Here is a 51,380-nt window from a genome sequence, read left to right as displayed (position 1 = left end):
AACTTGCAGAGCTCAGCTTTTTATATTCATGTCAAGCGTAATCATGAGCAACTTGGTTGGGTCAAGTGCAAAACCCTAGCTAGCGAATCTTCATCCACAGAGAAAGCTGAAGTACTGATGCCTCTGGAATCCCATTTTTGGCTTTGAGATGGAGAGACCAAGCCATTCTCTTCTCTTGGTCTGATGACATGTTCCATGATGCTGCAAACAAATGTTAACTAATGGATGGTCCCTTCCAGTAGCCCACTCGATGATTCCAAACTGATGGTATTATTGTTTGTTCTTGAGTCTTGGACCTAATCTATGGTCACATGAGTTAAAGGCTACCCAGCAAAAGTTTACAGCATCGATGGCAGGCTCTTCTCTTTTCCTGCATGACCCATAAAAATAAACTTTCAGTGCTTATAGAAAGAATCCCATGAGTGTGTCCAATGTAATCCATTTACTAGCTCCATCAAAGCAAGAACTTTGGGTGGCTACTTTTTCTTTGGCTTCAGGCTTAAGCCGTGGATATCTCTAGATCAAAGTACAGGGGACCAATGCATGCTGCTATATTCTTTTCTCAGATGCCTACTGAAAGATTGGGACGAATTCGGTATAGCAAAGAGGTTGGAATGGTGGAGGCATGTTCAGATAGTGCTACTATTCAGTTGGTTGTCTCTTGCCATGCTCTGTAGGAAGAAGAAGTAGTACCCTCCACTAAAGAAGCAAAACCCTAGATCCGGTGTCCTCGTTTCGGAGTTGGCCAGTAACCCTGAACCATCATAGCCTCTAGAACAGTTGAATATAGGTCTAATATGTCCAACAAAAGGCAGGATTCATGGAGAAATAAAAAAAAGTTGAAAAAGTGAAAATTTGACATTATATTCTTGAAAATAGCTTAGTTTTCTAAGCTCAGAGCACACTCCACCAGATATTATAAGTGCAGTATAATATTTAGTCAAAAATTTCTAAGCTTAGATTCCATACTATATATGCCGTTCTATATGATGGGGATTAGGTAGTTCAAACAAGTCTTTTTATTTTGACCAAGCAGTAGCTTAAGAGTTCCATTAGCATAAGGTTTCATTTCTCAACCGTAAAACGGAGAACTGTTGTGGTATAAGATGGATATAAACTTGGCTCAAATATCACACCAATCACAGTGCAGAAAAGAAAAGAAGAACATGGCCTTTTAGGTCAGATTCAGGTTTAAAAGTACACTGCACTACTGGAAGAAAATTCAAAGAATGTGTTCAATTACTAGTGTTAACATGATTGACTTGCAATAATGAATACAAAGCATTCTTCAACTTCTATTATAACCTTTAACTCAAAATATTCAAGATATTAAAGTTATAATTCTTGAGTTGATTGTCTCATGACTGGTAAATCAAGATTGTCTGATCATAAGCTGAAATGAGTAAGATCAAAGCTGAAAAAGATGTAGATGCATATCATCACAAAATGCAAAAGAACAGATTGGTGTTCACTTGTATGAATAACTTAAAAGGGTATCCAAGTAATGGATTTTGGTTTCCAAAGAACAAGCATTATTTTTTTTCTCTCTTTTAACTAAAGTCATAACATTTAGAATATCCTGTTTATCCACTGTAGATAAATTGACTTGTTATATCTAAAATACTTATCGAAAGAGGCAATAGATCAATGTCAAATAAATGCTTTGAGAGCTCCAATAAAAGTAGATGCTTCAACAGACTACTATTTTAACGTGTAATGTGGTTCCCATTTCGGTGTCTTTTAAACATATGAAAGATTAGACTCTTATTTTAGATAAGTCTCATAAACAATTTCATTATCATTTTATTTTTGGAGTTGGTCATGAAGCTTCAACAAAATTCAAACATTAGTAAATAAATAAATAAATAAATAAATAGTAGAGTAATTTGAATATGATCTTTTTTAACAGCCAACATAGCTATTTGCAATTGATATGTCAGTACAGTGAACACAAGAAATTCATTTATTCTTCTTCATGGTTACACTTGTTTCCTCGTTTAGCGTTGCCCATGAAATCTTGCTACACTTAATTAGAAAATAAACCTTTAAATATATATTGAACTGCATGTTCGCGATGATTATCACTCGCTTTTTAACCATTATATCTGTTAAGAATTAAACGAAGAAGATAGAAAAATAAAAATTATAGAAGAAACTATGAAATGTATAAGATGTAATAGCCTAGTTCATTTTGATAGTGAGCTCTTGATAGCTATTTATACACACTCAGCAGAGAGGTGTCAAAAGAAGGAATTGAGACAGGGCCCCACACGTCGGTATAAATTATTTCAAATAGTTTAGAGCAAGAAATGGAGGTTGTCCCAAAAGACAGTTTATGACTTTTATTGCAAAGACAAGCATCGCAATGATTAACAGTAACAGTGCTGTTGATTTTTAAGGTAGGAAGAGAATAATAAGAAAGTAATTTTTGCTGGATAAAATGGGAGGGATGACCAAGATGACGATGTCATACATCAACCGGAGCTACGATTGAAAAGTGAGCAGTAGGAAGGATAATTTGCAAAGCGGATGACTACTCATAAATGTTGTCTTTATTCTGGAGTTGGACCAAGGATGCCCCCGTGCTCAAATCCTTGACAAGAAAAAAGTTAGGAAAGAATTCAATTGAGGTATTATTTTGTTTACAGAATTGAAAAACAGAAATGAGGTTTCTTTTAATATTAAATGCATACAGAACATCATCGAGTGTAAAAGTTATGATAAATGAACTAAGCGTTAAGGAACCAGAATGAGTAATAGAAATTCTTTTACCGTCACCGATGATGATATCTTCATTTCCGTCATAGTTGTTGTAGATGGACAAGTTTTGAAGATCAGAGGTGATGTGATGAAAGGCACCCAAGTCCACAATCCAATTAGGTTGGGTAAGAGTTGGAGTAGCCATGAAATTCGCCTGAGGCCACTGTGATGGAGCAGGGAATCTGGGGTGAGACCGATTGACTTTCGCGGAGTGTCCGACTTTATCATATTATTGACAAACGACTCGTTGGTGGCTTGTGAAGTCAGGACACGACGGTTGAGGATCATGAAAGTTACCACCTTGATATGGATAAGGGGGGTTTGGTCTATACCCCATAGGGCTAGGAGACAGCTTAACTAAATCGTTGTTGACGTGCTTATTATACTGGTTGCTCTTCCTCTTGGATTTTTGATTGACTTGAGCTGTAATAGGTGATTCGGGCAACCTATTATCACGTTTCAAGTACGTCTCATAATCGATCAACTTATCATAAAGTTCTTCGAATGGTATTGGTGAGTCATGTGCCCGAAGTGCTGCTGTCAGTTCTTTGTACTCGCCTCCTAGGCCATTGAGGATATGGATTAAGACTATTTCTTCATCATTGAGAGAATGACCTATCAAAGCTAAATCATTGATGATAACTTTTATATTTTGTAGATAATCAACAATAGTACTTTCCTCTTGTTTCATTTTCATCATATTGGAGAGACGTACGAGTATACAAGTAAGCGAGCGATTTGCCAAAGTTATTTGCAACTTGCACCATGCTTCTGCAGCAGTCATACATGAGAATATCAACGGGGCAATGGATTTAGCAATGGAAGCTTAAATAGCTTGGAGGATGAGGCGATCTTGACATAACCATAATTTGTGGGCTGGATTTGGCACTGGACTGGGTTCACCTGGGATGTTGATCATTTCAGGCTGACATTGGAGAGAGCCATCAACGTAACCTAGGAAATCATAGCCAAATAGAAGATTAAAAAGTTATGCCCGCCAAGATACGTAGTTGCCGCCTTTGGATAATTTGAAGGGAATGAGTGCTGCAGCATTGATGGTGATAAGACTTTAAGAAGTGCTCAGAGTCCTTGTAGAAACAGGGACAGGAATATCGGAAGAGGAAAATGAAGACATCCCAGATATTTTGTGACGGTTTAAGTGATCTTTACAAAAGATGTAAAGATATAGGAGGGAGGGAGGAGGAGAAAAGCATATCGATGTGCTACAGAGAAGGCTGCAACGATGAACTACAGAGGAGGCTACAGCGATACTGCATAGGAATGCACTGCAAAGGAGGCTACAACGATACAGCGATGCACTGCAGAGGAGGCTACAGTGATAGGCGAGGAAGCTGCAGCGATGAGCAAGAAATCTGCAGCGATTAGGTGAAAAGAAAAAAAAATCTGCAGTAGTTATAGTTGCAGAGAAATTGCTGCAGTAGAGGTAAGCGGCTGCAGATGGAAGTTGTAAAAACTGCAATCGTTCCTATTGCCGCAGGAAGGCAGTGATGGCTACGACGGTAAGGATGGCGTCAACAACACTTCTCGCTCAAGTGAGATGTAGGAACAAGGAGAAGAGGTCGGCCGGGGAGCAGTTGCGAGGACGACGACCACCACGGTAGTGTAGGCGAGGTCCTTGTGAGGGTGGGAGGTGGCCGAGCAGTCTCCGACTCCGGAACAGGAAGTAGCGACACCAGAGGAGAGGTAAGCAGCAGCACTACCCTTTCCAAGGGAACAAAAAAGAGGAGCAGTAGAAGGCTTTGGCAGAGCTGCCTACATCCGTAAGGAAGAAGGCTCTGATACCATGTTAAGAATTAAACGAAAAATGTAAAAAGATAGAAATTATAAAAGAAACTATAAAATGTATAAGATGTAATAGATTGGTTCAATTTTGATAGTGAGCTCTTGATAGCTATTTATATACACTCGGCAAGAAGGTTATACATATTTAGCATGGAGAATTTTTCTCTACTGCTTAGAGATTTCTCAACTGAGGAAATCTTATCTACTTATCAATATCATGATCATAATATAAACTCATTTATCTTCTGGTTTTATGATAATTTTGGTGCTTGTTTCAACTGCATCATGGAAACTGTCCTTTGGGAGAAATTGACCGAGCTTCTCAATTGTTTTGAAATTTTTGTATCCTCTTATTGTGAATCTAAATGTGCTTATGAGATACACTTGATAATTCTGTGAATCTGTTCATTGACCATGTCGATACCAATAATTGATGTGATTAAATAAGCCAAACAATTATTTCAACATGAGTATTTTGTTTTTGGTTTTTTTGACTTGACAACTGTTTTGGATAAAATAATATACAGTATATCTCTTCCGATGCTGCTCACGCATACCAAATCGAGCTCGATTATATCTACTTATATGATCCCTCATTAATGCTTATGTAAAAACCATGAAATCATGATCAACAAGAAACCTTCTGCAAGTTTTTCTTTTCCTCTAAACCCAAGAAAAGCTGCTTCATCCTCCGCATGGCCGTGTTCTAATCACAATTCCACTTATCATCAAAGTTTTGATGAACCATGATTGCATGTACGTGGGTGTGTGCGTGTGATATACATATATATATGTATATATATGTATATATATGTATATATATGTATATATATGTATATATATGTATATATATGTATATATATGTATATATATATATATATACATATATACATATATATATACATATATACATACATATATACATATATACATATATATATACATATATACATATATACATATATATATATATACATATATACATATATATATATACATATATACATATATATATACATATATACATATATATATATATATATAGAGAGAGAGAGAGAGAGAGCTTTTGGATAAGATTGTAGAAAAAGTCATAATCCAATTAAAAACCAAGAAAAAGAAAACATAGAGGAAACGGATGAAAGATCAGTGAAATTATTGTTTCACAGGGAGGCATATATACAAGAAACTTGGAAATTTCTTTTCAAGGAATAAATCTGAAGCTTCTAATATTTGTAAGAAAATGAAGGAGAATTTATAAAATAATTAAAACAAAATCTCCTATAGTTTTGCAACAACTACAATCATAGATGTCAATGATTTTATTCTTTTTTCTTTGTGTTATGTTGTGGTTGAATGTTGAAACCACTACATCTTTATCAATCTTTTTCCAATTATTTGGGAGGCATTACCAACAATGTAGTCAAATCTCTATGTCTAGCATCACAAACAATATTGTTTTTATCTTAATTTTGGCCAAAATAATATCAATTATATCGCCATCATTGTGGAAGCATCCTCTTCTTTCTAATGGTTCAGAAGGTGTTGCATTGACTTCAGCTCTATAATGCCTTGAATGGCGATGGCTGGGGATGTCAAAAGAACATATTGTGTTTTGGTGAAAGAATCACATGAACTCGATAGTAGTTTGGATTCCATTCACGACGTGTATCTTTGCTGTATATATATGATTTGCTTTTCACGAGACTTGGACAGCAAGAACATGGAATAGGTTGACCCCAGAAAAAGCAACTCGCGCTGGGACAGCACAAGTGACAAAGCATACCACTCATCAACAAAAGAGATGACGACGCAGGGAATGGTATCCAACAAAAACATGTTTATCCTCTTGTGGAGAACACATTAATTGTGGTACTAAATTTGCAAGTGTGTATATATGTATATGTATATATATATATGTATATGTATATATATATATATGTATATGTATATATATGTATATGTATATATATATATATATATGTATATGTATATATATATGTATATATATATATATGTATATATATATATATGTATATACATATATATGTATATATATATATATATATATATATATATATATATGTACATACATATACATGTATACACATACATATACATGTATGTATATACATATATATACATGTATATATATATGTAGATATATACATATATATGTATATATATTATATATATCGCAGGTAAAAGATGCCAATGAATAGACTCAGCCTCAACAAAGAACTCTCTCTCTCTCTCTCTCTCTCTCTCTCTCTGTCTCTCTCGCTCGCTCGCTCTCTCTCTTTTCCTACAGGAGATGGTAGGGTACAGTGTCCATACATATATTATAATGCCAAGTTGGTAACATTTACCCACCATTCTTTAAGCTAAAGAAACAAAGAAAGACGAAAGACGGAACACAAAACAAGTATGACAGCAAAATGTACAAGGGCAGGAGCTGGATCTGACAGTATTTGCTTAAAGGTGAGTGGTGTTGGGTCCTGCGTACTGGTTGTAGGAAAGCAAAGGTAGTATTCATTGTCCACAACTGGGATTCAGAAAAGAGCTTCTTTTCCTTTTGTGACGAGGTCCCTATATCGCCAGAATCCTCTCATACACATCCTGATGGCTTAAATTTGCTGCAGCAATTATAATTAACTGAGTTTGATCTCTAGATCTATCTTCCTGTTAAAATCGAGTAATACTTTTGGACTTCTAAAAAGAAAACCAAGTATAGGATAGCTTGAAATGATTTGGAGTACAGAGAAATTAAATAGGGACATTGAATTATAAAAGAAATAAAGACTATAGTGGTATCTAATTTGATGATCAACGAAAGCATAGAATTTAGAGATAATAAAGATATCTTTCTCCAGACACATCTGAGCTCAACATTCACATTAAAAGCCAATTTACCTCGATGAAATATACATACAAGAATTTGGAGAATATGTTTAAAAGATTTAAGAGATTTTCTTTTTTTTGCCACTAGTTTGGTTTTCACTGAGGTAGGTAAAGAGATTTTGAGATGTCTTCTTCCATCTACCATCTGACCCACTCATATCATAATTGCTATCACTCTCGCGGATGCAATCCGTGTCAATCTTTTTTTAGCCAAAGAAATAAGAAGATTTCGAGTGGCTGAGAAGATTTTCTAAATCAGAAGCATGTTAAATAGTAAGACTTTGATGAAACTTCTGCTGTCAATTGGTCATATGATGAACTAACCTACCTTATCAATGGGCATTTATTGATTTAGAGAATGTAAAAAGCCACTCGAAAAATGATTACTTGGTACTTTATGTTTGAGTTCTCAGAGAATACATCGGCTATCTTATTAATAAGATCTTTGCAATCCTTGACATGTAAAATGGATCACAATTACATTCCTTTCATGGGATCTATGTCTGTATATACACCTATCTTTTTTTATTATTTTTTTTATGTATTTTATATTATTTGCTATTTATTATTTATATTCATGTGCACTTTTCTCGAAAAGACTACCAATTTTTATTTTTCTACTTAGGACCTCCTCACATACTTGTTGATTACATTGTGTTACACAATTAACATTTTGTTTTTGCGATTGCGACTGTGGCTTTAAATGAAAATGAATAAATTGTAGAGATGTCCTCAAGTGGGATTATATCAATGTATGAAACTTAATTTTTATTATTTTGTTACTATTTCTATTTTGTATATTGTACATCACATAAAGTTTCCAGCTAGTGAGGCATATGATTGTTAGTAACACAATCTATTGGCAGATTGATTATATTGACTACCCTTATCCATATGTTTAAGGTGTCGTCGACTGGGTAGCAGAAATTGAATCTCTTCTTCGCTACTTATCTTTACTCATATGTTGTGCCGTCTTAACTATGTTAAATTTATCACTTGTTAATTTCAATAAGAAATCATCATGTTATTGGGTTAGTAATTCCAGAAATTTATATATAAGAGAGTGGCTTCGACATCAAGCTATCGAAAGAATTGACTACTGCCTGAAAAAGAAAAAAACAAAAAAACTACTTTCTTCGTGGGAAAAATGGATGTAGAAAATGAAAAGCTTAAAAGTAGGAGCATATGGAGTGCCAGCCACAATTTGGACTGGGGAAGGGAGAGCATTGTTCTTCTTGATGATATCTTTCTACCAAGGGAAAGTAGCACATCATGAATTCTAACATAAGTTCTGCTACTAATGACCTTATTACTAATGAAGATGTTACCACTTGCTGTAATCACTCTGTAAATGGACCAATTTGGCAGGAGAAAAGGCAGCAAAAATTATCTTGAGGAGAGGACAAGATTGCATGGAAGCCTAGTAAGATCAACAAGAACAACAACAAAAACAAAGTTCCCTATTGAGGTCTATAAACAATCATATCTTTAATCTTATTAAAGATATTTAAATCTTTATTTATAATTTCTAGTGAAACCTTTTCCCTCGACCTAGTAGGAGCATGAAGTTTGCATGGAAGTATAAGATAATGAAGAATGATATCATCAAATGTTCGAATTGTGTGTTTTTGGATGTCGAACACTTGTTCTTCTGTTGTGAAGTCAAGGGAAGAGGTTGAGAGTATCTTCCCTCAGAGAATATCCATGAGTACTTCGCATGTGAAAATGCAGTGGTTTTCGTAGTGTCAGATCCCTGTCAAAATTTGGGTAATCAGCATGCTTACCATTATTCAGTGGGAGTAATATTCTTGTCTGCTGAAGCTATAATTTTATCTAGCAATTTTCATTAAATCAGTACATTACATAATCATATATGACATATCTTTCCTCCACCTAAAACATAGAGTCTGCAGCTGTGCTCTCCTCTTTAGATACATACAGGCCTACTATGAGCAAACCCCATGGATGCAAGATTCGGAGTGAAGATACATATTGAGAAATAGGTCTTGTCATAGCACAACAAGAGGTCGATTGCTTTTCAATCTTTTTCAAATGAATTTTTCATTTTGCAATGGGTAAGTGACAAAGGTGGGATTCGAGCCCAGCACTTATATCTCCTTCAAGTCCTCCCTTCTTTTTCTAATAGTTATATATATATTTCTACACAGTTCTCCTGATAAATTTCCTGTCCATCGATCGATGACAGACCCCCCAAAATCCAAGATCAAGTGAATCCAAGAAGAAGCATTCCAATTGCGTTACAGTACTTGCTAAATTAATGCCCCAAATGGGCATTAAAAAATGGATTTATGTTTTCCTTTTGATTGACCACTAGCTTGGCTCGAGCCTGAAATGCGTGGCGTCTCAATAAGTTTAGATTGCCTGTCGAGTGACATTTCCTTAAATCTCATATCTCACACCTTCCAAGCATTCGTTGTACGGTGGAGATAACACCACGACCTGTGCCTCTACGTGGTCCAATCATGAACAGGAGATAACCCCGGTTGAATCCGACGGCTATGATTGAGATACGTCTCTTTTCCAACGAGTCCAGCTTCACGTACCGGCTCAGCCACCCAACCGTCTCTCATCCTACATGGCTGTTATGTGGCTGACGATGGGGCCCGGGAGGAAGATTTTGGGGCGGAGCCATTTTGGAGCGAAGACATTTATTGTCTTTTGGCCGAGGAGTCGAACGAAACGGACAGCAAGTGCGACAGGAGACCAATCAGCGGGCGACAGAGAGTGTCGGTAGAATCTTATTTATGTCTCCTTTTCCCTCTTCTTTATATCGTTATATATTATCGGAGTTACGTAGTAAGATTAATTAGCCATTAATAAATTAGGCTTCTCTTTCTGCCGCTCATCTTTAGATTTCTCACCTCATGATGCGGCTTGCGAGGTGACACGTGCACCCCTGTGGAGTGGGGTTCGGTGGGGCGTAGCGTAGGCACTGGAAACCCTAGACGGATGCTGATGATCTATATAAGGAGGGGAAGGGATGGGCGTAGCAGAGAGAGACACAGAAGAAATCAGATCTGAACGCTTTCCTCTCCTTTCACTTCCTCTCATTTCGTCTCAGAAATCGTCAGATTCGCTGAAGTTTTGGCCTTAACTATCTCTCTCTCTCTCTCTTTCTCTCTCTCTCTCTCTCTATATATATATATCTATATATATTGGTATGTGGGCTGACAGAAGAGAGTGAGCACACAGCGGCGATTGCATCGATCTGATGCCTTATCTGTTGCGTGCTCACGTCTCTCTCTGTCAGCTCTCTCTATCCCTGAAAGCATGTAGCGCTGAAGGCTGATAATATCTTTGATGGACTGGAAAGCTGGGTGTGCAGGTGAACATCGTGTCTCTCTGGAGAGATGACCACGAGGGTGTAGAGTTCATGTCTGTCTTTTCCCTGTGGATTCTCACTGTTATTTTATCTCGTCTGCTGGATTTTCTGCATATATACGACTCTTTTTCTTGCTCTCTCTGGACGTCTCTGCATTTGTACTCTGTGAGACGTCTCGTCTGGCGCGGACACCCACGGAGAGGGGTGGATTTCCGAGGCAAAGAGATAGTACTGGTCGCATGGACTATTATGGTATGTTTATGGTACTTTGCTTCGCCTCTTAAAACTACGTTTCTGGTCATGCTTTGAGATGCGGTTTGCTTCTAATTTCGGCATGCTTTGTCTCTGGGATTCCAGTCCACTGAATCGAGATGGAAAATCCAAGAGGAGAAGGAACACATAAGAATGATTAAGGCGTGGTGGTGCAGAGAGGAAGCGTGACTTTTGAGGATGGATCTGTTAACGGGTATCACTGTTTGACTGGTCCCATCTCTTTCTGTTCCTTCTTTCTCCACCTCATCTTCTTCTATCTTCCCCACTTGCCGAACAACAAGTTCTTATACAGATCTATCCTTGTCGAAACCATGGAGAAAAATCATCATCGTATGAGATCTCCAGACTCAGTAGTACCGAAGTTTATGTCTTTCTTCATGGCTGAAGATGGATCTTGAACTCTTTAAGTTTCAGAAGGCACAGAAAGAAGTAGAGCCTAGCAGATCTGCGTTGCACCTGAGGGTAGTTTTCTTTCCCTTCTCTTACCGTAGCGTTTACGCTAAGTTTATTGTCGCAGTAGTTTCCTATTTCATGGATTGTTTCTCGCTCTACACTAGGCATGGCTGCTGTTCCTTCTGGTCCATACGTATCATAGACGGGTAGATCTGTGTCTAGTGCTTTTACTCATCTTTGGATCTATGTTGTTTCTCATCTTATCTTTTATCTACAACTGCAGCTAAATGTTTTGCCTTTCATATTCCGTGAATCTGCCTATTTCATTCACCAGAGTATTGTTTTGTGATTTCTCATCTTTTCTTTTACCTACAACTGCAGCTAAATGTTTTGCCTTACATATTCCATGAATCTGCCTATTTCATTCACCAGAGTATTGTTTTGTGATTTCTCATCTTATATTTTATCTACAACTGCAGTTAAATGTTTTGCCTTACATATTCCATGAATCTGCCTATTTCATTCACCAGAGTATTGTTTTGTGATTTCTCATCTTATATTTTATCTACAACTGCAGTTAAATGTTTTGCCTTACATATTCCATGAATCTGCCTATTTCTTTCACCAAAGTATTGTTTTGTGATTTCTCATCTTTTCTTTTACCTACAACTGCAGCTAAATGTTTTGCCTTACATATTCCATGAATCTGCCTATTTCTTTCACCAAAGTATTGTTTTGTGATTTCTCATCTTATCTTTTATCTACAACTGCAGCTAAATGTTTTGCCTTACGTATTCCATGAATCTGCCTATTTCATTCACCAGAGTATTGTTTTGTGATTTCTCATCTTATCTTTTATCTACAACTGCAGCTAAATGTTTTGCCTCACATATTCCATGAATCGGCCTATTTCTCTCACCAGAGTATTGTTTTGTGATTTCTCATCTTGTCTTTTATCTACAACTGCAGTTAAATGTTTTGCCTTACATATTCCATGAATCTGCCTATTTCTTTCACCAGAGTATTGTTTTGTGATTTCTCATCTTATCTTTTATCTACAACTGCAGCTAAATGTTTTGCCTTACATATTCCATGTATCTGCCTATTTCTTTCACCAGAGAATTATTGTTTTGTGATTTCTCATCTTGTCTTTTTTTTTTCTACAACTGCAGTTAAATGTTTTGCCTCACATATTCCATGAATCTGCCCATTTCTTTCACCAGATTATTGTTCATCCTGGCTGTTGCTTTACGACTCCATATAAGACGTTTCAAGATGAAAGATATTATTCCATCAACTCACTACCCGATGATATGTTTCTTTAACAGCTGTTTGCAGCCCAATTTTTACCATATTCCGTTCATGTTATGGAATTTTCGATTCCTTATCATCGACAATGTTTGGTTTATATTGCCATTACCAGATATAACTTCTGTTCTTGTGTTCTTTTGAATACCTTTTGTTTTAAGTAGGCCCGATGTTGCAGAAAGACTGCAATCTCACAAGGATATGGTTTCCTAAGGATAAGACACAGGTTAGTCACTTTGTTTGACATAGAAAAATGTTACAGTGGCAATAGTAGCAATCATAATATTCAATTTACTGTGAATTGTCAATTTGGAAACATGGAATAATAAATTGCCTCAACTTTGGTCGCTAAACTTTTGTCCTTAGGCATTGGACTTCGAGTTTGCAGCCATGAATAAGGGCTTATCAGAGCACAAAATTACTTGAGAGAAATCTTAGTGCAAATATTATCTTTTTGAAGATAATTTTTGGATAATAATTTTTTTTCTTGATAAATGATGATCGATGGGAATATGATTTAATATGATAAGAACTTGTTGTTGGTTGTGAAGAACATGATTTCTCGATTATAGGGTTGGTTTGAAGAATTGATTTCTCAGTTATAGGATTGTTCATACTCATGCTGTTACTATGACATGCAAACTTTGGATTCTATAAAACGATTGCATAAAAAGACACTGAGGGTTTGAAGTAATTGAAGATTCATATTGCTAGTATTTGTATCTTGGCTATGGAACGAGTGATCTTTATGCGAGTCGATTTGTGATCTTTTGATTAATCCATACAAGTAGATAAGCATCATCGTTCGACATTTATTGGTCTCTTTGCCATTACAAAAGTATTGAGGATGATTGGTTTTGACAAGTTTGCACTAGCTTTGAAGTTTATAATACAAGGCATTAATGATTTATTATACTTGACTTTTATTCTTCGAATTGAGGTGGAAGCTCTTGGTCAGTCATTTTGGTTGTATGATTTCAATTTTTATTTGTTGAGTCGTGAAACTTTTTTTTATTTTCTTATGATTTAGAAATTGCTAGTATTTGTATAAAAAAGATTTTTGAAATTTTGTTTGAAGTAATTGAAGATTCATATTGCTCCGCTAACATTGATGTTTTTTTTATCTTCTTATCTTGCATGACATCAGAATTGTAATAATAAAATGACTATTATAAAAATGAGAAAAATAGGTGATCTTTGGAATAATATTAATCTTGTTCTAAGGGTACCCATATTTTGACTATCTTGGGGTAGAACATGCTTATTCTTAACTTTGATGGTATGTTCAATCTAAAATGGTATGTTGTTGAGGATAGCCTCATAATTCAGTACACCTAAGCTACTATAGGAGATATGATTCTTTTTTCTCTTTTGTATTCTTTTACATGATAGAACAATGTATTGTAATATCATAATCATGATGGAATTTAATTTTATGTTCTCAGTTTTGTGCTTAATGGATCATCATATGGTACTCTGAGTGAGTTTTTCAGTAAATTGGTTTCGTATTCATTTAGCTCTCCTTATTAGAATGTAACTCTTTATGTCAATTCCACAATACAAGGAAATATTAGGGGAAAAAGTAGTAACTATGACCATTGAGGGCAAACAAGATTGAAGGTCTGATACTTGCTACAACTAGCTTTCTTATGCTATGTTGTCTGGCACATCTTGCTACGTATCGAACCCTACACAAGATTGAAGGTATGATGTTGGCAGCTACTAGGTTTTGAATGTTATATTCTTTGGCACCTTTTGCTGTATACTATCATAAGCATTATCTATGAACATGCAAAAGAGAATTTTTATGTTTCCTTGTTTTGCCATCTTCCTCTGCCTTTTGTATTATCTTTTCCCCCTTTTCCCATTTACAGATTTATAGTTTTAAGACTTTGTTGTTTTCATGCTTTAGGATGTCTAAGTTTCTAATTACTTCAATTATTTTTTCATGTTCTTTCTCATTTTATTGCTTATTTGTGCATAGTAGTTGATGCTATATCGTATCATAAAATGCATGTCGCATTAACTTTCTTATACACATTCATTAGGGAAACATTTTTTTCCCTTAATTTTCAATCTGTAAACTCTTTCCGCTCATCCAAAAGTTCCTATGTACACTTCTAAGATCCATGGTCCTATAATGTTCTTTTCTTTTCAACTACCAAAACTTGAACTCATATGCAAGAGGTTTTAGAGGACAATTTAACAGTAATCACAGTATGCTCATGTGCATCCCTCTTACATTAACAATCATGCTTGAAATTTATCGGCTTTGACGTTACAGTCTTTCTTTCATGTTGAATGAAGACCTCAGATATCTAAAACTTCTATTCTTTTAAAATTTCTTGTCAACTTGTTTTACATGTTTGTCGTTCTTTAATTGATGAAAGTGAGTTAACTTGATGTATGAGACCTATATCTACTAATTATCTATCAATTAGTTTCTCAGGTTTTGTATTTATGGTTCATGTCCAGAATTAATCCCAATAAGGTTCTGATCAACTAGAAAATTATTGTAAATAAACAACATACACAAGGGAAAATGTCCTTGGTTAGTTCATACAGTATTGAAATAAAAAATTAAAGGACTTCAAATTATTCGTTTGACCTAACCCTATACTGGTAGCTAATGCTATGCCCTTGTGTTATTCTTCTGATGCCGGTAACTTTAGTTAGATATCTTCATCTTATTTTTGTATTTATAAGAATCTGGTTTTTGTGCGAAACCGAGTTATGAAAGATTTAATTGGGTGATTGCATTGGTTAGTTTGCGGATTGAAGATATTCAAAAGTTCCATTAATTGTGAAGCCGAAGTCCTTCAACTTCATGAATTCGCTTCTCTTTTACTACATCCAAAACCATATGGGGTGATTACTACTTGAAAACTTATATTCCATTTGTTTTTATTATCGGTTCGGTTGTCTTGTTTTAGTAATCATACAGTGTAGCTCCTTCCATCCTAAACAAATTTATGTTAAGCCGATGGCGTTAACTTTCAGCTGTGAAATAACCTGTAATGTATGTGGCAAGTCATCCGACTTGATCTTCGTTTTGCAGTTGCTACAGAAGCAATGAACCAGTACTAGTCCATTCAAATACGTTTTACGGTCGTCGGTTTATGAGATGCCCTTATCAAGTTATATTATCTAAGATGCTGTTGAATCAAGCTGACTTCATCTGTTGAGATATCAGCTCAGTATTACTTATTAGTATATTTAACCAGGATCCATCACAACTGGACACTTGTTAACTCAACCAAGGTTTACCAATAGAGTTAGGGCACAGATCAGTCATTTCAACCTAAGAAACAGCTTATGATGAAGTTGTTTGACTTTGAATTGAATCTGAATCCTTTTGAGCTGAATTAGGTTACAATTAGAAAGCTAAGCCCAGTATTGGGTACAAGTAATGGTAATGGTGGTTTACCCATTACCATTAGTCTTGGTATTGACCTGTGGTAATGAAATTACCAAGGAACAAGTAATGTCAATTCCAAAGTCATGCATGCAAGATGGAAATTGATGTTGTCAATTGATGACCGGTTGAAGATTGTGGGGGGGGAGTCTCTTTCAACAACTGGTGCAAAACGAGCAACAACAATCACAAAGAAAATACTGATGGTCGGGCTATTTTGATCAGAAATAGTGAGGAAATACTTGAGGGATATAATAATCAGAATCTTGAGATAAAAGTCCAACAGCAGTCATATTATCAAGTGTAATTTGTTTCGCTGATGAGAAATCACATGTTGCTTCAGATTGTTTTCATAGATCAATTAGAACACTCTGCAACACATAAAAGAAGATATTTAGGTGTCTCAATCTTTTGCTGTATGGATCTGCCCTCACGTAGTCCCTTGTTTTATAAGAGTTTGGGGTCCTCCGGCACTATGCTAGAGTAGTGCAAAACCTTCTCAGATCGGTATGGAGAGAAATCCTGTGTTGAATCTCGACTTACAAGGGAACAAAACAATGTCGAAACTCTTCTTGAAACTCCTCCCAAGTTAGTATGAAATAAATCAGACTGATCCAAAGTCCAAACCATTTTTAATAGACTTAATGATGTTGTTGATCTCATCTTAGCCAAAAACTTGACCACCAAGTCTTTGTCTCACGGTATGCTTGCTTTACTAGGAAAGGAAGTCAAGGAATCGGCAGAGATGTCCTATCAGTACAGAAATTCTCGTACAAGAATTTGGTGAATGGAGTAAGAATATGCAAGTGAAAATGAAAAATACTCATACAAGAATTTAAAGAAAGTTATAATTGTTTTTCCTGGTGAAATTGATGTTGAAGAAACAAAGGCAAGACCAGGGTTGAGGTATGTATGGAGGCTTCTTCTTTGTTGATTTTTAGCTGCTATATTCTTCACATGATGATTTGTAATGTATCTCGAAACCAAAATAAAATGCTGAAAACTAATCTCAAAATCTTGAATGAATAAAAATGGCAAGACAGTTTCATCATATTCTCTCCAAAAAGTTGAGAGTAATTATTGTGGTATAATTAATTCACTACTGAATCATTTTGCATATTTTGTTAGTTATAATGTTGCAGATTGTTAGATGGACTTGGTGAAAAAAATAAAATAAAATTAGAGTTGTCTTTCTTTTTAATATGCTTGCTATCTGGTGGAGTCATAATTAAAAAAAATGCAGTGTGTTATGCCTTTATTCTAATGGTGTGTGTTCAATTTGCAGAAATATCTGTTTTATTTTGATGAAAGAACATCACTTGTTTTATTGATGTCATTATTATGTCTTCCTATTCCTTTTCCATTTCATCTCTTTTTGGCTTGCTTGTACAATGATGTTGCGTTTTGCTGAGAGAAACTATAGCTAACTATTATTGCCATCTATGGTTGTCTCTGTCATGTTAGAGGTTTGAAGCCAATTTGGGTATAATTTTATGAGAGAGAATGAGATGGTTTGATAAATGCCTAAGTAGGTTGGAAAGCCTTGTGGTTTTCGACGGTCATCAATTATATATATAGAATCGTCTGGTATTATGCTTATGATGAGACATTATGGTTAATGCTCATATGACTTGTATAATTGAGATAAGAAGTCCGATCGAGATGGTATTAAAGTCGAAATGATATTAAGTTCAAATTTTAGGAAGATCCATGTAATCAATTCTAAATAGTTGAGACTTAAGACGTTATTGTATGAGACACCCGATCGAGTTATCAGATTGATGGGACATCTAATGTGATATCAAACTCCGTCATCAATAATCAGGTAACTAAAGATAAATCCATTCATTAGATTTGTTATATATTCTTGAATTTGGTTGGAGTACTTTTCAGTATTTCCGGAACAACATGACCTCTTGAAACCACATATATTTTACCTGAGACAGTTTGGATACGATATCTCAATCCTCATATCAAGAAAAATTGTGGTTCACGATGTAATCAATGTGTCAGTCAATATCCAGTTGTATTAGACTGTTATTCTCAGCGAGTTCTGTGCTCTCCATGTATCCATCTTACCTGAACACCTGGAATCCTTTTCATATATATAGCGGCAGATTTTATTGCCTTTAGCTTGTGGGAATCAGACAAATCCAAAAGACATTTGATGAATATGTCATGATCAGTCCAGCATATATTCTACACATTTTACCTGCTCAATGTAGCAGAAGGATTCTATCGACACAGAGACCCAATGATGTTATTTTTCCTAGCAAGTGGAGTAACAGAGAGCCATGGGATTGATCGTAAGAGAAGCAGGAGTCCATGTGGAAACTTTACTTGTTCCTTTCACTGGATAGCCTTTCTTCGACAGGGGCGTGGAAGATATCATCGACTGTCATGTTGACGGCGCTAAGAGGAATCGGAGAGGAAGATTTCAGATTGAAGTTTGTGATTTATAGAGGAGAAGAGAATGTGTTCATAGTTTTAAGGGAAGATGCAGCAGATTCTGTGCAGGGTTCTGAGCATAGCAATTTATGGTTCTGCCAACAACGTTGTCCATCCCACTCACTGTTTACTTCAACCTCTCGTTCGTCTTTCTCTCTCTCTCTAACATTCATAGCACACAATGTAACCCGCAGGAGGTATGCTTCCAAACGAAGCATTCTATTTGCCTTTTAGTAGCCATCTTACTCTTGCTACTTTATGCCACCGTAGCTTGTACACAAATAGATGTATTCCCAAGAGGCAAAGTGGAAATAAGGTGACTGCCATCCGAACAACAAAGAAAATTATCTCAAACTTCATTCAAAAAGAAAAAATGTGTACTGAATTCAATAAAATTTACTTTTGTAGCTCAATATCTGTAACAAAATTATCCAAAGTCACATTTTACAGAAATGTGAGGATTGCCAACACTGTTGCAGCTGTATGTTTACAGAAACTTAAAACAAGAAAAAAAAAAAAAATCCCATCCGATGAAGCAAGTGAGTCGCAAAACTGTCTGTGTTGAAAAGGTTTGTTAAACAATGATTGCATGAACAAAATTACTGGGTGCAAATTAGAAGTCATCCAGAATCATGGCCTACGTCTTCCATGCTTTCACTTGAGTCAATATCTTCAACTATCACCACATTTTCATCATCTATAGTCTTTTCTGGGCCTGGTCCTGCGGACACCTTCACCATTGATGGGCGCAAGAGTCTTTCCCCAAGTTTGAAACCTTTACGGAATTCTTGAATTATGATGCCCTCTTCAAACTCCGTTGACTCCTCGTGCATTATGGCCTCATGAAACTTCAACAACAAATCACAAGTAAGCAATGACAAAAAAAGAAAAGAGAAAGAGGAGCAGAGACAAATCTGGTCAAGCAAATAAACAATCAAGAAAAAGATAAATCTATATACATAGGTTCAGATATCTGCTGCTTTCGGACTAGTGCTATTAGGACTGGGTTAACGTAAATCAAATCTGACTTCTTGGATATGTATGATGCTTTAAACTAGTCTATGTAAAACTTGACCCAGGGAGTAAGTTGTTGGAAGATATCCACACTGTGCAGCTGCAGGGGATACAATTATAGATAGCACCAAAGATGTTCCATATATTAGCAGGGAAACAAAGTCTGTGAAGAACTGAAAAGCAGGCTGCAAGTATGACATGAGTGATATATCTATACAAGAGAAAGCGAAAGATAACTTACCAAGGGATCAAATGAACTCCCAACGGTTTCCACTGCTTCCACACCTAGGGAGGTTAGGATCTCTAGAAACTGCTTATAAATGCTCTGGTAGCTGCTATTAATTTTCTCTTCTACCTGTGTCTCCACCTTTATTTGGGATTTAGCTCTTTCGAAGTTGTCTAAAACAGGCAATAAGCTCTCTATGACTTCACCTTGCACGTTTGTCATCAAAGAAAGCCTTTCTCTCTCGGTCCTCTTCCTAAAATTGTCGAAGTCGGCACTGATCCTAAGGACACGGACCCGTTCTGCAGATGATTCTTCGGCCAAAGCAGCAATTTTAGTCGAAAGAGAGTTCTTCTCATCTTCAATTGACTGAAGAAAAGCTTCTATTTCAGAAACCTTTGACCGAACATTATTTGCCAAGGCTTCTTTGTATAACTGTAGGGACAGCATTACAGTTGAAGCAACTGTTTCTTCTGTGTCAATACCATCACCATCGGTTGCTTCATCCTCTACAGAAATTTCTTCATCAGAATCCTCCTGCAATATAGATATGTTAACATGATCACATCAGGCATCACTCACAAAATAGAACTCAATAAACTGTGGTTTTAAGTAAAAATGAATAGAGATCGATGTAACAATGATCATAAAACTACTCTTCTCACTTCTGCCTAAATCACCAAGAACCATCATGTCCTAAGCATTTTGGGAAAGATTATTGATATGACATGAAGATCTGACAAAGAAGCAATGCATGGCAAGAAAACATGGATGTTTTTATAAGATCTAGTTAATGAAGCTACAATGTGGGATATTCTACAACAAGAAGGTTCGAGCAGTATCTTTGCACAAACTACAGAACAGATTCTTTTGAAAGATTCATCTACCATGACCCTGCCCACAAATTCAAGCTCCTACAAACTCCAAATTGCATGATACAGCAACAATAATAAGCAATGATGTCACGAATATTTGGGACCAACTACATGAATCCTTATAATATTCAATCAAGTGGGCATCACAGACAAATGTATTACAAAACGAAACAAGCAACTTCCTAAACAGGTAGTATTTACCAACCAATTTCCGGGGAATCGATTAAACCGGCAACCACCAACACAATTTCATATGCAATAACTACAAGTACGCATCAAGAAAACCAAATTCTAGAACGAATCAATCAACCATGCTCATAAACATGTCCCAACCCCCACCCCATAAAGAAAAATCTCTGAGTTCATCAGCAAACTCGTGCCTTTGGACCTAAAATAAGCACAGCGGAAACCAAAAAAAGACAAAACCTTTTCCACAGTTTTCGCAGTCTCTCCGGCCTCGGTCGTGTCCCCATAGGCAGCGAAGCCTCCTAGGTTTGGGAAGCGGAGCGGCTTGTAGGCAAGAGGGGACAGCTTTAGCCTTAAAGGCCACGAGATCCTCCGCCTCGCAGAGAAAAATGGAAGACTCCTCGCCGCCTCCAAAGAAGCCCCTCGGGCCGCCCCCGCTGCCACCTCCGGCGGAGCGATGAGGAGCGCCGGCGCTCTCAGGATTGAGGCCATGGGCGAGAGAGCGCGAGGCGGAAGAGGATGAGAGAGTGAGACAGAGAGGGGTTGGTCTAAAAGACTCCTGACTTATCCGGAGGAATCGGCCCATTGTCGTCATCCAAAATAACCGGTTCGAACCGCCAGCCGGTTCGGTCTAATGAATAGGCCTCCTCTTGCTGCCTCACCAAAGCATCCAGCGGCAATAAGCCATCCACCGAGCTACACGAGTCTCCAACGTTCTTAAACTCTGTGATCCCAATCCATTTCTTACTGAAACAAACACTGCAAGAACTCATCGATATCATAAGATTCATAACCACAAAATAAACAATACAATGCCAAATTCATTCCTTTTGTATCCTCCTTAATCAGCAAGAAAAGGAATTCCTTTCACCTTCAGAGATGAAGTTGCCGGCAATACAACCTTTTAGCAGTTGCAGGCATTACTCTTCCCCACATGAGGATGTGATTACCTAAACACACGCAACCAAATGAGTTCAAACCCGCATTTAATCTCCAAGAAGTCTGCAATGATCAACCTCGATGTACCATCTACCTGCAACTCACTTGTTTGAAGCATACAGATGTAAGCATATTACAGAAACTAGATTTGTTGCACTCTGTTTATAGATATACCAATAGATTCACCGGACGAGATACTGAGCATCTGCTGGTGGAGATCTGGAACTAGCCTGGGTTTGCATGTGTTGATGGATTGGTAGATCTACCAACAAACAACTCCCTGAACACAGAACTAGCAATCCATACCTGAGTTCATTAGGATCATCATAAAACAGTCAAAACCATAAGGTTTCTCCTCGAATAAAATCTCCAATGCAGATAGCAACAATGTCCTAGAGACCCAAATTGGTCCTGGATTAGCTCAAAAAATCAAATAAAATTTGTAAATTTATGCAATGTTAACTGCCTAATATTAAAACAGTCATTTTCATACATAAGGAAGAAAATGTAGGTGCTTTTGTGTTGATAATTATACTAGTTATAGAACAAGCAAAAGCAATCTTGAGTAGAAGGATACATGAAATAAGGAATTTTACATGACAGAGAAATCATTCGGTAGAGGAAAAGGCCTTGAAAATCATATGCTTTAATGCAAAGGCATTTTCTCCTTTTAAGGAGATTCAAATTAAATAAGATGCTTGCATTGCATGTTCACAATACAAATGAACTATCAAGTCCTATCTATTGGCTTAAGCTTTTACATGGGCTGACAAGGGTTTAGAATTTAACATGGTAACAGAGCTCGAGTCATTTTACTAGGCCATATGTGAGGGGAAGAGTTAAGAACGTGATGATTTTTTCTGGAAGAATTACCAGATTTTCAAAATAAAAGCTGATGGGAAAAAGCTCAACTTATATCCAACTTTAGCATCTCCCCTCAAGCAAGCTGGATGAAGAATGAATATGCTTGGCATGCGGACTCATGTGCAGCATAATGGTGAAAACCAAAAACGAAGGGTTTAATATAAAGATTCACATGTGGGTGAATTACACACTCGATGAAACATTAAAGGAGGCAGAATTCAGATATGAACTGATGATCTGCTCTGATACTAAAATTAATGAAAGCATAGGACAATAGTTGATGAGTTTGCAGGGATTTAAAATTTAACATTCATGTTTCATTTTCTGTAAGTTTTCAAGTAAAACAGCAGGTGGAAGCTGATATATTCACAATTAAGGTAGCTAATTGTGAAACAATATCAGGCTCCACTATAATTTAGGACTGCAAGACACCCATGCTCTTTCCCAAAAGTATGCAATTTCAATACCACAAATGGTAATTAAGAACAGAAAAGGCAAGAATATTTGGAAGTCTACTGCTGCTGATTAATTTTCTCTAACAAATTTAGGAAAAATTAGCATCATTTTGGTATGTCATATTTTGTTTCCTTTAAAGAAAATATCACAATAATAGCATGAAGCATGCAAACGAAAGATAGAATAGCCAAATTCAGTATTCCATAAGAATCTCATGCAGCTTATATCAAGGATATTAAGTAATATCAATTTGTATCTTAGACCCAAATTCCCCAAGGCTACGTTCATCATTTGTACTGATGTTTTCTTTGGTAGCTCATATAAACAGTTTATATAAGAAAAATATAAGCAAGATTAAATGTTCAAATAAAGCATATACTGTCAGAGCTAGAGTGCTAATGGAAGTCCATGATCTATCAGAATGTTACCAGGCATTTATGCCTCATGATACTCCATCTGCTCAATTGGCTCTACAATATGCAACGATCTGCAATTTAACAACTGTCTAAAAAGTCACTGATGATGAAGCAAAATTTCAGCAGAAAGTTAAAGTTGACCTTTTTAAACATAAATGAGGACAAGAAACAGATAACCTCAGCTTGAAAAGAATCTGAACGATGCATGCTTGGAATTTTGTTGTACAAAATTTTATAAACAACTAGAATAAGCTCTTTTTTACTGTAAGACTCATCTTTGTATGGTTATATCATTTTTCTTGTTCATAACATGACATAAGTATACACATTAAGTGGTTGTAACACAATACCAAAATGTTAGACATAATAACATAGAGTTCCAATAGAGAATGACCATCAGGAGTACTTTACTAAACCACTAAGAATTCTGTTTAGCGATGAGGAGTAGATGGTCCTTTCCCCTGTGTATTTCTTGGTAAAAGACAAATACTTGACAAGTACGGTGGAAGTGGATATGGTTACACAAACATATGTCCATCACAAATCCATATTGGTATCCTGAGCTATTGAAAATTTCCACAATATGGATATGGATTTGCTTTGAGTTCTATCTCAGTTTGAATAAAAACACAAGGAAAGATGTAATTTGATTAGTCTTGACGAGTATAGTGTATTGTTACTTCACATTCTCTTTCTATCAAACTTGCTTTTAAATTTTATTATTCAAGAAAATAAATTTATTTTTTGGAGTTTGATCTTGATTATTTATTGGTGACAAACATTTATACTCATATCCGTTTTAATTTTATTTAAATCTTTTTCAATCACACACTAGATGCATATTGCATTCACTAAAACAAATATGGTTCCAAAATTTAATATGCATATGGTGTTCATATATATATATATATATATGTATATTAGCTAATTAGAAATGGATAACAAATGATTTTGCTGCAATTGAACCATTTTTACTCACACTGATAGGCCACCTACTGGAGGTTCTTGTTAAGTAAAATATTGTATTACTATTTCATAAGGGAAAATTTCCCAGAAGAGATTTGTTTTCTTTTGATTTATGAGCAAAAATTAAATTTGCTCGAGATCTTCTATCAGATTTCTACTAACTTAACATAAGGGGAAAAAAGTCCTCAAAGATTCACTTCCTTTTACTTCATTAACAGTAGCAAAAGCTAATTGAGATATTATAAGAGTGTGGTACTTGTTTACTACTAACTACTAACAAAATGCTTCATTTCTTTAAGTTACAACTTAAATCACATTGTTAAATTAAATTAGATATTACAAATACATGTTTTTCTTGTAGCATTAAATTGTGGTTTCAAAGGTTTGAATAATACAATCTCATCTTGCAACTGACTTAAGAATATCTAGTGACAAGAAGTTAAACTGATGATGCATGAAGAGGACTAGGAATTACTTGTGCTGTAAATTGGAAATAACCAGAAACCAAAGCATCCAAATGATGACATAGATATACAAATTTGAGTCTGATAAACGAATATTATATGACAGTTTGGAACATGACCAGATGAGTCAGTTTGAAGCATAAGTATCATAAAAGAAAATTGAAATAATTAGATCAGCTTTAAAATGCTAATAGCATCATTATTGACTATGATACAGCATTGGAAGTTAGTTGACATCAATATTTCTATTTTCTAAGAAGAATTTGTAACATACAATCTGTGATACATATAGACAAATTCTAACTTGCTTCATGATTGGTTAGGAAGTTGTGCGAATGTTCCTGAATTAGGGTTGCACCCTCCAACTAACATCTTCTTATACACAGCATAAGCATGGTCAGCATCACCTGATGTGCTATAACCTCGAATTAGTGCATTATATGTGAAAACATTAGGTCGGAAACCTTTGATTTGGAGTTCTTCATACATCTTTCCAGCTTCAGCCACCATCCCAGCCTTCCCAAAGTTGAGAATCAAGGAATTGTAAGTATACAAGTCAGGAAATATTCCTCTATCTTGCATTTCATCAAAGAGAGCAACAGCTTCTTGTAGTCTCTGAGCTTTTCCAAGACCATTAATCATCAAATTGTAGGTAATCAAATCAGGTTCAAGTCCAGTAACCCTCAATTCCTCAAAATAGAAGAGAGCATCTTCCGCTCTGCCAGCCATGTAAAGTGTGTTTATGAGAATGGTGTATGACTTCACATCTGGCCTGATTCCCTCTTTAACCATCCTTTCGAAAGTTTGAAGAGCCTTTACTACTTCACCAGCCTTTCCAAACCCATTTATAAGAATGTTATATATGGCACAGTTAGGTTTACATCCATACTCAACCATCTCGTTGAACAAACTTTCTGCCTGAGTTACTCTTCCTGACTTTAGAAGTCCATCAATGAGAGGACCATATGTACATGGAGTAGGGGAAAAGTCTTCCGACATCAGATCATAATACATGTCAATTGCCTGATCCAACATTTTTGACTTGACAAGGCCTGAAATGATTGTATTGTAGGTTATGTTGTTCGGTGTGCATCCCCTAGAAAGCATCTCTTCTTGCAGCTTAAATAATCCCTCAATTCTTGATGACTTTCCATATGCATCAAGAAAAGCATTGTAGGTGTTAACATCCGGTGAACAGCCAACGTTTTTCATCTCTGCAAAAAGCCCTTCAGCAACTTCAACTAGGTTGGTTTCAAGGAGGCCATTAATAAGAGGATTATATGCTTCGATGGTTGGTGAAATACCATATCCTTTAAATGCCTCAAACAGATTATATGCATCCCAAGCATTTTTATACTCACAAAGAAACTTGATAAGAGGGCACAACAAGTAGTCATTCTGGAATGTGCCATTACTACAGATCCTTTCTGCAAATTTAACTGATTCATCAATTCCAGCTTCATTTAATATTCCTTCCATGAGAGCTACCCAGGAAAATCTGTCTGTTTGAGCATCAGGCTGAAAAATATATGTGTTGGTAATATAGACAGCATCCTGTAACATTCGATTTCTCAAAAGGATTGGCAAGATGCTGCATAAAGTTACAAAATCAGGAAACAGAACTTTTCTCATTTGATGATAGAGCCATATTGCTTCACTAACTCTGTCTTCCTTAACTAAACCATAGATTACAGTGTTGTAAGATAGTTGATCAGGTAAACAGTCCTTCTCTGTCATGCCATAGAGCATGTTCAGTGCACAGTCTGTCTCACCATTTTTAGAGAGACAGTCCAACATGGTGTTGTACGTTACTATATTTGGAGGACAATTGTGGTGGCTCATATCCTGAAACAAATCCATGGCCTTTTTAACTCTTCCCTCTTTTCCCAATCCTGCTAGCAATGTGTTGTATGTTACTACAGTGGGCACAAGATTCATTGCCTTCATACCATGAAACACATTCCAAGCTTCATCCACCCTACCAGCCTTGTAGAGAGCATCAATCAGAGAATTGACTGTAATCTCATCTGGGTAACACCCTCTTTGTCTCATTTCACTGAACATCTTCAGAGCTTCATCAACTCTGCCAGCCTTGTTGCAGCATTTAATCATCATATTATAGGTGATGGTATCAGGAGAAATTCCAACAGCCATTAGTTCATGAAAAACTTCCTTTGCCCGTTCAAGCCTTCCAGACTCAGCAAGACCATACAAACATGCATTGCAAGCAACAATATCTGGAACAACACCCTTACTCTTCATAATCTCATATGTCTGAAACGATTTCTCAAACTCTCCAGATTTTCCATAGTGGTCTATGAACAGGATATAGGTATAAGCTGTTGGCATCGGACCATGAACATCCATATGGTTAAAGAGCTCCTGAGCATCATCCATTCTGTTCCCTCGCAGAAGACCACCAATTATAGTGTTATATGTGTGCAAATTGGGCAATACACCCTTCTCTGCCATAACATCCAACATGTTAGAAGCTTCTTCGATCCTCCCTACCTTGTATAAAGCATTTATCATCATAGTAAAAACAACGACATCCGCATGGTAACCATCTTTGTCCATTTCTTCCCAAAATTCTTGCACTGAATGCAAATCACCGATGTTACCGAACTTGTCCAACAATGTGATATAAGTCACTCTATCCGGTTTCTGATCACTGGCCTTCATCTTCCAGAATAATTTCTTCGATTCGTCGAGCCTCCCTGCTTCACAAAGCACCTCTATGAGTACAGTATAAGTCACGACATCAGGTCGGCACCCTTGTTGCTCCATTCGTCCTAGTAGACCGTAAGCCTCAGCAATTCTTCCTGCTTGGCCAAGTACCCTAATGCATATGGTGAAGGTGTACACATTTGGTCTCAGTCCTAGCCCTTCCATCTCAGCCAAAAGCCCCATCACGGTTTCTGTCTCCCTCCGCTTCCCCAAAGCCACCATGAGCGCGGAATAAGTCCGGAGACTCGGCGTCATTCCTTCCAAAATCATTCGCTTGTAGACCTCCAATGCCTCTCTACCGGAATCAGACCGGAGAAGGAAATAGATCAACCCATTGTACGAGAACGCATTCATCACGAATCCGGCCTCCCTCATCTTCCAGAGGCCGAACGGAGCACTCCGCAGACCCCCGCGGACACCGAGGGCCTTGAAGATGATCAAGAAAGTGTCAGGGCTCCGCTTCACGATCTGCCTCTGCATTAAGTCGAACACAAGAGCCATGTCTTCCACCCGCCCATGAACCCTCAAGAAGTCGAGCATGTAATCGAAGGACTCGGTGGTGTGGACGACCACCGACCGCTGCGCCACCGACTTAAAGAACGACAGCGCCTGAATCGGATCGGAAATGGACCTAAGGACATCGACCACATTGGCAGAACTCACGCTCACATCCAATTCCCCCTTCTCAGCGACCCCCTCTGCGCTTCTGACGCCGATTCTTGGACGGACAAAACGGATTCGCTTTTGCTTCTTCCAATGGTGTGAGCAAGGGTTTGGATTCCTGAACAGACATTTACGGAAAGCAACTGGTTTGCCATTAGGTGGGAAAGAACTGGTGCTGCAACATCTTGGGGCAACAGCTGAGGCCAGAGAGACATCCATGTCAAAGTAGCAAACTTTCTGAGAGAAGAAACTGTAACCAGCACTAATCTCTTCAAATTTCAGTGGGATCGTAACCAATAATTCTGAGATACACAAGCATATATCTACAAGGCAGACGAAAGGGGAGATAGGAATTGCTTCCCTTACTTATCCTGTGAGCGCAGAGGGCGGGGCGAGAGAGAGAAAGGGAGGTGGAGGGCAAACGACGCACTGCAGCGGTTTCTTGTGCGGGGGGGATGAGGGCGGAGGAGCTACGGGTGAGGTCAGTGGCTCTGTGGCCGTCGTCCATCATCTGCAATGCAGGAGTTACCAGGTCGGACTATCCATATCTAGATCCGAACTCGGTAATTCTCTTATTGGAGGGCACTGTCGAATCCGGTAAGCGCACGGAATCAATCTTGAGGATTCAAAGCCATGTTATCGGGCCATATTTGGGCCCAATAAATGGGCTTCTCTAAGTCCAATTGGTTTACGGACTTCGAATGTAGATCGAGAATTCGGCCTTGCAGTTTGTTTCCAAGGAACAGTAAATGCGACGATAAAGCATAAAAGTAATCAATCGAAACAACAACGGAGAATGATTTTTTATCTTCAAATTTTTAGTATTGTTCTAATAAAATAGGTTGGGATTTATGGGAAATTTTCTCACGCAACACGAGCTAACTGAATCATGCATCGGACCGCTAGGATTACGTGCCGACAAAAGCTGACGGCGGATCCTAAGGTTTTGACCCCCTCACGCCACCGAGCTCTATAAAGGACGTGCGTTCACGTGCCACGTCTCCCCTCGACCGGGTCACCTGCACGTGTCACCCACGTTCCGGATCCCCCATTGGCAGCAGATCCCCGAAGGCAAAGAAATAGTAGCAGACAAGAAGAAGAAGAAGAAGAAGAAGAAGAAGAAGAGAAGGCGATGGGCTTCTGCATGAGGTTTCTGGAGATACTGTGCGCCATCGTTCTCCCGCCTCTCGGCGTCTTCTTCCGGTATGGCTGCTGCAAGGTAATAACGTCGAACACACCCTTCTTCTCTCTCTCTCTCTCTCTCTCTCTCTCTCTCTCTCTCTGAACCACGAGTGATTCCTTTTCTTGATCTCCTGCGTGGTGATTGTCTCAGCTGGAGTTTTGGCTCTCAGTGGTGCTGACCATCCTGGGTTACATCCCCGGCATAATCTACGCCATCTACGTGATCGTGACCGATCCCGAGCGCCATTACGATGACGACTATCACGCCGTCTAGGAGGAGATCGACGAAGGAGACGACGTTTCGCCTTCGGATCGTCTTCTTTGTTCGAGTTTTCTGGTTTGCTGTGAGTTGCAGTTGCTGTCAGAAGTAATAAAGAATCGTGTGAGATGGTCTTAATTTGTGGTATCTTTCGTGCATGCTTGGTTATGTCTTCTGTGAGTGAGAGAGTGCATAAATTGGAGATCCAAGAACTGGCTTCTTCATGTCTTCTGTATCTGAACCATGAATCTATATTATTAGTAACCTACTTGTATGATGAATCCAAGTTTCTGTATTGGTATTGACATTAAAGCAATATTGTATATATATATATATATATATATATATATATATATATATAGTCATTTGTGTGATTGAGATTTGGAATCCTAAGAAATGAAAGTTCAAGTTTCGAAATGCTCAAAAAAGAAAATTGAAATCTCAGTCCACCTATCCAAAGATTGCGAATCATCACCAGATCAATAGGTTATTCAAAAGATCTAGAAAGAGAGAAAGCTGATAAGCAACATAATTTTCCAGATGCATAAACAACGAAACCAACCCAAGTAGGATGGATGGGGGCTTGTTGGATTCGACTCTTAGGTCTAATCCAATTTATTTATTTGTATTATCCCTATCCGGGTCACACCAATTTATGTCTTAACAAATGCCTCCGTTGAGGCTTAAAATATACAGTGTCTAAATTTCATATTATTAATTTTGTTTCTTAGTCTGATTTCACTACGGTATGACTGTCTGATGTGTCGACATGTTCGGAGTCAGCTTGGTTTTGATGTTAGAACTCCTCACAAAGCTTAGCGTTAGAAAATAGTTGAATTTAATTAGGATTCTTACAAAAATAATGTTCCATAAAAATTCGTTCGATGCTTATGCTCATTTCAAAAATAAGAAATAATTTTACAAGGTTAGAATGTTGAGGGTACTAAGTATTAGAATATTTTTTCATAAAGTGATTTTTCTAAGACCTTTTATTATGGTCTCTTGTAAATATTTATATTAAATATAAGTTAATTTATAAGAACAATTACATGTTAATCGCCGACCGTTTACTTGGACCTAAAGAGTTTTGTTATTATTAACGTTGTAATGCACACTATTAATCTTCAAATAATATATTAGATTAATAAAGTATTTGAGTTAGCGTGGAACTAATGATAACGTGATATTCGAACGTATAACTCAGGATACTCCTTTTGTTTTTTAAGTTCCTATCTAAGTTTGTGTTGAGAAAAACCTTCGTAGTGGAATAATTCATTTTTCCTCTTTGTGTATCAAAATGAATTTCTCATCAAAATACTAAATATCAAAAACATATATTAACCAAAATAACATAAACACCTAAATAATGAATTAATACAAAGTGAGATGTCAAATTTTACATGAAAAATCAATGCAAGAAAAATCACGGGACCCTAGTCCACCTCAAACTTCCACTATCACTAGTAATGATAACAGGTTTATGATAAATCTTCTCTAAAATAATAAGAGGATTATAATATATCAAGACCACATATCTTAGCTCAAGAATATCATATCATTGTCACATGGATCGATCTCATCAAAAAAAAGTTTAGTACTCACTAAGTGGATATAGTAGGAAAGTACTTCAGAGAGGATAAACTTTAGATCAGCACCGTTAGGATTGTAGAGCTTGCTGCAAGGATTCTCTACACATAATTTGAGTTAAAACTGATACCGTTTGACCACTGATATAAAAAAAAACTCAAAATCCTATTTTTCTATCTCCTGCCACCACGCCAATCCCTGAGCGCATCTTTTTTTTCCTTTTTTTTCTTTTTAATTGTTGATTTGAGCTCAAAGGCTCAATTGTCCGGTCTAAGCCCATATATGGGCTAGACCCAATAATTCTCCTCCTTCAGCTTATATGGTGGGCTGTACTAAATCTGCTCTTTACCTACATACTTTAAGTTTTTCCTTAGGTAAAGATTTTATTAACATATATGATTCATTCTCATTGGTATGCATATTTTCCACCTATAATTCTTTTATCTTAAGCGCATTACGAATCCAGTGATATCTCACATCAATATGCTTAGATCTAAAATGATATGTTGAATTTTTGGAGAGATGAATAACATTCTGACTATCACAATAAATAGTATATCCTTTCTGTTTAAAGCTCAATTCTTGTAGAAACTTTTTCATCCACAAAGTTTCCTTGTAAGCTTCAATAATTATTATATATTTTGCTTTTATGGTTAATAGAGCAACATAATTTTGTAACTTAGACTGCCAAGAGACTACCCCCTTGTAAATGTCATCAAGAATCCCGAAGTGGACTTCTTGGAATCAATATCACCTACCATGTTTACATTTGTGTACCCTTCTAGCACAGGTTCATCATTGTCAAAACATAAACACAACCTAGAAGTACCTTTTAAATATCTTAATATCCATTTCACTACTGCCCAATGTTTCTTACTAGGATTAGAGAGAAATCGACTGATACCTCTAACTGCATGAGTTATATCTGGCCTAGTACTTGCTAGTCATAAGTGCCCAGCAAACCAATCATTTGAGTGATGACATGTGTGACTTGACACGAAATCTTTTTGCTTATTATATTTTGGCATTTATCACTTTATATTGATTATTGCATATATGCATGTATATATTATGATGTCTTTGGATCTGTGTAATGGGAATCGGATCGTGATGAGATCATGATAATGAGACTGATTCACCTTTAAACACTGATCCTAAATAATCTTGGTCATAGGTTACTCAAGAGAGACATCGAAATAACCGGATAGATTGGTGTGTTGTATATCCGTCCATATGATGGATGAAGCTGGTCTCATAGTTGCTCGTGTGGGGAGACTAGGGATACAGTACAGGTGCTCATTGGAGAATGAGTTCACTGATTCCGCTTACGGAATGCTGGATGGTTAATGATGCCTTATTGTCAGACAGCGATTTCGTAATTCCAATGGTGTATCTGGTCCTTAGACTTGAGACACCAAGGATGCCCTGTATGACTGGTCCATTCTTTGATACTGGACTTATAAGTTTGGATGTCCTAAATCTAGTACAACCGGTCATTGAGAGTGGCAATCGACCTTACGAGGGCTATTGAGTGTCAATAGAGGATCATCCACTCTTGGCGTCATGAGAGGAATATCTCATGTGTTCTTGCTCAGACAAATCCCTAGCCAGGGTCATTCAGATTGAGAGAGAAAGAGTTCTCTGGGAAAATTCGATTAGAGCGAGACTCGAGTAGAAATTGTATGGGTCTAATAGCACCATACCCGGTATACGGTCTCTAGGATATTAGATGGATGAGGGACTATAGTTACATGGTAACTAAGGACAGACAGGTCCAATAGATTGGATTCTCCTGTATCGTCTAGGGACTACGGCGTAGTGGCCTAGTACATCTATAGTCGATAAGTCGAGTGAATTATTATGGAGATAATAATTCACTAAGCCAGAAGGAGTTCTGACATATATGACTCACGGTCATCTCGATATTGGGCCTAGAGGGTCACACATATATGGTAGGCATTGCGATGAGTAGATGTTCGGATATGAAATATCTGTCCGAGCCCCTATCTTATTGGATATCTAATAAACCCCTAAATTATTGAATCCTATAAAAGAGATCCAATAAAAGCTCATAACAGATTATTGGATAGAGATACACTAATCTAAGAGGCTTGGGTAATTGGATGCAGATCCAATACTTAATAGGGGAGGATCCATGGGTTTGACAGGGGACCTCTATAAATATGAGGGATTTAGTGGTTTATAGACTAGAGCCTTTGCTTGCCTCTCCTATTCTCCTCCCCTCTCCGCCTTAGAGTAGGCCTGGAGTTTTGAGGAGCATCGTTGCAGCCCTGCTGTGTAGACCATCGCTAGAGAGGAGGATGCTTGACTTCCTTCACCCTCTCCTAGAGATCTGCAATGAAATAGGGATATACGATCTCCCTATATAACACAATATATTATATACACAGTTTGTTTCACGGATTTTTCGCACCAATCTCCACACGACGATGAACATCACTTTGGGAATAGGGGATTTTGTTTTTTGTTCTTTCGCTGCGTATGTGATGTTGCCCCCAAGATTTTCCAATAGTGGTATCAGAGCTACTAGGTTGTTTATGTGAAAAATTGGTTTTAAACTACGTGTGTTGTATTTTGGAGAAACTTTTGACGTCAAAATCGTTGATGCAAAAGCAAGGAAGAGCAACAATAGTTGCTACCCTCGCTCTGCGTGCCTGCAACCACCTGCAATAGCTAGTAGGCTTGTGGCCGTCGGGGCTAGTAACCCGTGAGCAAAGGCACCGTAGGGCAACGGCGCCTGCGGTTGCTTCTCCCGCGGGGTGAGGTGCTGCAAGGCAGCAACACCTGTGGCCACTGTGCCCATGGGTGTACCGCCCGTAGGGTTGCGACGATGGCGGCTACAGCAAGGGAAAGAGGCTTAGGGTTTTCTAGGCAAAAGATAGTTTTGCCCCTTGGAATTTAAAAAATTTCAATTATGTCCTTTTGTCTAAATTATGAAAATACCCCTTAGAATTTGAAAAATTCCTTATATTTCCCTGATTTCAAAAATATTAATTAATTAAAATATTTAATTGATTATTATTATTTTATTATTATCTACTAGTCCTACATGATGATGATTTATACATGTGATGTATGATGTGTGGACGGATGATCATGGACCGTGTGATGTTTGTACTTATGATTATTATTATTGGGGCCTGCGAGCCTCCATTATATTTTTTATTTATTATCGAGCCTGCGTGTCTATGATTAAGTTGTAATCATACAAGGAGGCGCAGCGGGAGCGTTGATGCGATAGCGGGACCCACGAGATGGACGATTACGATGCATGTGTTGGGAAATCATAGGGGGGGGCGACATCATATGCGCAGCGGAAGAACAAGAAAACAAAAATCCCCGATTCCCAAAAAGATGTTCATCGTCGTGCGAAGATTGGTGCGCAAAATTCGCAAAAACACAAAACTGCGTATAGAGATTGTGTTACCTAGGGAGATCGTATATCCCTGTTTCCTTGCAGATCCTTAGGAGAGGGTGAAGGAGGTCAAGCGTCCTCCTCTCTAGCGGTGATCCACACAGCAGGGTTGCGACGACGCTCCTCAAAACTCCAGGCCTACTCTGAGGTGGAGAGGGAGAGGAGAATAGGAAGGGCAAGCAAAGACTCTAGCCTATGAGGCTGTGAATCCCTCCTATTTATAGAGATCCCGTGTCAAAACCCTAATGGGTCCTTTCCCTAGTGGGTATTGGATCTGCATCCAATAAGACAAGGGCTCCGTCGGATATCTCATATCCGAACCTCTACTCATCGCAATGCCTACCATATGTGTGTGACCCTCTAGGCCCAATATCGAGCTGGCCGTGAGTCATACCTGTCAGAACTCCTTCTAACTAAGTGAATTATTATCTCTGTAATAATTCACTCGACTCATCGACTACGGAAGTACTAGGCCACTACGCCGTAGTCCCCAGACGATACAGGGGAATCCAATCCATTGGACCTGTCTGTCCTCAGTTACCATGTACCTATAGTCCCTCATCCATCTAATATCCCAGAGACCGTATATCGAGCATGGTGCTGTCAGACCCATACGGTTTCTACTCGAGTCTCGCTCTAATCGGATTCTCCCGGAGAACTCTTTCTCTCTCAACCCGAATGACCCTGGCCAGGGATTTGTCTGAGCAAGAACACATGGGATATTCCTCTCATGATACCGAGAGTGGATGATCCTCTATCGACACTCAATAGCCCTCGTAAGGTCGACTACCACTCCCAATGACCAGCTGTACTAGATCTGGGAACAGCCAAACCTATAAGTCTGGTATCAAAGAGTGGAGCACTCATACAGGACATCCTTGGTGTCTCAAGTCTAAGAACCAGATACACCACTAGGACTACGGAATCGTTGTCTGACAATAAGGCATCATCAACCATCCAGTATTCCGTAAGCGGATCAATCAGTGAACTCATTCTCCAATGAGCACCTGTACTGTATCCCTAGTGTCCCTACACGAGCAGCTATGAGACCAGCTGCATCCATCATATGGACGGGTATACAGCACACCAGTCTATCCGGTTATCACGATGTCCCTCTCGAGTAACCTATGACCGGGTTTATTTAGGATATGTGTTTAAAGGTGAATCGATCTCATTATCGTGATCTCATCACGATCCGATTCCCATTGCACAAATCCAAGGACATCACAATATATATGCATTTATGCAATAGTTATAAAGTGATATACGCCAAAATATAATAAGCAAAAAGATTCTGTATCAAGTCACACGTGCCATCACTCACGTGATTGGCTTGCTGGGCACTTATGACTAGCAATCTCCCACTTGACCTAAAGCCAATCACCTATGTGTCTGATCCCCATCAGACCCTTGTGACGCTCAAAGACAATCTGAGACAATGGCTTTGTTAGTGGATCTGCAATGTTATCTTCGGATGGAACTCTTTCCACTGCTACATCTCCTCGGGTCACGATCTCTCTGATAAGGTGGAACCTCCTCAGAACATGCTTAGATTTCTGATGAGACCTAGGTTCCTTCGCTTGAGCAATTGCCCCGTTGTTGTCGCAATATAGGGAAATCGGCTCCTCACTATCCGGCACGACTCCCAAATCTGTGATGAACTTCTTCAACCAGACTCCCTCCTTTGCTGCATCTGATGCAGCAATGTACTCCGCCTCTGTGGTCGAGTCAGCAGTGGTATCTTGCTTGGAACTCTTCCAGCACACTGCTCCTCCATTCAAGGTGTACACATACCCTGAATTCGACTTGCTATCATCGACATCAGACTGAAAACTTGAGTCAGTGTAGCCTTCAACCTTAAGGCTATTACCTCCATATACTAGTAAAAGATCCTTAGTCCTTCTCAAGTACTTAAGGATACACTTTACTGCTTTCCAGTGCTCCAAGCCTGGATCCGCCTGATACCTGCTCGTGACACTCAGAGCATGCGCTATATCAGGCCTAGTACATAGCATGGCATACATGATAGACCCTATTGCTGAGGCATAAGGTATCATATCCATGTTCGCCCTTTCTTCTGGAGTCTTTGGAGACATACTCGTAGAAAGCGATATCCCATGTCTCATCGGTATGAGACCTCTTTTGGAATTTTCCATGCCAAACCTTTTGACAATAGTTTCTATGTACCTGGACTGGGACAAGCCAAGCATCCTTTTGGATCTATCTCTATAGATTCTAATCCCCAAGATATAAGATGCTTCTCCTAAGTCCTTCATTGAGAAGTGTCTAGATAACCAAGCCTTTATTGTGGATAGCATTCCTATGTCATTCCCAATGATGAGGATGTCATCCACATATAACACCAAAAAGCTAATAGCGCTCCCACTTACCTTTCTGTATACACAAGGCTCATCTTCGTTCTTAACGAAGTCATAAGATCTGATTGCCTCATCAAATCTTATGTTCCAACTTCGGGAAGCTTGCTTTAGTCCATAAATGGATCTAAGCAACCTACACACCTTATCTGGGCAGTTCTTGGACACGAATCCCTCAGGTTGCATCATATACACCTCCTCCTCCAGGTTCCCGTTGAGGAATGCGGTTTTCACATCCATCTGCCAGATCTCATAATCATAGTGTGCTGCAATAGCCAATAGAATTCTGATGGATTTTAGCATTGCTACGGGTGAGAAAGTTTCGTCGTAGTCAACACCTTGCCTTTGACGATACCCCTTAGCCACTAGCCTTGCTTTATAGGTCTCTACCTTTCCATCTACTCCGATCTTTTTCTTAAAGATCCACTTGCAACCGATGGGTACAATACCTTCGGGTGCATCAACTAGGTTCCAAACCTTATTGGAGTACATAGAATCCATCTCAGAATTCATGGCTTCTTTCCACTTCCCGGAGTCTATACTCATAATAGCCTCCTCGTAGGTCTGAGGATCAATATCCTCTACATCCTCTGCTCTAATATGTCCCACATATCTCTCAGGAGGATGGGATACTCTATCAGACCTGCGTAAAGTTGAAACTTGTGTATTAGATACCTGAACAGACTCGGGCTGTAGAGTGGTGCTTGAGCTTGGTTCTCCAACCTCGCTCAATTCTATCATTCTCCCACTGTCTCCGTCAAGAATGTGTTCCTTCTCAAGGAACACTGCTCTCTTAGCTACAAAGACCTTTTGGTCCTCGAGATGATAGAAGTAATACCCACAAGTTTCCTTGGGGTATCCCACAAATTTACATCGCCTTGTCCTTGATTCTAACTTATCGGGGTTGTGTCTTTTAACATGGGCAGAGCAGCCCCAAATCTTAACTACTTTAAGATCAGGCTTCTTCCCTTTCCATATCTCATATGGTGTAGACACCACCGACTTAGTTGGAACTCTGTTCAGAAGGTAAGCTGCGGTTTCTAGGGCATATCCCCAGAATGAGATGGGTAGGTCAGCGAAACTCATCATGGACCGTACCATATCTAATAATGTACGATTTCTCCTTTCAGAGACACCATTGAGCTGAGGTGTATAAGGAGGTGTCCATTGGGATAATATCCCATGGTCCTTGAGGAAGTGAGTAAACTCTGTACTTAAGTACTCACCTCCTCGATCTGATCGAAGAGTTTTGATACTCTTTCCAGTCTGGTTCTCCACCTCATTCTTATACTCTCTGAATTTCTCAAAGGCCTCGGACTTGTACTTCATTAAGTACACATATCCATACCTTGAGAAATCATCAGTAAATGTAATGAAGTAGGAGTAACCTCCAATGGCATGAGTTGACATGGGTCCACATACATCACTATGTATGAGTTCCAACAACTCAGTGGCTCTCTCTCCAGTTCCACTAAATGGAGAGTTGGTCAGTTTTCCACGAATGCAAGGCTCACAAGTTGCATATGACACATAGTCGAATGGATCTAGATATCCATCATTTAGCAACTTTTGAATCCTTCTTTCATGGATGTGACCTAGCCTACAATGCCACAGGTATGCACTGTTCAACTCATCTCGTTTCCTTTTGGACACATTTATATTCATGATATGTGGAGTGGTGTCTAACATAAATAAACCATTATGCAATGTTCCTTTCGTGATGATCTTATCATCTAATAATATCGAACAACCATTGTTCTCAAAAACAAATTTATATCCACTATATGTTAAACATGAAATGGAGATAATGTTTTTGATAATAGAAGGAACAAAATAACATGCATCTAATGCAATAAAAGCTCCACTAGGCAGATGTAGGGCGACCTCGCCAACAGCTAATACAACAACTTTTGCTCCATTACCTATCTTGAGGTCCATCTCGCCTCTCTCTAGTCTCCTAGGCCTTGCCAGAACCTGCAACGAATTACATATATGATAAGCACTACCGGTATCTAATACCCATGTGTTATCATAAGAGTCTGACAAATGGAGACTGATCATGAATGTACCTGAAGCTTCATCAAGCTTTTGTTTCGCCCTTTCTGCAAGGTACTCTTTGCAGTTTCTCTTCCAGTGCCCATCTTTACCACAGTGGAAGCACTGGCCTTTGTTCTTTGTTGGGTCTTTCTTAGCAACCTTTGCTTTACCTTGTTTGCCCTTGCCCTTTCCCTTCTTAAGGGACCTTTCTGCTTTCCTTTTCTTTCTGGTCTCACCAGTGTAGAGAACTGGCTTCTCTTTCTTAATAGTACTCTCTGCCTCCCTCAACATATTGAGGAGCTCTGGGAGAGTCACCTCAAGCTTGTTCATATTAAAGTTCATTATGAACTGTGAAAAGGAATCTGGTAGGGACTGAAGCACAATGTCCACACACAAGTTATCCTCTAGGACCATTCCTAGACCTGTGAGTTTCTCTATCCACTCAATCATCTTTAGGACATGGTTCTGAACCGGTGTCCCCTCAGTCATCCTAGCGCGGAAAAGGCTCTTGGATATCTTATATCGTTGAGTCCTTCCCTGTTCCTCAAACAATTTACGGACATGTAGGAGAATGGATCTGGCATCCATCTTTTCATGTTGTCTTTGTAACTCTGGAGTCATAGAGCCCAACATATAGCACTGAGCAAGAGTGGAGTCATCAATGTACTTCACGTAGCGAGCGATCTCATCCTCGCTTGCCCCTTCTTCGGGCGTAGGCATCACTGTATCAAGGACGTACACGATTTTCTCCGCTGTGAGAACAATTCTCAAGTTACGGAGCCAATCCGTATAATTTGGACCAGTGAGGCGGTTGACATCAAGTATGCCACGTAAGGGATTTGAAAGCGACATTTTCTGAAAATAAAGATGTAGCAAAAATGAATAACATGCAGATTTTGCAAGAAATAAACTATCAAGATATGGACTTCTATCTTAATATGCTCCCACTATTTTACTAACGAGTCACGCGACACCCTCAGCACGTGAAACGGAAGTCTCCGGCAGACTTCTAGTGGGGATCAGGATCCAATCAGCGTCTTAGTGTAACCTCGAGGGACTCGACCAATCACACTAAGCCTAAAAGGTAGACAACTCTTGCCGATCACAACTCCTTGTGATTCCCGTCCTGTTCGGCCTCCGAATCACCATGGCCTCGAGGGACTCGACCAACCATGATGCTCGGTTAAGTCAACACCTTCGTTACAAGATGAGTCTGATTTGATGATATACCCTCGAGGGACTCGACCAAGCATATCATGCCCTCAGGTCACCGGTGACATCTCTATGTCGTAAGCAAGATAGCGAATCGCGATATAGGTGAGTCTCGAGGGACTCGACCAACTCAACCTACACCGGGATTCGGTTCCTACTCATAACGATGGAAGGCCACGTGGGTCAATCTAATTGCCTCACGTTTACCGACTTAATATTATCGAGAGATGTTTTTATGATTTGGTCTCCTAATATGACATGTCACACATATACATATTTAATATATATCTACATCGCATGCAAATATATATACATATCTAGTATGTGTATAAGCAATCACACCAGATGATCATGGACCACAACCTAATATGATTAGGCCCGAGCCAGTAGGCCTAATCACTCACATCAAGATCTATGTGTGCAACGGTGCATCTCCATGCCTTGTGATCATCCATCTCGTCCTCGTTGGTTCCGTCGACATCTTGATGCATCTCCATGCATCACGATCGTCCGTCTCGTGGGTCCCGCTATGGCTTCCACGCTCCCGCTGCGCCTCCTCATGTGATTACAACTTAATCATAGGCACGCAGGCCCAACAATAAACGAGAAATATAATGGAGGTTCGCAGACCTCAATAATAATAATCACAAGTACACACATCACACGGTCCATGATCATCCGTCCACTCATCATACATCACATGTATAAATAATCATCATCATGTAGGACTACTAGATAATAATAAAAATAATAATCAACTAAACCTTTTAATTAATTAATATTTTCTGAAATCAGGGATATATAGGGAATTTCTCAATTCCTAAGGGTATTTTCGTAATTTGGACAAAAGACAGAAACTGGAATTTCTCAAATTCCGAGGGGCAAAACTGTCTTTTACGCAGAAAACCCTAATACCCTTTCCCCTTTTCGCTGCTGCGCCGCCGCCGCCGCCACCCTGCTGGCGGCGGCCTGTGCGGCGAGGGCGAGGGCACTGCCCTCGCCTGCAGGTGGCACGCCCGCTGGGGTCGCTGCCGCTGCAGGTGGGCGCCCCCGCGGGCGCCGCCGCCTTCGCGGGCGGTTCTGCCCGCGAGTCAGCGCCCGCAGGTGGTGCTGTCTCGCTGGCGGCCGCCCCTGCGGGGTTTTTGCCCGTGGGAGCAGCGGCCACAGGCGCCGCTGCCCTGCGGTGCCTCAGCCCGCGCTGCTGCCCCGCGGCGCCTCTGCCCGCGGGCTCAGTGGCCGCAGGCGCTTCTACCGAGCGGGCTCCCAGCCCCGCCGGCCGCAAGCCTACTGCAAGCAGACCGCCGGCCGGTTGCTGCAGGCACAGCGCTTGCGCATGCGCCGGCGCTGTGCTGCCTGGCTGCGGTTGCGGCTGGCTGCAGGCATGCAGATCGAGGGCAGCAACTGTTGCTGCCCTTCCTTGCTTTTGCGTCAACGATTTTGACGTCAATATTCTTCCTAAACACAACACACGCAGTTCAAAAACCAATCATTCGCACGAACAACCTGGCTCTGATACCACTGTTGGGAAATCATAGAGGGGGGGGCGACATCATATGCGCATCGGAAGAACAAGAAAACAAAAATCCCCGATTCCCAAAAAGATGTTCATCGTCGTGCGAAGATTGGTGCGCAAAATCCGCAAAAATACAAAACTGCGTATAGAGATTGTGTTACCTAGGGAGATCGTATATCCCTGTTTCCTTGCAGATCCTTAGGAGAGGGTGAAGGAGGTCAAGCGTCCTCCTCTCTAGCGGTGATCCACACAGCAGGGTTGCGACGACGCTCCTCAAAACTCCAGGCCTACTCTGAGGTGGAGAGGGAGAGGAGAATAGGAAGGGCAAGCAAAGACTCTAGCCTATGAGGCTGTGAATCCCTCCTATTTATAGAGATCCCGTGTCAAAACCCTAATGGGTCCTTTCCCTAGTGGGTATTGGATCTGCATCCAATAAGACAAGGGCTCCGTCGGATATCTCATATCCGAACCTCTACTCATCGCAATGCCTACCATATGTGTGTGACCCTCTAGGCCCAATATCGAGCTGGCCGTGAGTCATACCTGTCAGAACTCCTTCTAACTAAGTGAATTATTATCTCTGTAATAATTCACTCGACTCATCGACTACGGAAGTACTAGGCCACTACGCCGTAGTCCCCAGACGATACAGGGGAATCCAATCCATTGGACCTGTCTGTCCTCAGTTACCATGTACCTATAGTCCCTCATCCATCTAATATCCCAGAAACCGTATATCGAGCATGGTGCTGTCAGACCCATACGGTTTCTACTCGAGTCTCGCTCTAATCGGATTCTCCCGGAGAACTCTTTCTCTCTCAACCCGAATGACCCTGGCCAGGGATTTGTCTGAGCAAGAACACATGGGATATTCCTCTCATGATACCGAGAGTGGATGATCCTCTATCGACACTCAATAGCCCTCGTAAGGTCGACTACCACTCCCAATGACCAGCTGTACTAGATCTGGGAACAGCCAAACCTATAAGTCTGGTATCAAAGAGTGGAGCACTCATACAGGACATCCTTGGTGTCTCAAGTCTAAGAACCAGATACACCACTAGGACTACGGAATCGTTGTCTGACAATAAGGCATCATCAACCATCCAGCATTCCGTAAGCGGATCAATCAGTGAACTCATTCTCCAATGAGCACCTGTACTGTATCCCTAGTGTCCCTACACGAGCAGCTATGAGACCAGCTGCATCCATCATATGGACGGGTATACAGCACACCAGTCTATCCGGTTATCACGATGTCCCTCTCGAGTAACCTATGACCGGGATTATTTAGGATATGTGTTTAAAGGTGAATCGATCTCATTATCGTGATCTCATCACGATCCGATTCCCATTGCACAAATCCAAGGACATCACAATATATATGCATTTATGCAATAGTTATAAAGTGATATACGCCAAAATATAATAAGCAAAAAGATTCTGTATCAAGTCACACGTGCCATCACTCACGTGATTGGCTTGCTGGGCACTTATGACTAGCAGCATGGAGATATATCAAGATGTCGAGGGAACTGGCGAGGATGAAATGGATGATCACAGGGCATGAAGATATATCGTTGCACACATAGATCTTGATGTGAGTGATTAGGACTACTGGCTCAGGCCTGATCACATTAGGTTGTGGTTCATGATCATCTGGTGTGATTGCTTTTACACCTACTATATATGTATATATATAGTAGATATATATTAAATATGTATATGTGTGACTTGTCATATTAGGAGACCAAATCATAGAAACCCCTCTCTCAATAATATTAAGTCGGTAAACGTGAGGCAATTAGATTGACTTGGCCTTCCCGGTATAGGTTGAGTTGATCGAGTCTCTTAAGGCTCACCTATATCGTGATTCACTATCTTGCCTATGACAAAGAAATGTCACCGATGACCTACGGACATGACATGCTTGGTCAAGTCTCTCGAGGGTATATCATTGAATCAAACTCGTCTTTAACGATGTCGATGACTTAATCGAACATCATGGTTGGTCGAGTCCCTTGAGACCATAGTGATTCGGAGGCTGAACAGGATGAGAATCATAAGAAGTTGTGATTGACAAGAGTTGCCTACCTTTTGGACTTAGTGTGATTGGTCGAGTCCCTCGAGGTTATACTAAGATGCTGATTGGATCCTAATCTCCACTAGAAGTCTGCCGGAGACTTTCGTTTCACATATTGATGGTGTCATGTGACTTGCTAGTAAAATAGTGGGACCATATTAAGATAGAAGTTCATATTTTGATTGTTTATTTTTTGTAAAATTTATATGTTAATCATTTCTACTACATCTTTATTTTTAAAAAATATTGCATTCAAATCCCTTACCAAACATGCTTGATGTCAACTGTCTCACTATTCCAAATTATACGGATTATCTCCACAACTTGAGAATTATTCTCACGGTGAAGAAAATCGTGTACGTCCTTGATACAATGATGCTTACACCCGAGGAAGTGGCAAGCGAGGATGAGATCACTCGCTACGTGAAGTACATTGATGACTCCACTCTTGCTTAATGTTACATGTTGGGCTCTATGACTCCTGAGTTATAAAGACAACATAAAAAGATGGATGCTAGATCCATTCTCCTATATGTTTGTAAATTGTTTGAGGAACAGGAAAGGATTTAGCGATATGAGATATCCAAGAGCCTCTTCCGCACTAGGATGACTAAGGGGACATCGGTTCAGAACCATGCCTTAAAGATGATTGAGTGGATAGAGAAACTCATAGGTCTAGGAATGATCCTAGAGGATAACTTGTATGTGGACATTGTGCTTTAGTCCCTACCAGATTTATTTTCATAGTTTATAATGAATTTTAATATGAACAAGCCTGAGGTGACTCTCTTAAAGCTCCTCAATATATTGAGGGAGACAAAAAGCACTATCAAAAAGGAGAAGTTAGTTCTCTACACTAGTGAGATCAGAAAGAAAAGGAAAGCAGAAAAGTCCCTTAAGAATGGTAAGGGTAAGGGCAGACTAGGTAAAGCAAAGGTTACTAAGAAAGACCCGGTAAAGGACAAAGGTCAATGCTTCCACTATGGCAAAGATGGGCATTGGAAGAGGAACTGTAAAAAGTACCTTACAAAGAGGGTGAAATAGAAGCTTGGAGAAGCTTCAAGTATATTTATGATCAATCTCCAATTATCAGATTTTTATGATAGTGCATTGGTATTGGATGCTAGCATTACTTATCATATCTGCAATTTATTGTAGATTCTGACAAAACCGAGGAGATTGACGAGAGGAATAGTGCATAAAGGTTTGTTTATGCTAGATACTACTCCACATATCATGAATGTAGGTGTGTCCAAGAGGAAACGAGATGAGGTGAATGGTGCATACCTGTGGCATTGTAGGATAGGTCACATCTATGAGGGAAGAATTTAAAAGATGCTAAAGGATGGATATCTAGATCTATTTGACTATGAGTCATATTCAACTTACGAGCCTTGCCTTCATGTAAAACTGACCAACTTTTCATTTAGTGGAACTGAAGAGAGAGCCACTAAGCTATTGGAACTCATACATAATGATGTATGTGGACGCATGTCAACTCATGTTATTGGTAGTTACTCCTACTTCATTACTTTTACTAATGATTTCTCAAGGTATGGATATGTATACTTAATGAAGTACAAGTCCGAGACCTTTGAGAAATTTAGAGAGTATAAGAATGAAGCGGAGAACCAGACTGGAAAGAGTATCAAGACTCTTCGATCATATCAAGGAGGTGAGTACTTAAGTACAAAGTTTACTCAATTCCTTAAGGACCATAAGATATTATCCCAATAGACACCTCCTTATACATCTCAGCCAATGGTGTGTCCGAAAGGAGGAATCATACATTGTTAGATATGGTACGGTCCATGATGAGTTTCGTTGTCCTACCCATCTCATTCTAGGGATATGCCCTAGAGACCGCACCTTACCTTCTAAACACAGTTCCAACTAAGTCGGTGGTGTCTATATCATATAAGATATAGAAAGGAAAGAAGCCTGATCTTAAGGTTGTTAAGATTTGGGGTTGCCCTGCTCACGTTAAAAGACATAACCCCGATAAGTTGGAATCGAGGACAGAGCGGTGCAAGTTAATGGGATACCCTAAGGAAACTTGTGAGTATTATTTCTATCATCTCAATGACCAAAAGGTCTTTATAGCTAAGAGAGCAGTGTTCCTTGAGAAGGAACACATTCTTGGCGGAGACAGTGGGAGCATGATAGAGTTGAGTGAGGTTGGAGAACCTAGCTCAAGCACCACTCTACAGCCTAAGTCTGTTCAGGTACCTAATACACAAGTTCTAACTTTACGTAGGTTCGGTAGAGTATCTCATTCTCCTAAGATATATGTGGGATATATTAGATGAGAGGATATTGATCCTTAGACCTACGAGGAGGCTATTATGAGTATAGACTCTAGAAAGTGATAAGAAGCCATGAATTTTGATATGGATTCCATGTACTCCAACAAGGTTTGGAACCTAGTTGATGCGCCCGAGGGTATTGTACCCATCGGTTGTAACTAGATCTTTAAGAAAAATATCAGAGTAGATGGAAAGGTAGAGACCTATAAAGCAAGGCTAGTGGCTAAGGGGTATCGTCAAAGGCAAGGTGTTGACTATGACGAAACGTTCTCACCCGTAGCAATACTAAAATCCATCTGAATTCTATTGGCTATTGTAGCACACTATGATTATGAGATATGACAGATGGATATGAAAACTCCATTTCTCAATGGGAACCTCGAGGAGGAGGTGTATATGATATAACCCAAGGGATTCGTATTCAAGGATTGGCTAGATAAGGTGTGCAGATTGCTTAGATCTATTTAAGAACTAAAATAAGCTTCCCGAAGTTGGAACATTAGATTTGATAAGACAATAAGATCTTATGACTTCGTTAAGAACGAAGTTGAGCCTTGTGTGTACAAGAAGGTAAGTGGGAGTGCTGTTACCTTTTTGGTGTTATATGTGGATGACATCATGATTATTGGGAATGATATAGGAATGCTATCCACAGTAAAGACTTGGTTATCTAGACACTTTTCTATAAAGGACTTAAGGGAAGCATCCTATATCTTGGAGATTTGGATATATAAAGATAGATCCAAAAGGATGCTTAGCTTATCCCAGTCCAGGTACATAAAAACTATTATCAAAAGGTTTGTCATGAAAAATTCCAAGAGAGGTCTCATACCGATGAGATATGGGATATTGCTTTCTAGGAGTATGTCCCCAAAGACTCCTGAAGAAAGGGCGAACATGAATATGATGTCTTATGCCTCAACGATAGGGTTTATCATATATGTCATGATATGTACTAGACCTGATATAGCGTATGCTTTGAGTGTCACGAGCAAGTATCGGGCCGATCCAGACTTAGAGAACTGGAAAGCAGTAAAGTGTATCCTTAAGTACTTGAGAAGGACTAAGAATCTTTTACTAGTATATGGAGGTAGTAGCCTCAGGGTTAAAGGCTACACAAACTCAAGTTTTCAGTCTAATGTCGATAATAGTAAGTCGAATTCCGGGTATGTATACACCTTGAATGGAGGAGCAATGTGCTGGAAGAGTTCAAAGCAAGATACTACTACTGACTCGACCACAGAGACGAAGTACATTACTGCAGCAAATGTAGCAAATAAGAGAGTCTAGGTGAAGAAGTTCATCATAAATCTGGAAGTCATGTAGGGTGATTGACTTTAAGTTAAGTGGGAGATTACTAGTCATAGGTGCCTAGCAAGCCAATTACGTGAGTGATGGCATGTGTGACTTGACATGGAATCTTTTTGCTTATTATATTTTAGCATTTATTACTTTATATTGAACATTACATATATGCATGTATATATTATGATATTCTTGGATCTGTGCAATGGGAATTAGATCGTGATAAGATTACAATAATGAGACTGATTCACCTTTAAACATAAATCCTAAAAAATTTCGATCATAGGTTACTCGAGAGGGACATTGAGATAATCAGACATACTAGTATGTTATATACCCATCCATATGATGGATGTAGCTGGTCTTATAGCTGCTCGTGTGGGGACACTAGGGATATAGTACATGTGCTTATTGGAGAATGAGTTAACTGATTGATCTGCTTACAGAATGTTGGATGATTGATGATGCCTTATTATCAAACAGTGATTTCGTAGTCCCACTAATATATCTGATCCTTAAACTTGAGATACTAAGGATGTCCTATATGAGTGCTCCATTCTTTGATACTAGACTTATAGGTTTGTATGTCCCAGATCTAGTACAGCCGGTCATTGGGAGTGGTAGTTGACCTTACGAGGGCTATTGAGTGTTGATAGAGGATAATCCACTCTCAATGTCATGAGAGGAATATCCCATTTATTCTTGCTCAAACAGATCCCTAGCTAGGGTCATTCGGATTGAGAGAGAAAGAGTTCTCTAGGAGAATCCGATTAGAGCGAGACTTGAGTAAAAACCGTATGGGTCTGGGAGCATCATACCCAGTATACGGTTTCTAGGATATTAGATGGATAAGGGACCATAGATACACGGTAACTGAGGACAGACAGGTCTAATAGATTGGATTCCCTTGTATCGTTTGAGGGATTGCGGGTTAGTGGCCTTATACGTTCGTAGTCGATGAGTTGAGTGAATTATTATGAAGATAATAATTCACTAAGCCAGAAGGAGTTTGACATGTATGACTCATGGCCAGCTCGATATTGGGCCTAAAGGGTCACACACATATGGTAGGTGTTGCGATGAGTAGAGGTTCGGATATGAGATATCCACTGGAGTCCCTATCTTATTGGATATCCAATAAGCCTATGAATTATTGAATCCTATGAAAGAGATCCAATAAAAGCCCATGACAGATTATTGGATAGAGATCCACTAATCTAAGAGGATTGGATAATTGGATGCAAATCCAATACCCAATAGGGGAGGATCCATTAGGGTTTGATAGGGGACCTCTATAAATAGGAGGGATTCAATGGTTTATAGGTTAGAGCCTTTGCTTGCCTCTCATATTCTCCTCCCCCTCTCCATCTCAAAGCAGGCTAGGAGTTTTGAGAAGTGTCATCGCAACTCTGTTGTATGGATCACCGCTAGAGACGAGGACGCTTGACCTCCTTCACCCTCTCCTAGAGATCTGCAAGGAAACAGGGATATACAATCTCCCTAGGTAACACAATCAATTCTATACGTAGTTTGTTTAATGGATTTTTGCGCACCAATCTTCGTACGACGACAAACACGTCTATGGGAATAGAAGATTTTATTTTTTGTTCTTCCGCTACGTATGTGATGTCGCCCTTAAGATTTCCTAATAATATAAACCATAGCATACATCAAACTGTCTACTATAGATGAGTAAGGCACTCTGGATATTTATTCTTTTTCTTTCTCACTTGTAGGATATTGTTTCGAACTAAGCTTAAAATGACCTACAAATGGAGAATAAACTGCTTTGGCTTTACTCATGTTGAATCTTTCAAGAACCATTTCAATGCAAGTCTCCTGAGATAGTCAAATTTTCCTTTTCTTCCTATCATGAAGAATCTTCATGCCAAGTATTTGGTTCACCGATCCTAAGTCTTTCGTGGCAAAAGACTTACTTAGCTCTCTTTTAAGTTTTCAATTTTATGAGCATCATAGCCAACAATCAACATATTATCAACATATAGCAAGAGAATAATGAAATCATCATCTGAAAATTTCTTCATAAATACATAATGATCAGATGTGATTCTATTGTACCCTTGGCTCATTATAAAGGAATCAAGCTTCTTATACTGTCTATGTGCTTATTTGAGTCTATATAAGCTTTTCCTAAACTTGCACATTAGATTTTCTTTTCCCTTGACTTTGAAACCTTCTAGTTGCTCCTTGTAAATTTCTTATTCTAAGTTACCATAAAGAAATATTGTTTTCACATCAAGTTGCTCAACTTCTAAATTCAAGCAAGTAGTCAAACCAAGAACAATTCGGATATAGGATATTTTCACCATAGGAGAAAATATTTCTTCAAAGTCAATACATTTCTTTTGACTGAATCATTTCATAACTAGTTGTGTCTTATATCTTTGTTATGAGCTATTATTTTCAGTCTTCAATTTGTAAACTCATTTATTTTTTAGAGCTTTATTCTCTTTAGATAACTTTGCTAAGTTATAAGTGTGGTTCTCAAGCAAGGATCTAATTTCTTCTGGCATTTCTTTAACCCACTAATTCTTATTCTCATGTATAATAGCTTCTTGGTACGTTTCTAGCTCTCCCCCATTAGTAAGTATAATATACTCATGTAGAGGATATCTGGTAGATGGTTATCGCTCTCTTATGAATCTTCTCAATGGAATCTCAGTTGGTGGTGGAAGTGCTTGTTCAGTTGGTTCAACATCATCTATTGTAGGAGTATCATCACTAGCATTTACATCACAATCTTATTGTTTATCTCCCTCATTATTATCATAAACTACAAGTGAAGGAACTGGACCCAAACTCCAAGGAATATAAACAGAGGTTTTGGCTTCTCATCATTATTATCATCATCAAACAATTGGTCTTCAAGAAACACAACATCTTTACTTCTAATAATCTTCTTGTTCACTTGATCTCATAATCTGTACTCAAACTCTTCATGACCATATCCCAAGAAGATATATGTTTTTGCCTTATTATCAAGCTTGGACCTCTCATCTTTGGGAATATGAACAAATGCTTTACACTCAAAGACTCTCAATTGATTATAAGATATATCTTTTCCTTTCCAAACTCTCTCTAGAACATTATCTTTTAGAGGAACTGATGGAGAAAGATTTATCAGGTCAACTATAGTTCTCATAGCTTCCCCCAAAATAACTTAGGTAACTTGACATGAGAAAACATATAGTTAATCCTTTCTTCAATGGTTCTGTTCATCCTTTCTATCACACCATTCTGTTGAGAAGTTTTAGGAACTATTTTCTCAAGCCTGATGTCCTAGAACCTATAATAATTCTCAAAAAGACCCTTATACTCGCCACCATTATTTGCTCGAACATACTTTAACTTTCTATCAGTTTCTCTTTTAACACTGACATGAAATTCTTTGAAAACATCGGGTACCTGATTTTTAGATTTCAAAGCAAAAACCCACACTTTTTTAGAATGGTCATCAATAATAAAGAGCACCTCCAAGAGTTTTAGTTTGCATAGTACAGACATCAATATGAATCAAATCAACAATATATGATTTTCTAGATGATGGATATGTATGAAAGGTAAATTATGTGTTTTTCCAACTAAGCAATGATATTTAAGAGATGTACCTTATAATTCAGGTAAGAACTA

At 38.8% G+C, this 51,380-nt stretch overlaps 2 protein-coding genes and 2 long non-coding RNA genes across 5 annotated transcripts; 2 read left to right on the top strand and 2 right to left on the bottom strand.

The window, feature by feature from the left end:
- Window positions 1–10,503: 10,503 nt before the first annotated feature.
- LOC135617293 (uncharacterized) lies at window positions 10,504–19,167 on the top strand. 2 transcript variants are annotated; one of them, XR_010488669.1, is made up of 3 exons: window positions 10,504–11,056; window positions 11,162–11,270; window positions 11,370–19,167. It is a non-coding gene; the product is annotated as an uncharacterized LOC135617293 (long non-coding RNA). The 2 variants fall into 2 exon arrangements; XR_010488668.1 differs by having other exon boundaries at window positions 11,162–19,167.
- Window positions 19,018–21,486, bottom strand: LOC103991959 (uncharacterized). Its single transcript, XM_009411506.3, has 3 exons — window positions 21,180–21,486; window positions 19,897–20,415; window positions 19,018–19,489 (listed from the first exon to the last, which is right to left on the bottom strand). The coding sequence occupies exons 1-3, from the start codon at window positions 21,429–21,431 to the stop codon at window positions 19,262–19,264; spliced, it is 999 nt and encodes a 332-aa protein (XP_009409781.2). The 5' UTR covers window positions 21,432–21,486; the 3' UTR covers window positions 19,018–19,261.
- A 3,707-nt stretch (window positions 21,487–25,193) lies between these two features.
- On the bottom strand, window positions 25,194–28,966 carry LOC135617292 (pentatricopeptide repeat-containing protein At4g31850, chloroplastic-like). The gene has a single exon (XM_065117359.1). The coding sequence runs from the start codon at window positions 28,651–28,653 to the stop codon at window positions 25,354–25,356; it is 3,300 nt and encodes a 1,099-aa protein (XP_064973431.1). The 5' UTR covers window positions 28,654–28,966; the 3' UTR covers window positions 25,194–25,353.
- Window positions 28,967–29,451: 485 nt separating this feature from the next.
- LOC135616134 (uncharacterized) lies at window positions 29,452–30,156 on the top strand. Its single transcript, XR_010488283.1, has 2 exons — window positions 29,452–29,653; window positions 29,768–30,156. It is a non-coding gene; the product is annotated as an uncharacterized LOC135616134 (long non-coding RNA).
- The last annotated feature ends 21,224 nt before the right edge of the window (window positions 30,157–51,380 follow it).

Source organism: Musa acuminata, chromosome BXJ2-7 (assembly GCF_036884655.1).
Source record: "Musa acuminata AAA Group cultivar baxijiao chromosome BXJ2-7, Cavendish_Baxijiao_AAA, whole genome shotgun sequence".
In the NCBI taxonomy this organism is placed as follows: domain Eukaryota; kingdom Viridiplantae; phylum Streptophyta; class Magnoliopsida; order Zingiberales; family Musaceae; genus Musa; species Musa acuminata.
Note: the sequence above shows the minus strand (reverse complement) of the source record. Positions and strands in the feature narration are given on the sequence as shown.

What these genes read in the sequence shown, in the direction of transcription:
- LOC103991959 (XM_009411506.3), bottom strand. Translation starts at nt 21,431, where the DNA reads ATGGCCTCAATCCTGAGAGCGCCGGCGCTCCTCATCGCTCCGCCGGAG. An exon ending in CTGCGAAAACTGTGGAAAAG is followed by an intron (nt 20,416 to 21,179) that starts GTTTTGTCTTTT and finishes TCTATATTGCAG; the next exon opens with GAGGATTCTGATGAAGAAAT. An exon ending in GGAGTTCATTTGATCCCTTG is followed by an intron (nt 19,490 to 19,896) that starts GTAAGTTATCTT and finishes TTGTTGTTGAAG; the next exon opens with TTTCATGAGGCCATAATGCA.
- LOC135617292 (XM_065117359.1), bottom strand. Translation starts at nt 28,653, where the DNA reads ATGGATGTCTCTCTGGCCTCAGCTGTTGCCCCAAGATGTTGCAGCACC.